This window comes from Moschus berezovskii, chromosome 1 (assembly GCF_049115385.1).
Source record: "Moschus berezovskii isolate FMDL1 chromosome 1, NW_MosBer_1.0, whole genome shotgun sequence".
Taxonomy (NCBI): Eukaryota; Metazoa; Chordata; class Mammalia; order Artiodactyla; family Moschidae; genus Moschus; species Moschus berezovskii.
This window is the reverse complement of record NC_142460.1, coordinates 143,152,457-143,224,545: the sequence shown is the minus strand read 5'-3', so window position 1 is coordinate 143,224,545 and position 72,089 is coordinate 143,152,457.

Here is a 72,089-nt window from a genome sequence, read left to right as displayed (position 1 = left end):
AGAGAAGTGAAAAGCAAAGGAGAAAAGGAAAGATATACCCATTTGAATGCAGAGTTCCAAAGAATAGCAAGGAGAGATAAGAAAGCCTTCCTCAGCGATCAATGCAAAGAAATAGAGGAAAGCAATAGAATGGGAAAGACTAGAGACCTCTTCAAGAAAATTAGAGTTACCAAGGGAACATTTCATGCAAAGCTGGGCTCAATAAAGGACAGAAATGGTATGGACCTAACAGAAGCAGAAGATAGTAAGAAGAGGTAGCAAGAATACACAGAAGAACTGCACAAAAAATATCTTCATGACCCAGATAATCACGATGGTGTGATCACTCACCTAGAGCCAGACATTCTGGAATGTGAAGTCAAGTGGGCCTTAGGAAGCATCAGGATGAACAAAGCTAGAGCAGGTGATGGAATTCCAGTTGAGCTATTTAAATCCTAAAAGACAGTGCTGTGAAAGTGCTGCACTTAATATGTCAGCAAATTTGGAACCACGGGACTAGAAAAAGTCAGTTTTCATTCCAGTCCCAAGGAAAGGCAATGCCAAAGAATGCTCAAACTACCACACAATTGCACTCATCTCATACGCTAATAAAGATGCTCAAGCTGGTTTTAGAAAAGGCAGAGGAACCAGAGATCAAATTGCCAACATCTGCTGGATCATCGAAAAAGCAAGAGAGTTCCAGAAAAACATCTACTTCTGCTTTATTGACTATGCCAAAGCCTTTTGACTGTGTGGATCACAACAAATTGTGGAAAATTCATACAGAGATGGAAATAGCAGACCACCCGACCTGCCTCTTGAGAAACCTATATGCAGGTCAGGAAGCAACAGTTAGAACTGGACATGGAACAATTGACTGGTTCCAAATAGGAAAAGGAGTACGTCAAGGCTGTATATGGTCACACTGCTTATTTAACTTATATGCAGAGTACATCATGAGAAATGCTGGGCTGCAGGAAGCACAAGCAGGAATCAAGATTGCCGGGAGAAATATCAATAACCTCAGATATGCAGATGACACCACCCTTATGGCAGAAAGTGAAGAAAAACTAAAGAGACTCTTGATGAAAGTGAAAGAGGAGAGTGAAAAATTTGGCTTAAAACTCAACATTCAGAAAACTAAGATCATGGCATGTGGTCCCATCACAGTGGAAACAGTGACTGACTTTATTTTGGGGGGCTTCAGAATCACTGCAGATGGTGATTGAAGCCATGAAATTAAAAGATGCTTACCCTTTATAAGGAAAGTTATGACAAACCTAGATAGCATATTAAAAAGCAGAGACATTACTTTGCCAACAAAGGCCCATCTAGTCAAGACTATGGTTTTTCCAGTAGTCATGTTTGGATGTGAAAGTTGGACTATAAAGAAAGCTGAGCACCGAAGAATTGATGCTTTTGAACTGTAATGTTGGAGAAAACTCTTGAGAGTCCCTTGGACTGCAAGGAGATCCAACCAGTCCATTTTAAAGGAGATCAATGGAAAAATAATTAAGGGAAGCATAGAGAGTCCGTTAAGTTGAAAGGCCCCCCCAAGTCACTTTCTTTTGGAGGAAAAAAGGTGTTTTTGGAATAGGGAGAGAAAATTTCAAAATCCTGTATTTTCCTTTACTTTTTTTCCATCAGCATTTAAAATTTTCAAATAGGCTATATGGAAAAACAATTATGATTTCTAAAATATAAATATCCCTTCCTTTAAAATTTAAGGGGTTGTTTTAGATTGCTTTAAAGAGATTGCTTTAAGAATGTTATTAAAATATGATATTAATGTAAAATTTAATTGAATTCTTAAAGAACACCCTAAGTTTGTTTCTGAAGCTTATCTCAGTGATCTATCTTTGGATGAAGATCAGATGCCTCATGACCTGCAACCAGGACTAAAAAAAAAAAAACGGACATAATTTAAAGGTCTGTCTCCAACCTGGATGGAAGGACTTTTTTTCAGAAGAAACTACACTACACCAGGATGAGAAGACGACGACATCAGAGGTAGACAGCTTGCCCAAGATGCTGGACCTGATTCGTATGATCATTTATAATGTTTTCTTGACTTCTTAGCCCTCTGCATATAAATCAAATGCTTTTCTACCATAGGCCTGATCCTATGCTAGTTTTAGAAATTAATCCAATTGTCGGGTTTGTAGACATGTAAAAGCTCATTCTGCTCATACAAAAACTCTGTTAGACTTGTGCCATCCTAATGTCCTTAAACCATGGCAACAGTCTGCTTCTAAATTGGAAAATTAAAAACGATAGCTGGAAATCAGAGTCAGGGCTATGGGAAATCCAAGATGTCTGCTTGGCTTTTCCCAGCTCCCTGACAAACCTCATTTTTTATTTGGTGGGTTAAAGCCTCCCTGGCTACAGGGCCTCCATAATGAAAAAATCACAGAATATTAAGTTTTGTAAATTGTTAAATTATGTTTCTAGTTTTGTTAGTGTCTAGTGTTTACTAAGACTCACTGATGAGACAGTTCCTTGTTACGTGATACTGATAAAAGATTTAATTAAGTTATTAAAAACTAACACTCTAGGTTAGTTTCTAAGGCTTATCTCAGTAACCAATCTTCAGATAAAGGTCGGATGCTCCATAATGTACAACCAGGAGATTAACACCAGACTATAATCATTTAACGAATGAAGTCAGGTGACTTGGGGTATACCAGGCTTTATCTAATGAAAGTTCTTGATTTATAATTCTTAATTTACTAATAACTGCTATTATTTTCTATGTCACTTGTTTCACTGAGCCTGTGATATAATGCTGAACTGACAGTTCCATATGAGATCAATAGTTGTAATAATGTGACTCTGGGTATAGGAAAAAGCAACAAGAGGAAATATTTTCCTGGACCAGGAGGCTAGTAAGACAGTGGTCCAGAGACTTTTACTACTTGCAAGGCCTGGTCCAATTTTAGCACACTGAGTGGCCCATCACTTCCCTAGACCTGGGAATGAGCCTTCCCAGCACCGCGGGACACAATGGCCATGAAATGGTGTCACATGGTCAGATATGTGGCTATGAAGGGACCCTGCTGACTGGAAGTTGGTACTTGCCAGCTGCCTCTACAAAGAGTACATCATGACCATTGCAAGCTTCTGACCTTCAACACCCGCTGAAAGAAGTTCAGGGTGAAAATCAGGAATGAGGCACTCTGTGCTCTGAAAAAAAAAAAAAAAAGGCAGAACAGGCCTTCAGATAGTTAGATCTTTTCAAAAAAACGTTTTATGAGTTCCAATTCTTGCATCTTCTCATACCTAGAAAAACACTGACGTCATTAATGGTGAAATCTGCTTTGGCTATTAAAAAAAAAAAATTTTTTTTTTTTTTTTTACAATTAAAAGTCAAAATAGAGTAGCTATGGTTCAGACATCCTGGGAAATAACTATTTCCCAGATATCCTGAAAAATGATATTATGGGTGTGATTTCAGATTAGACGCTGTGACCTAATGTAGAACTTAATGCTCCTGTAATGCATTTTTGCTTCTGTACTTTGCTTGCTGCTCATAAAACCAAAGTTACTCCATTTAAAAAAAATAAAATAAAATAAAATATGTAGTAAACATTTTTAGTAATAATTTTTTTTATTATTTTAAAAAAGTCTTACTCTTTTCATAATTTTTTTTCCCTCCATGACAGTGAAAACACTTAATCCTCTCAGGGGATTAATTTTATATAAAATTTTACATCTTAAAACTGAATTCATTTTTTCACTGGCATTGAACACAACATCTGCAAGCTATTAAAAGAAAATTCCTTTGGAAAGCATTATAGTTTGACTATGAGTGGTTTTTCACTTGGAATGAAGTCATTCATATGTTTCATGATGTTTTAGAAGCAGCTATACATTATAAATCAGGTTTCACAAACTCTTTTTCTATTACTTGATATATTCTTGAAAGGTTTTGGATGCTATTTTTTATATTACAGGTATCTCTTAATTATTGTTATTAAAAGTTCCCTTATTTTAAAAACACACTCTAAAATAGTAAAAGAATTCTTTGAAAAATCTTATCCTTCATATCACCAGCTAGAAAAAAAATTCTGCATGATAGCATCCAATGATTTTTCACAATATAATGTGCTTTACATAGCTCTACAGGGCCTCCCAAAAAAGGAGTGTATGCAAGTACGTGTGCTGTTGTTCAGTCGTGTCCAACTCTTTCCCACCCCATGGACTGTAGCTTGCTAAGCTCATGAACATGCAAGAAAATCTTTTTTTTCTCACGTTTCAAAGCTAGTTTCAGAGTTGTGTAGGTTTTGAAATGTCAAAAAACAGGATTTGTGGCATGTTCTCCTTTTAAGGCCCTGTATAGCTATGTAACTGTGGAGCAGAAAATGGCAACCCATTCCAGTATTCTTGCCTGGAAAATTCCATGGACAGAGGACCTGGTAGGCTATAGTCCATGGGGTCTCACAGAGTGGGACAGGACTGAGGGACTGAACATGCACGGATAGATATGTAAAGCATAACATACTGTGGAAAATCATTGGATGTAATGAGGCAGAATTTTTTCCTAGCTGGTGACATGGGGGATAATATTTTGCAAAGAATTCCATTTCTATTCTAGAGTGTCTTTTTAAAATAAGGAAACTTTTAATAACAATAATTAAAAGACAGGTAGCAGTGGTAGTGAAGAAACCACCTGCCAATGCAGGAGACATAAGAAACATGGGTTCAATCCCTGGGTTGGGAAAATTCCCCTTGAGGGCATGGCAACCCACTCCAGGACTCTTGCCTGGAGAATCTCATAGAGAAGATTGGCAGGCTATGGTCCAGAGGGTCACAAAGAGTCAGACATGACTTAAGCGATTTAGCACATATGTACATATATTTAATTATGCCCCAGATTATGTTAAAATCACCTATGTTGTTGATGTTTAACTGCTAAGTTGTGTCTGACCTTTTTGTGACCCTATGAACTGTAGCCCACCAGGCTCCTCTCTCCATGGGATTTCCCAGACAACATTACTGGAGTGCATTGCCATTGCCCTCTTCAGGGACTCTTCCTGACCCCAGGGATCGAACTCATGTCTCATATGTCTCCTGTATTGTCAGGCGGATTCTTTACCACTAAGCCACAAGGGAAGCCCAAAAGTCACTTATATAAAATTTTAATATTCATTAAGCCTGACAACAATTAATAATATTTTAAATAAGAAACATTACATTTTGGAAATGTAGTAAACTTTTTTGAATCTTTTTTCCTTAAAAAATAGTACTAAAACAAGCTCTTTAAGCGAAGCTTCCTTTTCTTTAATAATCTCATTTTAAAATCCTTATTTCCCTACAATCCTGCCTGAATTTTGTGTCCCTCTGCATGTGTGTACTAACTGGAGACAAGCATGAAATGTATAAAGAAATTTAAGAAGAAATTAATCATCTCTCTTGTTTACAACAGCAGAAACATGCCATTTCAAGAAATCATTTAGTAGTTTCATTAAAAATTTCTTAACTTTAGGAAGTATTAACAAATGTCCAAAACCAAAAACTTGCTCACTTGCTCAGTACTAAACATTTTAAAATCTTTTTTGAAATGTTCTACAATCTTTGACTTTTACTTATTTCACCACCTAGTCAGGAGATAATTGTTGTTGTTCAGTTGCTGCATTGTATCTGACTCTTTGTGACCCCATGGACCACAGCACACCTCAAACTCATGTCCATTGAGTTGGTGATGCCATCCAACAATCTTGTCCTCTGTCATGCCCTTCTCCTCATGCCTTCAATCTTTCCCAGCATCAGGATCATTTCCAATGAATTGACTTTACATAGCAACTGGCCAAAGTTGGATCTTCAGCCTCAGCATCAGTCCTTCCAATGAATATTCAGGACTGATTTTCTTTAGGATTGATTGGTTGGATCTCCTTGCTGTCCAAGGGATGCTCAAGAGTCTTCTCTAACACCACAGTTCAAAGCATCAGTTCTTCAGTGTTCAGCCTTCTTTATGGTCCAACTCTCACACCCATACATGACTACTAAAAAAAAACCATATCTTTGATTAGATTTACCTTTGTTGGCAAAGTAATGTCTCTGCTTTTTAATATGCTGTCTAGGTTGGTCATAACTTTCCTTCCAAGGAGTAGGCGTCTTTCAATTTCATGGCTGCAATCACCATCTGCAGTGATTTTGGAGCCCAACAAATAAAGTCAGCCACTGTTTCCACTGTTTCCCTATCTATTTGCCATGAAGTGATGGGACCAGATGCCATGATCTTAATTTTCTGAATGTTGAGGTTTAAGCCAGATTTTTCACTGTCCTCTTTCAATTTCATCAAGAGGCTTTTTAGTTCCTCTTCACTTTCTGCCATAAGGGTGATGTCATCTGCATATCTGAGGTTATTGATACTTCTCCTGGCAATCTTGATTCCAGCTTGTGCTTCATCCAGCCCAGTGTTTCTCATGCTGTACTCTGCATGCATAGAAGTTAAATAACCAGGGTGATAATATACAGACCTGATATACTCCTTTCCCAAATTGGAACCAGTCCATTGTTCCATATCCGGTTCTAACTGTTGCTTCTTGACCTGCATACAGGTTCCGCAGAAGGCAGGTAAGGTGGTCTGGTATTCCCATCTCTTTAAGAATTTTCCATAGTTTGTTGTGATCCATACAATTGAAGCCTTTAGCAAAGTCAATAAAGAAGACGATTTTCTGGAATTCTCTTGATTTTTCTATGATCCCACAGATGTTGGCAATTTGATCTCTAGTTCTTCTGCCTTTTCTAAATCCAGCTTGAACATCTGGAAGTTCTTGGTTCATGCACTGTTGCAGGCTAGCTTGGAGAATTTTGAGCATTACTTGGCTAGCATGTGAAACAAGTGGAATTGTGCAGTAGTTTGAACATTCTTTGGCATTGCCTTTCTTTGGGAATGGAATGAAAACTGACATTTTCCAGTCCTGTGGCCACTGCTTAGTTTTCCAAATTTGCTGGCAAATTGAGTGCAGCACTTTAACAGCATCATATTTGAGGAGTTGAAATACCTCAGCTAGAATTCTCTCACATCCACTAGCTTTGTTCCTAGCGATGTTTCCTAAGGACTACATGACATCGCACTCCAGGATGACTGGCTCTATGTGAGTGATCACACCATCATGGTTATCTGGGTCATTAAGGTATTTTTTTTGTATAATTCCTCTGTGTATTCTTGCTACTTCTTCTTACTATCTTCTGCTTCTGTTAGGTCCATACCATTTTTGTCCTTTATTGTACCCATCTTTGCATGAAATGTTCCCTTGGTATCTCTAATTTTCTTGGAGAGATATATCTAGTCTTTCCTATTCTATTGTTTTCCTTTATTTCTTTTCATTGTTCACTTAGGAAGGCATTCTTATCTCTTCTTGCTATTCTGTGGAACTCTGCATTCAGATGGGTATATCCTTCCTTTTCTCCTTTGCCTTTCACTTCTCTTCTTTTCTTAGCTATTTGTAAGGCCTCCTCAGGCAACCATTTTGCCTTTTTGCATTCCTTTTTCTTAGGGATGGTTTTGATCACTGTCTCCTGTACAATGTCACGAACCTCCGTCCATAGTTCTTCAGGCACTCTATCAGATTTAATCCCTTGAATCTATATGTCACATCCACTGTGTAATTGTAAGAGACTTAATTTAGGTCAGATGATTTAGGTCATACCTGAATGGACTAGTGGTTTTCCCTACTTTCTTTAAGTCTGAATTTTGCAATAAGTTTTTGATCTGCATTTAATACACAATATAATTTAGGACTAGGATTTGTGAGTTCAGACTAAGAAGATAAAAGGTGAAATAAGATAAGGGTGAAATGCAACTCATAATTTGATCTAAAGGTAATATAGGTAAATACTGACACCTCACCCTCAGAAACGTATTAATTTTTAAAAACAATTAGTCCTTTTCAATAATATTTGGAGTGTTCATAGCAAATAGAGAAAATTTTATATATATCATAAAATAACAAAGTATGCATATATCACCCATTATGAAAAGAGCTTGGCCTGCCGCAGTCCATGGGATCTCAAAGAGTCAGTCTCGACTTAGAGACTGAACAGCAGCAAAAACCCTTCTGCCAGGGATCAACATTGACTGTTAAAAAAAAAAGGGTTTTACTTCTTACTTGAGTCTTATAGAGAAAAGAATTACTGGGAATACTCTTGCTTCTTTATTGTTCCAAGGAGAGAGGAACAAAACAGTTTCATAGGTGCAAAGTGCTCTATTTTATCTAACTAAGGATTCCAGGTTTTCGTAACAACACCACCATCTGCTGGAATTTAAGAATATTATTGCTGAAAGCTTTGGAAGCCCTGGGTTGCATTTTTACAACTATTGACCTAAAATTATTTTTACTGTATATTTTTAAACAGAACTATTTCCAAAATGGAAGTAATTACTAACAGTTGCAATCCCCCCACACCCAAGTCACACACACTGTGTGTGAGAAAAAGAAAAGAATAGCTTTGGGACTTCCCTGGTGGCCCAATGTTAAGACTCCACTCTCCCATTTCAGGGGCCCATGTTCAATCCCTGGTTAGGGAGTTAGATTCTCTGTGCCACAACTAAAGATCCTGGCACAGCCAAATAAAAAAGAAGAATAACTTTAACTAATCCCTCTCTCAGTTAACTTTTTGGGTTCCCCTTTACATTTATAAATATACAAAATAACCCATTCAATCAAAAAATAGTCACTACTGACCACATGCTAAAAAATATGCCACACAACAAGGAAATACAGTTGAATAAGATACTGTTTCTGTCCTTTATCGAGCCCATTTTTGCATGAAATGTTCCCTTGGAATCTCTAATTTTCTTGAAGAGGTCTCTTGTTTTTCCTATTCTGTTGTTTTCCTCTATTTCTTTGCATTGATCACTGAGGAAGTCTTTCTTATCTCTCCTTGCTATTCTTTGGAACTCTGCATTCAGATGCTTATATCTTTCCTTTTCTCCTTTGCTTTTCGCCTCTCTTCTTTTCACAGCTATTTGTAAGGCCTCCTCAGACAGCCATTTCGCTCTTTTGCATTTCTTTTCCATGGGGATGGTCTTGGTCCCTGTCTCCTGTACAATGTCACGAACCTCTGTCCAGAGTTCATCAGGCACTCTATCAATCAGATCTAGTCCCTTAAATCTATTTCTCACTTCCACTGTATAATCATAAGGGATTTGATTGAGGTCATATCTGAATGGTCTAGTGGTTTTCCCTACTTTGAACTATGGTGTTGGAGAAGACTCTTGAGAGTCCCTTATACTGCAAGGAGATCCAACCAGTCCATTCTAAAGGAGATCAATCCTGGATGTTCATTGGAGGGACTGATGCTAAAGCTGAAACTGCAATACTTTGGCCACCTCATGCGACAAGTTGACTCACTGGAAAAGACTATGATGCTGGGAAAGGTTGGGGGCGGGAGGAGAAGGGGACAACCAAGAATGAGATGGCTGGATGGCATCACCGACTCTGTGGACATGAGTTTGGGTGTACTCCGGGAGTTGGTGATGGACAGGGAGGCCTGGCGTGCTGTGATTCATGGGGTCGCGGAGAGTCGGACACGACTGAGCGACTGAACTGAACTGAACTGAACTGAACTGAAGATACTGTTCTCCAGATTTTGGAGAAGGAAATGGCAACCCACTCCAGTATTCTTGCCTGGAGAATCCCAGGGACAGAGTAGCCTGGTGGGCTGCTGTCCATAGGGTAGCACAGAGTCGGACACGAATGAAGAAACTTAGCAGGCATGCATGCATTGGAGAAGGAAATGGTAACACACTCCAGTTTTCTTGCCTGGAGAATCCCAGGGACTGAGGGCCTTGGGGACTGCCATCTATGGGGTCACACAGAGTTGGACACGACTGAAGCAACTTAGCATGCATGCATGCATTGGAGAAGGAAATGGCAACCCACTCCAGTGTTCTTGCCTGGAGAATCCCAGGGACAGAGGAGCCTGGTGGGTTGCCGTCTATGGGGTTGCACAGAGTCGGACACGACTGAAGCGAGTTAGCAGCAGCAGCAGCAGCTCCAGATTTTAGTCTACTGGTAGACAGGGACCTGTAAGCAAACATTGGTGTTACAACATGGGAAAAACCACCATCAGGGCACTGAGTCTAGAACAAGAAGCCTTACTTTCTGACAGACTAGGGTTACACCTGGATATAAATATTGGGAGAAGGGTGCATATCTCAAGTCTTGGAATTTGAGTTGGAATCAGTCAGACAAGGCTAGGACAAGTCAATTTGGGAGTTTGACAGGTGAGATTTGAGAGCAAATTTTTCACACTGTAGCCACCTATGTATTTCACATCTTACTTATTCTTCCATTTATTCAGTGGGTGATTTTGAACATCATCAGAGCCAGGACTAGGAAAAAGACTTTAAAATATATAATTGCCAAACATATGGACATATGGTACGTATGATAAAAAATGTGTACAGTAAGGATATTCATTTATTTATTCAGTTACAACCCAAGAACTGTCGAGGCACTGGGGATAAATGATATCATCCATGCCTTCAAAGAACAGGAGAAAGATTTCTAAATAGTCACATAAAATACAATGTGATGACTTCATCAGACTCTATACAGAAAGGGAAAAAAATGAAATGTCTCTAATATCAAGGGATGTTATGCTCTATGAAGGAATTTTAGCCTTGAAGAATTTGAAAAATCTGCATTCACTAATTAGATAAGACATGATGGTAAAGTTAGAAACTTGAAATCTACAGTCCAATGACAAGGACTGAATCAATCTCCACTCTAGTTGAAGGTTCATTAATGTGAGAGCCTTAGTTTCCTATATGGGAATAATATCAATAATAGTACCTGCCTCAAAGGGTAATTATAAGGTTAAATGAACCAATGAAAGTCAAGTGCTTAGCCCAGTGCCTGGCTCAGCTGACCCTTGAAAAATATTGGCTATTTCTCCTTCCTTCCTCCTCTTCTAACTTTATTCAGCTCTTCAAAGCACTGGCCAATCAGAAAGAATACATAAATAAAAGCACAAGAATAGGACTCAATCCAGCACGCTAGCCTGCTGAGGAAACTGCCAGTGATCAGCTGTCCAACCAGACAGTCCATGCCTGTCCTTCAGTCAGCAGATAACAAATGCCTATTTGCTATTTTGTATCAACTCCAATCTCAGGTATTCTAAACGTGTTCAATGGGCTGTGGTTAAAACTGTGCAGAATACAAAGAACCAAATAAGTGAGTGACCAGTTTGCCTGGTTAGGAGTTTGCTAAGGAAAGCTTTGGGTTTCCTTGGTGGTTCAGTGGTGAAGAACCCACCTGCCAAGCAGGAGATTTGGGTTCAATCCCTGGGTTGGGAAGATCCTTTGGAGAAGGAAACAGTAATCCACTCCAGTATTCTTGCCTGGGAAATCCCATGGACAGAGGACCCTGGCCGGCCACAGTCCAGAGGGTCACAAAGACTCAGACACGACAGCAACTGAACAACAACTTCTAGTCAGCAGTTGCCTTCCTATAAAATAGGGTGGGGGGCGAGGAGAGGGAGGGAATTAAACACAGGTTCTAATTTGTATTGTACATTTATAATAATAACTCCTTATAAATTTACATAATCCAGGGCCAAGAAGCTAAGAATGATTACTTTCTAAGAAAGGATTACTCAAGATTTACCTTAGAAGAAAGGTTCAAACCAGTTGAGACAAAACGTAAAAAGGCATTTAAAATGGAAACATGGGGCATTTTTGTTTTCAACAAGTGTGTGTCTGTCCCTCATGCCTTGAAGGAGCTTACATATCTCCTTCCATCTCACCAGCAATTCTTGGTCCCTTTTCTTTTTTGACTGTCTGCTGAGTTGGAATTTTCTGTCCGTTTGCAACTAAGTGTGGAGCTGCCTTTGTCCTGGTTCAGAGCCAGGAAGTGGGAAGGTGGAGGCTTCATTACGGTGCTGGCTAACTTGACCTCTGGGGAACAGGAAGGCTTGACTCACCCCTGGCTTTGAAATCAAACTCTATCATTCCAACAAGAGCAGTTAAAGGAAGTTTACCATTTTCCACCCCCTTTTCTTCACTGTGGAACAGCAAATAGTAGAAGCATCTGAGGCAAAATTCAGACCAGTAATAAATTAACCAGCCTCTTACTACAAAGAAAAGTAAGACAATGAATAGGAAATAAATGGCTGAAAGGGTTTCTTCAAGCAGCAGAAATCCAAGAAGGCAGAATGCATAAAAGAAGAACATAAAGAAGAGAGATACAAAGAAAATATGTGAGGCACCATGGAGATGCCTGTGAAACAGAGTCTTAAAAAAAAATAAAGACAACCAAAGGAAGAATAGCGTTGTGAAGGACTTTAGAAAGCAGGGGGAAGGGGCAGGGGAACCAAATCAAAAAGGAAGGGAAAAGTATAAAAATTTAAAGAAATAAAGGGAACATTAAAAGATACTGAGCTCTCATGTGAGGCCACCACTGCACCAGAAAGCCCTATCTTTTTGCCAAGACTTTGAAAATATAAAATAGCTTAAAATGTGTCGTCATTAGGTGTTATATTAAAGTTCCAGAAGCTTTAAGATACACATGCTTTTAAATATCAAGATAAATTATGCATCTATGACACAGATTTGGATGGCTTGGCCTCCAAGTAATCAATAATTCAAAAACTATGAGCATGAAGCTAATCTAAACAGGAGTTTCAAAGTTGTACTCTGAAAGGAATCCTACCATCAACAAGAAAGATATGCCCAGCAAACTATTTCCCTTCTCTCATAGGAAAAAGGAGTAGCTTTAGCACACACTTGTGAATAAGATGCTGGGGTATTTCAGCTGAACATTTTGTGCTAAATTGTCAGATGAATTATTCATGGGTTTTCGAAATTTTGTCTTTTATTTTTAATTGTAAATTTTCCATCAAGACTCTGGAACCATCAACTACATGACATCTCATAGATGATTTCCATTTCTTGGAACCTTGCCAGTGTGAATGTTGAGCAAGCCCGTTGAAGAAAGGAGCAAGAGATTTTAAAGTCAAGCAACATGTAGGATATGGCTAGACATTTTTTCTAATATGTGAATGTGTCAACATAAAGAAAATATGATGACACTAGTAGTTATTTAGCAGTTCCTATTTCTACTCAAAATATTTTCCTTTAGACTTAAACAGAGTTAAGCTATTGCCAAATGATGTGCAAGACAAATGCCACGGTTATATGAGATGTTGTATAGACTTTAAATCTGACACTTGAAATTGCTTCTAATTGAAGAGCTGCAAGTTGTAGTCTAAATAAGATATGCACAAACACTTTTCTTTGAAGACTAACAAATGGAAGATACTTTTTTTCCCCCAAATCAACCTGTGTTATCTTCTGGGATAACAGCATTCAAACTTAATTTTAGGCTACATATTTTAGCCAATAAGTGGATGTCTTATTTTTAAGGAATGTCTTCAACTCTCTAAATCATGTTACAGTCAGAAGCATTATTTCAAAACCACAAGCATAGACTAATAGGGACATTGTAAATTGTCCTTACAAAATATTTGTTAAATATGCAAATTAAGCCAGTCTCTCTACCATCACTTTCCCAAGCATAAATCTCTCAGCTTAACTGCCTAAGTGCAGGTATGGTGATTTTCTCTATGTCTCAATTTCCAGCAGTTAAATTTCCATTTAACTAGGACATTTTAGCTGCTCAATATCATACTGATGCAATTGCATTACAGAAATTATGTACTAAGGCTGCAGTGATTAAAATTGATATTTGACTTAATTACAGGGTACAGTACATGGATATTTGAATGTAACTTAATGGAAAACAAGATGCTTTATTTGTAGCTTTTATCCTTGCAGGAAACTTGCTTGTTAGTAGCTGTTAAGCCAAGTCTCAAGCTACTGACTCTCTTCAGGAGGAATACAGAAGAATGTGCATAAATATGAAGTTAATGATGTAGTTATCCAGCTAAATACATGAAATATTTAATATATTCCCTTCCAAACAGTGTCTTTTGCAGTGTATCATCTTAATTCTATTATACCTAACTAAAGTAAACACATTCAGTTAGCTGACAAATGTTCATAGCACTACACATCAAAGAGCAAATATATTATGTGAAACATATATATTTAGAACAGTCTTTGGGACTCTGTGGGAGAGGGTGAAGGTGGAATGATTGGGGAGAATGGAATTGTAGCATGTATATTATCATAAGTGACCAGTCCAGGTTCGACGCATAAATTTTCCTCTGTTCAAAAAAAAAAAAAAATATATTATGTGAAATATGTCAGCATTTTGACTAGCAAAGAAAGAAATAGAAAAGCCATGACTACAAGAAGGGAAAGCATATTCCCCTAATTACATGGAATTCAATTGACAAGTAACATCTAGAAGTCATTCTTTGTTCAATGAAAAATGATCTATGCAATCATTTATCTTTTAATTTCTTTTCTTTCTTTTTTTAGCAAAGCCACATTCAAATTAGTACTTTAAAGTTAAAAAATAATACATTGTTTAAATTCTGGTTAACTGTTTCAAATAGATACTTCTAAAACATTCATTGTTTTTAATAACTGCCACTGTTAACTGTAATTGTGTTTATAGTATCAAGTTCTCCTTTTTCATTATATATATATATATGTATGTATGTATGTATATGTGTGTGTATACACATTTCAATTATGCTAATGTTTGGAGTGCAGTGCAATAATAAATTTTAAATAAATTTATATATGGATTTATTTACATATGCCATAAGCATCGGATTCCAACTGATAATATAACTCTTGCAAATTTGAAAGAACTGAACCAGCTTCAATGTAGGGAGAAGCATGGAAACAGAAACAAGAAGAGCAACTTCATTCAGTAGGACTTGTGATTCAAATGAAATTTTACTCTGCAAAAATATTCAACATCTCTCTTCCATAAGTCACTTACCCAGCAGACTCAACTGTAAGAATATATCTGAGAAAGAGTTTGAAGACTCTAAATAGATGTTACAAGTCATCACTTGCTAACCACATATTTACTCTTATTTTATACACAAATAAGCTTAGTCACCCAGTCCATCAGACTCAGTACATTAGAAGAGGCAAATATAAGAGTGGAAAAAAGGGGTATGAGAGGTATGAACATGGGTTCAATTCAGTTCAGTTCAGTCGCTCAGTCGTGTCCGGCTCTTTGCGACCCCATGAATCACAGCACGCCAGGCCTCCCTGTCCATCACCAACTCCCGGTGTTCACTCAAACTCATGTCCATCGAGTCGGTGATGCCATCCAGCCATCTCATTCTCCGTCATCCCCTTCTCCTCCCGCCCCAAACCTTTCCCAGCATCAGAGTCTTTTCCAGTGAGTCAACTCGTCACATGAGGTGGCCAAAGTATTGGAGTTTCAGCTTTAGCATCAGTCCTTCCAATGAACACCCAGGATTGATCTCCTTTAGAATGGACTGGTTGGATCTCCTTTCAGTCCGAGGGACTCCCAAGAGTCTGAACATGGGTTCAGCATCAAGAAAATGTAGCAATAGGCTTGACACTGAGGGAAAAAAGAGAAACTGGGAGAAAAAAAAACAACTCAAAAAGTTCTGCCACTTCCAAACTCTGGGGCTCTGGACATGCACTCACATCTCTGGGCCTCGGTATCTTCATTTTATCCCATAGATACCTCACATTATTTCATAGGGTTGCTGAAGATTAAGTGTACTAATATTTGTAAAGCACTTGAAACCATGCCCAGAGCATATTGAAAACTCAGCAAGTGTTAGTAATAAAAAACCTATGAGTTTAAGATTACTTGAAATAGAGGCAAGTAGCCATCTGGCCCAGTAGTCCAAAGGGCTGGAATGCTGACTTTTTTTTTAATTGGGGCATAAGCTAAAGCTCCAATACTTTGGCCACCTGATGCAAAGAACTGACTCATTGGAAAAGACCCTGATGCTGGGAAAGATTGAAGGCAGGAGGAGAAGGGGACAACACAGGATGAGATGGTTGGATGGCATCGCCAACTCAATGAACATGAGTTTGAGCAAGCTCCAGGAGCTGGTGATGGACAGGGAAGACTGGCGTGCTGCAGTCCATGGGGTGGCAAACAGTAGGACAAGACTGAGAGACTGAACTGAACTGAATTGAATAACTGATTTACAATGTTGTCTAGTTTCAGCTGTACAGCAAAGTGAATCAGTTATACATATGTATATATCCACTCTTTTTTAGATTCATTTTCCTTATAGGCTACTACAGAGTACTGAGTAGAGTTTCCTGTACTACACAGAGGGTTAGAATGCTGATCTTACCATTGCTTCAAGTGATCACCCCATGTCACTGTGACTTTTGGAAATTGCAAAACTCTTGCAAAAGAAGGAATGAGTGTGTGATATTGTGATTTATGATGAGAAATATATATTTGGTCTTTGTTTGGCATCAGTTCAGTTCAGTTCAGTCGCTCAGTCGTGTCCGACTCTTTGCGACCCCATGAATCACAGCACGCCAGGCCTCCCTGTCCATCACCAACTCCCGGGGTTCCCTCAAATTCATGTCCATTGAGTCGGTGATGCTATCCAGCCATCTCATTCTCTGTCATCCCCTTCTCCTGCCCTGAATCCCTCCCAGCATCAGATTCTTTTCCAGTGAGTTAACTCGTCCCATGAGGTGGGCAAAGTATTGGAGTTTCAACTTTAGCATCAGCCTTTCCAATGAATACCCAGGACTGATCTCCTTTAGAATGGACTGGTTGGATCTCTTTGCAGTCCAAGGGACTCTCAAGAGTCTTCTCCAACACCACAGTTCAAAAGCATTAATTCTTCGGCACTCAGCTTCCTTCACAGTCCAACTCTCACATCCAGAAATGACCATTGGAAAAACCATAGACTTGACTAGACGAACCTTTGTTGACAAAGTAATGTCTCTGCTTTTTAATATGTTATCTAGGTTGGTCATAACTTTCCTTCCAAGGAGTAAGCATCTTTTAATTTCATGGCTTCAATCACCATCTACAATGATTTTGGAGCCCAAAATAATAAAGTCTGAAACTGTTTCCACTGTTTCCCCATCTATTTCCCATGAAGTATGGGACCAGATGCCATGATCTTAGTTTTCTCAATGCTGAGCTTTAAGCCAACTTTTCCACTCTCCTCTTTCACTTTCATCAAGAGGCTTTTGAGTTCCTCTTCACTTTCTGCCATAAGGGTGGTGTCATCTGCATATCTGAGGTTATCGATATTTCTCCCAGCAATCTTGATTCCAGCTTGTGCTTCTTCCAGCCCAGCGTTCCTCATGATGTACTCTGCATACAAGTTAAATAAGCAGGGTGACAATATACAGACTTGATAATATACTCCTTTTCCTATTTGGAACCAGTCTGTTGTTCCATGTCCAGTTCTAACTGTTGCTTCCTGACCTGCATATAGGTTCCTCAAGAGGCAGTTCAGGTGGTCTGGTATTCCCATCTCTTGAAGAATTTTCCACAATTTCTTACGATCCACACAGTCAAAGGTTTTGGCATAGTCAATGAAGCAGAAATAGATGTTTTTCTGGAACTCTCTTGCTTTTTCCATGATCCAGAGGATGTTGGCAATTTGATCTCTGGTGCCTCTGCCTTTTCTAAAACCTGCTTGAACATCTGGAAGTTCATGGTTCACGTATTGCTGAAGCCTGGTTTGGAGAATTTTGAGCATGACTTTACTAGCATGTGAGATGAGTACAATTGTGTGGTAGTCTGAGCATATTTTGCATTGCCTTTCTTTGGGATTGGGATGAAAACTGACTTTTCCAGTCCTGTGGCCACGGCTGAGTTTTCCAAATTTGCTGGCATATTGAGTGCAGCACTTTCACAGCATCATCTTTCAGGATTTGAAAAAGCTCAACTGGAATTCCATCACCTCCACTAGCTTTGTTCGCAGTGATGTTTTCTAAGGCCCACTTGACTTTACATTCCAAGATATCTGGCTCTAGATGAGTGATCACACCATCGAGACTATCTTGGTCATGAAGATCATTTTTGTACAGTTCTTCTGTGTATTCTTGCCACCTCTTCTTAATATCTTCTGCTTCTGTTAGGTCCATACCATTTCTGTCCTTTATCGAGCCCATTTTGCATGAAATATTCCCTTGATATCTCCAATTTTCTTGAAGTGATCTCTAGTCGTTCCTATTTTGTTGTTTTCCTCTGTTTCTTTGCATTGATCGCTGAGGAAGGCTTTCTTATCTCTCCTTGCTATTCTTTGGAACTCTGTATTCAGTTGCTTATATCTTTTCTTCTCTCCTTTGCTTTTTGCTTCTCTTCTTTTCACAGCTATTTGTAAGCCCTCCTCAGACAGCCCTTTTCCTTTTTTGCATTTCTTTTCCATGGGGATGGTCTTGATCCCTGTCTCTGTACAATATTCGAAACTTGGTTCATTGTTCATACTCTATCTATCAGATCTATTCCCTTAAATCTATTTCTCACTTCCACTGTATAATCATAACGGATTTGATTTAGGTCATATCTGAATGGTCTAGTGGTTTTCCCTACTTTCTTCAATTTAAGTCTGAATTTGGCAATAAGGAGTTCATGATCTGAGCCAAGTTAGCTCCTGATCTTGTCTTTGCTAACTGTATAGAGCTTTTCCATCTTTGGCTGCAAAGAATATAATCAATCTGATTTCAGTGTCGACCATCTGGTGATGTCCATGGGTGGAGTCTTCTCTTGTATTGTTCATCGAGGGTATTTGCTATGACCAGTGCGTTCTCTTGGCAAAACTCTATTAGCCTTTGCCCTGCTTCATTCCGTGCTCCAAGGCCAAATTTGCCTGTTACTCCAGGTGTTTGTTGACTTCCTACTTTTGCATTCCCGTCCCCAATAATGAAAAGGACATCTTTTTTGGGCATTAGTTCTAAAAGGTCTTGTAGGTCTTCATAGAACCGTTCAATTTCAGCTTCTTCAGCATTACTGGTTGGGGCATAGGCCTGGATTACTGTAATATTGAATGGTTTGCCTTGGAAACGAACAGAAATCATTCTGTCGTTTTTAAGATTGCATCCAAGTACTGCATTTCGGACTCTTTTGTTGACCATGATGGCGACTCCATTTCTTCTAAGGGATTCCTGCCCACAGTGGTAGCTATAATGGTCATCTGAGTTAAATTCACCCATTCCAGTCCATTTTAATTCACTGATTCCTAGAATGTCTATGTTCACTCTTGCCATCTCCTATTTGACCACTTCCAATTTGCCTTGATTCATGGACCTAACACTCCAGGTTCCTATGCAATATTGCTCTTTACAGCACCGGACCTTGCCTCTATCACCAGTCACATCCACAGCTGGGTATTGGTTTTGCTTTGGCTCCATCCCTTCATTCTTTCAGGATTTATTTCTCCATTGATCTCCAGTAGTATACTGGGCACCTACTGACCTGGGGAGTTCCTCATTTAGTATCCTATCATTTTGCCTTTTCATACTGTTCATGGGGTTTCCAAGGCAAGTATACTGGAGTGGTTTGCCATTCCCTTCTCTAGTGGACCACATTCTGTCAGACCTCTCCACCATGACCCGCCTGTCTTGGGTGGCCCCACACGGCATGGTTTAGTTTCATTGAGTTAGACAGGGCTGTGGTCCGTGTGATCAGATTGACTAGTTTTCTGTGATTATGATTTCAGTGTGTCTGCCCTCTGATGCCCTCTCGCAGTACCTACTGTGTTACTTGGGTTTCTCTTACCTTGATCGTGGGGTATCTTTTCACGGCTGCTCCAGCAAAGCGCAGCCACTGCTCCTTATCTTGGACGTGGGGTATCTCCTCACGGCTGCCCCTCCTGACCTTGAACATGGATTAGCTCCTCTCGGCTCTCCTGCGCTCGCGCAGCCGCTGCCACTTGGACATAGGGTAGCTCCACTCAGCCACCGCCCCTGACCTCATTTGCCTGGGCAAGGGGTAGCTCCTCTCAGACATGCTTCTGTGAGCAGTCGGGGAGCAGGTGCATGAGCTCCTAAAACCCTTGGGATTCCCTAAGTGTTGAGAGCTATAAAGTGTCTTTTGTTATGTTAATGAATCAACTTTGAAACTCTACTTAGGATGTTGCTTGCCAAGAAAGCCAATCACTGATTAGAAGAGGGTTGGAACTTCAAGTTCTGCCACTCTGACCACTGGGGAAAGCAGAGGGATTGAGGGTTCAGTTAATTGTCAATGGCCAATGATTTAAACAATCATGTCTGCATAATGAAGCCTCCATAAAAGCCCCCAAAACAATATTCAAAGAGCTTCTGATAAATGTTGGAGTTGTAGAGAGAGTGGAGAGTACTTGGAAGCTCCATATCCTTTCTTCATACCTTGCCCTATGTATCTTTTCCATCTGGCTGTTCGTGAGTTATATCCTTATATAATAAACCAGCAATCTAGTACACAGAATGTTTCTCTGAGTTCTATGAGCTGCTCAGACAAATTAATCAAACCTGAGGAGTGGTCACAGGAACCTCTGGTTAATAGCCAGTAAGTCAGAAGTTTAAGTAATAACCTGGACCTCTGTCAGGTATTTGTATCATGGGGGAAGGACAGTCTTGTGGGACTGAGCACTCAACCTGCAGAATCTGACAGTATCTCAGGTTAGATGGTGTCAGAATTGAGTTAAATTGAGGGATACCCAGCTGTTGTCTGAGAATTGCTTGGTGGTATGGTGAATAAAAGAACACCAAACCCACATGGGAAATTGATCCCAGGATCTTTACCACCTGCTCTGATTGATCATTGTGTTCATATTGATCAAGTAAAGCTCAAAACCAAGAGACAATACAAGACATATTTTTTCAAACAAAGTGATTTTAAAGCTTTTTTTAAATTGAGGTATAGATTATGTACAATATCACATTCGTAAGGAGTATAACATCGTGATTCAAAATTTTTATGGATTATACTCCATTTAAAGTAATTAAACAATATTGGTTACATCCCCTGTTCTGTTTGTGTGTATGTGTGCATGCACCCACATGCGCACACTCAGGCATGTCTGACTTTCTGTGACCCCATAGACTGTAGTCCATCCCCAAGAAGAAGAAATGCAAAAAAGGCAAAATGGTTGTCTGAGGAGGCCTTCCAAATAGCTGAGAAAAGAAGAGAAGCGAAACGCAAAGGAGAAAAGGAAAGATATACCCATCTGAATGCAGAGTTCCAGAGAATAGCAAGGAGAGCTAAGAAAGCCTTCCTAAGTGATCAATGCAAAGAAATAGAGGAAAACAATAGAATAGGAAAGACTTGAAGTCTCTTCAAGAAAATTAGAGATACCAAGAAAACATTTGATGCAAGAATGGGCACAATAAAGGACAGAAACAGTATGGACTTAAGAGAAGCAGAAGATATTAAGAAGAGGTGGTAAGAATACACAGAAGAACTATACAAAAAAGACATTAATGACCCAGATAACCACAAATGTGTGGTCACTCACCTAGAGCCAGACATCCTGGAGAGTGAAGTCAAGTGGTCTTTAGGAAGCATCACTAGGAACAAAGCTAGTGGAGGTGATGGAATTTCATTGATCTATTTCAAATCCTAAACTATGATGCTGTTATAGTGCTGCACTCAATATGCCAACAGATTTGGAAAGCTCAGCAGTGGCCACAGGATTGGAAAAGGTCAGTATTCATTCCAATTCCAAAGAAAGGCAATGCCCCAAAATGTTGAAACTACCACACAATTGTACTCATCTCACATGCTAGCAAAGTAATGCTCAGAATTCTCCAAGCCAGGCTTCAACTGTATGTGAACCAAGAACTTCCAGGACTTTAAGCTGCATTTAGAAAAGGCAGAGGAAGCAGAGACCAAATAGCCAACATCCGCTGGATCATAGAAAAAGCAAGAGAATTCCCGAAAAACATCTGTTTCACTGACTACACTAAAGCCTCTGACTTTGTGAATCACAAGAAACTGTGAAAAATTCTTCAAGAGATGGGAATACCAGACCACCTTATCTGCCTTCTGAAAAATCTGTGTGTAGGTCAAGAATCAACAGTTACAACCGGACATGAAACAACACACTAGTTCCAAATTGGGAAAGAAATATGTCAAGGGAGTATATTGTCACCCTGCTTATTTAACTTATATGCAGAGTACATCATGAGAAATGCCAGCAAACTGGATGAAGCACAAGCTAGAATCAAGATTGCTGGGAGAAATATCAATAACCTCAGATATATAAATGACACCACCCTTATGGCATAAAGTGAAGAGGAACCAAAGAGCCTCTTGATGAAAGTGAAAGAGGAGTGAAAAAGCTGGCTTAAAACTCAACACTTAGTAAACTAAGACCATGGCACCCGTTTCTATCATTTCATGGGAAATAGATGGGGAAACAATGGAAATAGTGAGAGATTTTATTTTGGGGGGCTCAAAAATCAGTGCAGATGATGATTGCAGCAATGAAATTAAAAGACGCTTGCTCCTTGGAAGAAAAGCTATGACCAACATAGAGAGCATGTTAAAAAGCAGAGACGTTACTTTGCCTACAAAGATCCGTATAGTCAAAGCTGTGGTTTTTCCCTTAGTCATGTATGGATGTGAGAGTTGGGTCACAAAGAAGGCTGAGCACTGAAAATTGATGCTTTTGAACTATGGTGCTGGAGAAGACTCTTGAGCGGCCCTTGGACTGCAAGGAGATCAACCCAGTCAATGCTGAAAGAAAGTCCTGAATATTCACTGGAAGGGCTGAAGATGAAGTGAAGGTCCAATACTCTGGCCACCTGATGCAAAGAGCTGACTCATTGGAAAAGACTCTGATTTGGGGAAAGATTGAAGGCAGGAGGAGAAGGGGATGACAGAGGATGGGATGATTGGATGGCATCACTAACTCAATGGACCTGAGTTTGAGCAAACTTTGGGAGATGGTGATAGGGAAGCCTGGCATGCTACAGTCATGGGGTCACAAAGAGTCAGACATGACTGAGTGACTGAACAACAACTGCATCTTTAAACATATTTTTAAGCTATTTGAAATATATACCTCTAGTATATGCAACGGAGAAGGCAATGGCAACCCACTCCAGTACTCTTGCCTGGAAACTCCCATGGACAGAGAAACCTGGTAGGCTGCAGTCCATGGGGTCACTAAGAGTTGGACACGACTGAATGACTTCAGTTTCTCTCTTCACTTGCATACATTGGAGAAGGAAATGGCAACCCACTCCAGTGTTATTGCCTGGAGAATCCCAGGGACTGGGGAGCCAGGTGCACTGCCATCTATGGGGTCGCACAGAGTCGGACACAACTGAAGCGACGCAGCAGCAGCAGCAGTATATGCAAAGTGGTTTGTTTTTTTTTTTAAGTACAGACAAGTAGCACACATTTTAGAACCTTGCCCTTTTTCCCAGCGTATCTTATTATAGTACATTACAACCTAACTTCCAACTGCCTGATGGCTTTCACTGACTTCTGGGGACTCCTATGCTCACATGCCAATCAGGCCAGGTGTTTGTGGATTTAATTCCTAGGATGTTCCTAGAAACACCCCTTAATTTATGATTGATGGGACTTATTGTATGAATACCCACAGTTTTCTTGCCCACTGGGTGTAGTAACTCAAGGGTCCTTTGTTGCTCATTGGATATCAGAGTTCTCTAATGTGATTAAGCTCTAGTGGCTCCCGTGGTGGTAACTGAGTTGGTAATATATACTACTTATTTGTGGTTTTCTGGGGTCAACCTCAAAATAGACTGTTCACACCGCCTTGTTACAAAATCTCATTATAGCAAAATTCAAACTATTCTGTTCCAGAAGTGGTTCAAGGAAGCAGATTCTTAGAATGGAAATTTGGTGTTAAATACTTACTAGTCACATGGCATAAAGGAACATATTTTTGGTAATAAAGGATAGTATTAAACCCTGGCATATTAAAACATCACAATTACTAAATAATTGTGACAATTACTAAACCTCTCACGTGTAGTGAATTAAGATCAGGTACAGGAGAAAGAAGGTACATTGGTTTGTGTAATATCTTTAGCATTTTAAGTCAGATGGGGCAAAGTGATAAGGGACAATGGAGGTGATTAATTGTTGTTAAATGCCATCAGAGTCTTGAAGAAAGAAATTGACAAGTTTAGATCAGTCAGTTAATTCAGGGTATCACATCTCCTATAGCTGTAACCAGACTGTTCTCAAGATTAGTGATTGTAACAGTAACAAAGTTACACACTAAGGTGAATTCCAGCATGCCATCTGGAATGGTAAAGTCAGAAAGCAAGTAAGTAGGAATGGGATCCTGTGACCTGAGATTGGGTCGTTGCTGAATGATTTTTGAGGTGGACCCTGTAACTCAGTAAAAGAACAAACAAACAAAAAATGTTCTAGCAGTCAGAGAAATTCCTCTTGCTAGAGAAAAACAGCTTTCCTTCCCCTCAAAATCATGCAAAGCCTATACCTGAGGTGGATGTGCTGCAAAATGATGCTGTGAATAGCCGGTGAGGAGCTGAGGGCTGCCACCAATCATGTGAATGAAATTAGACATGGCTCAATTGGTCCCAGTTGAGCCCCTGGATTGCTGAATCTCTGGCCAATATCTTACGTGAAACATCATGAGACATAATGAATTGAAACTACCCCACCTAAGTTGCTCCCAGATTCCTGACCCACAGTAACTGTGAGATAATAAATGTTTATTGTTTTAAGCCACCAGTTTATTGGGTAATTTATTACATAACAATAGACACCTAATATAGATGAGCAAAATGCTGCAGTGGGAATATCATGATCAATTGGTCAGTTTCCAGACCTGAGCCGGTTCTCTGACCCAGGGCCCATCACTTGAAGAGAGGGTCAGTTCTCTATGTAAGATACAGCAAGGCTCCTCAATTCTGGAAAGATATTTACAGACATTTACCAAAGCAACTGAACATTGAGGAAAGGGAAATATCTAGATTTTTAAACAGCTGTTAAATACAAGTTCTGAACTGACACCAGGGGATCCAAAATGCTATCATGGTAACCTGTTAGAATGGGGAAGTAGAAAGGACTAGTGATGAAGACCCAGTTCTGTTTCATGATGCACCCAATATGGGTCTATGACATTATGTCCATGTCCTCATTACCTGAGTATCTAATTGAGACAGATATACTTAGCAGTTAGGAAAAAAAGCTCTCTTGTATTGTTTTTGTCACCTGTGGAGTAAGAACCATAATTATAGGAAAGGTCAACTGTGTCTCACCCCAAACCAAAGAAGTGTATCAAAAGCAACCCTAAATTCATGCTGAGTAGAACGACAGAGATAAGTACCAACCTCAGTGACTTCAAGGCTGCAGTGATAGTGATCGTAATCATATTTCCATTTAATGACCCTGTAGAGTCCATGAAAAAAAATCTGATTCAATTATTTTAAGGCAGATGGTAGTGAACTATTGCAAACTTAACCTAGTGGTAGCCCGACTTGTAGCTGCTGAGTTCAGTTCTTCACTGGACAAATCATATACTCTTATCACTGGGCTTGTATCTATCCATCTTCTACACACACGCTTTTGGTCCCCAGGAAAAAACCCTGTTTTAGAAGTGGTTCACACTCATATCCAATGGACAGCAGTACATATTTTCAACCTAGTCACTGAACTATGTTAGTTTTCCTGATCGCAATGTAGTCTGAAATGATTTTGATCATCTGAACATTCCATAGACTATCACACCGGTCCAGTATATTTCTGACATCAAATTTATCAGATCTGGTGACTAGGAAGTTGTAAGTTATTTGAATGTGTGTCAGAATATGGAAAAATATTCACTAAAGATTCGAGGGCCTGCTCTTTTGAATAAAGTTTTAGGGATCAAGTGATCTGGGTCATGCTGAGATATATCCTGAAAGACAAAGGGTAAGTTACACTTTGCATCTCCTATCACTAATAAAGAAATATGGTATTTGGTAGGTCCCTTTAGATTTTAAAGATAACACTTTGGTTATAATGCTAGAAATATTTGGTTATATTGCTCCAACTATTGACACAGTGACTAAGAATATTGCTAGTTTTGAGTGAGGTTGAGAGCCAAGGAAGGGCTTTGTAGCAGGTTTAGGTTGCCTTGCTGCTTGCATCTTATGACCCGGCATGTCCCATACTGTGCAGTACATAAGGACACTCAGTGGAGCCTGTCTAAACCTCAATGCAGGAGTTATAACATCCATCTTCCACACGTTTGGCCACCATCCTAGCTTGAACATCTGGAAGTTCTCAGTTTTTGAAGCCTGGCTTGGAGAATTTTGAGCATTACATGCTAGCATGTGAAATGAGTACAACTATGCGGTAGTTTGAATAGGCTTTGGCACTGCCTTTCTTTGGGATTGGAATGAATACTGACCTTTTCCCGTCCTGTGGCCACTGCTGAGTTTTCCAAATTTGCTGGCATATTGAGTGCAGCACTTTCACAGCATCATCTTTTAGGATTTGAAATAGCTCAACTGGAATTCCATCACCTCCACTTGATTTGTTCCTAGTGATGCCTCCGTAAGGCCCACTTGACTTCACACTCCAGGAAGTCTGCATTAAAGATGCAGATGTGTATGTAATTAGATACTGATCTGTTTAATTTTGGTCAGGTGCATTTTCCTTTTTTCAAATATAAGTGTTTAAAATCTCTGTGCTACTGACTGAAGTTTATAAATCAATGATGTTACAAAATTATGGTCATAGCAATAGTATACATTGTATGGCACAAGAAAATATAGTTACTGTTTTGTAATAACTTCAAAAGGAATATAATCTATAAAATATTGAATCATTATGTACTGTACCTGAAACTAATTTAATATTATGAATAAACTACACTTCAATTAAAAAACATACAAAATTGTCATAAACAGGCAACCACACTCAGTAGGAACATATGTTTTAATAACATGCTTATCAAAATGGGAAAATACACATTCTTTTCAATGCACACAGAATAATCACTAAAGTAAATAATTTTCTGAGTCATAAAGCAAACTTTATTGAAATTTTCAACAAATTTCAAAGGATTGAAATTATATACAGCATATTCTGTGACTATAGTAGAATTAAATTAACAAATTAACAAAAAGAGAACTAAAATGTTACTAAAATGTTTGGAAAATAAGCAGGACACATTTAATTTTGAATTAAGAAATAAATTGCATTGAGAAATTCAAAATAAACAATGAAAGTATGGCTAATTAAAATGCACGGAAAGCAGCCAAAGCAGTAGTTGGAAATACACAGGTGTAAAATACCCCATTCACATCGAAAAAGACCCCTGCACTTTAGTGTATGCTTATTAAATTTCATTTTAAAAGTTTTTAAAAACTGGGTATTATCTGATTTAATGAATTTACACTAAAAATACAAAGCAATGATAACACTTAACTATAGTTGACCCTTGAACAATGAGGGGATTAGGGCATTCAATCCCCTAGCAGTTGAAAATCTGCATATAACTTTCCAGTCAGCCCTCCATACCTGTGGTTCCACATCTGTGGATTTAACCAAACTCAGATCATGTAGTACTATAGTACGTATTTACTGAAAAAAATTCATATATAAGCAGACCCATTCAATTAAAATACATGCTGTTCAAGAGTCAACTATATATCTAATTTTTGAGAAAGATGTATCCAACTAAAATAATTTCTATTACACTTTCAAGCAAAAGTTGCCATTATAAACTGAAAAGTTTCAGGTAGTCAATGGAGTGCTTTATTCACCTCAAATGCACTATTTCTAGGACAACTCTGGAAAAAGATCCCCTTCAACTTTTAGTTGCCCTCCAATTTATAATCCCAAATTTGAAAGAAAGAAAGTGAAAGTGAAAGTTTCTCAGTCATGCCCGACTCTTTGTGACCCCATGGACAATACAGTCCATGGAATTCTCCAGGCCAGAATACTGGAGTGAGTAGCCTTTCCTTTCTCCAGGAGATCTTCCCAACCCGGGGATCAAACCCAGGCCTCCCTCATTGCAGGCAGATTCTTTACCAGCTGAGCCACTAGGGAAACCCAAAAATACTGGAGTGGGTAGCCTATCACTTCTGCAGCAAATTCCCCCAACCCAGGAATCGAACCAGGGTTTCCTACATTGCAGACAGATTCTTTACCAACTGAGCTATGAGGGAAGCCACACTGAGCTATTAGAAAAGCCACAGTTTTATTTCCCCATAATTCTACAAAGAGTATCTGTCTTACCCTGCTTCCTTCCATCACTGATTATTTGATAGATTCTCAAAATTTTGAAGTTTATCTTAATATTTTTATGTATATGGCATCACAATGACAAATACAGTAATGTAACACACACATAGTTAACTCAGAAAATTATTTGTTTATTGAAAGCAATCTATACTTCTTAGTCCATTCCAGAGTCAAATCTAATTTGGTTTAAATGCTTCTTGTTGGTCCTTCTTAAATGCTTGAGATTTCAGCTGTTGCTTACCTAAAATTTATCTGCCCTTTCTTCCCCTAAGTAAGAAGAAATATCTCCAAATTAGATATAATTTTAATATGGTCCTTTGATTTTATCTTTTACTACAATGTACAAACCAAGATACTTTCTTCTTCCTCTTTCATCCATTAACGCCTATTTCTTGTTCTTCCTGTTTTTCCATCAAGAAGTGTAAAGACAATTTATCTAGTGGCACTTGCCTGTGTACACAGGAATATCAGAACATGAACAAAGAAACATAACTTTCAAGAACAAATTATATAAGTAGATCACCATGTTCACTCGTGTTTAGCACCATCTAGAACACAAAAGAGAACAATTTCTTAACTTCAAACTTGAGTTGCCATTCATAGTTGTGAGGGAAATCTAATGTCTGAAATATATCACAGAACATTTTATGAAAATGAAAGCAAAAGTCCATTTTGTAAAACATAACCACAGCTTAAAATACTAGTCATTTGTAAATTGACAAATTCTCCCATCATAGGGCTCTTGAGTTTCTTCTTGAGTTTCTATTCAGTGTACTCTGAATCACCTGAATGGTTTATACACAGACCACCATTAACCACTTCTGCATTTCTGGCAAATGCATACTAACTGGTGTCAGAAAAAAAACAGTTCCCCAGCCAATGGGGAAAAAGGCATCAACTAAATATAAAAAATAAACATTATCTCTTGAATATACTCACATTATACCCAATACAACATCCGAAAAAAAAAAATGAAAATTTTCTATGCTGCTGTAACACATTATTGATTTGGATTTTTTTTCTTTCTAAAAAGTTTAATCAGTTGTTCTATTATAAAAGAAATAAATTCCCATTATAAACAACATAGATAATACAGAAGAGCTGACAAACCAACCATACATACTTCCATCATCTAGAAACAGCTGCTATTATGTTAATTTTAATGCTATTCCTTCCTATTCATTATAATGTGGTGTGGGACATGAGGTTTTTACTGCAATAGTTAGGATTGCATTGTTTATATAATCTTTATCACTTAGATTTTTCATGTTAGTATACAATATTTCATAAACTTCATTCATATGGCTTTACATTTCATCACTATTAGCTATGCAAGCATTAAGTCCAACGCTTTGCAACCCCCTGGACTGCAGCCCACCAGGCTCCTCTGGCCATGGTATTTTCCAGGCAAGCATACTGAAGTGGGTAGCCATTCCCTTCTCCAGAGGACCTTGCTGACCCAGGGATTGAACTCGTGTCTCCTGAGTCTCCTGCTTTAGCAGGCAGATTCTTTAACACTGTGCAGATTCTTTACCACTTAAGCATTTCTCTATGTTTAAATTCTGAATTTGTTTCTACTGCCCTCTGTATGACTGAAAGCTTTTCTTATATTTCTAGTTTTTTCCTTTTGATTATCCACTCTGCTCCCAAAATTTTAATCATTGCTAATTTGGTATTGAAATATAGTTAGGCGTCAATGTTTTGTTTTTGCATTTCACTAACAGGAGGAGAAGGGGACAAGAGAGAATGAGATGGCTGGATGGCATCACCGACTCGATAGACTTGAGTTTGAGTGAACTCTGGGAGTTGGGTGATGGATAGACTTGAGTTTGAGTGAACTCTGGGAGTTGGGTGATGGACAGGGAGGCCTGGCGTGCTGTGATTCATGGGGTTGCAAAGAGTCGGACACAACTGAGCGACTGAACTGAACTGAACAGGTGATAACTTCATTAGAAAATTACCTTTAAATGTTTTAAAGTTTATATTTAATATTTTCTAATTTGGTAATGAAATGCAGTTAAATATTAATGTTATTCCTCACATGGCTTGAGAAACTACCTCATATTAAGATAAAGCATTGATAAAAAGCCTAATCATTTAACAAACTTCCACAAGACACAGGTTCAATGCCCTTTCTAGAATTTACCCAAAATTCACTGACTGCCCTCAGTTAGATATAACAAAGGATCCAGATCCTTAAACTCCTTTTGCTTTTCAGCTCTTCAAAAAACTCAGTAAAAAATGTATACAGTTTAAACGAAAACACTCATGGTCTAGGTTTCCAACTGCAAAAGCCAACAGAAATTATATCAGGAACTCCAGGTATTCTATTCTAGCAAGGTTGAAATTGAAACACCATTATTTATATGCTTATTTATAACAAATTTTTATTCATTTGAGTTATACCCAACTATGAAAAAAAAAAAAACAACTTTTCTCAACACACAATTCAAAGCCATATCAAATTTCTATTGTCCCTACCTGGAATCCTGTAGAGTAGATAACTATCTTATTCTGTGGCAAAACAGCACATTAGGCAGTAGGTACAATAACTCATGTCTCAAAAGTAGTCTTTGAAATATTTCACATAATCTGTTTGTCTCCATGTACTGCACACACACACCTGTCTTCATTTGCTTAGCTGACAAAAGAAAATCCTACTTAAATGGTAGCATACTTCCAAATGAGATAGAAATGGGTTAACTCTTCCTTTAATAATTGAAACTTGACATCCTTAAGTGCCTAAATGCAATTATAGAAGAAAAGAAATTTCTTCTGCTTATATACAGAATAATATTTTACTGCAGTAATTAGTCATTTTGAATGGAAGTGCATTTACGTGTGCAGTGTGGATGACCAGCATCCATTTTAATCCTATTTCCTGTATAAACAGTGATTCAGAGTCTATGACAAGGAGGCAAAGTTTCTATAGTGTTACCCAAGTACAGAGCATCTTGTTCACAAAATACCCTCCGTCACTTGCCCTTCTTGCAGGGATCACAGTTCATCCTTGCTTCATGAAAGTTTAGGGAATATGCTGATATAATTCTCAGTCCACTGGCTGGAGTTTACCATTTTTAATTGCATCAGAGTACTTGGACTTAACATTTTTAAGATTTATTAATAACTTCTGCTTTACTGGGCTTATTTGTCATAGTTATTTGTGCATCTTTCTATCTGCTCCATATTTTAAGAACCAGTTTGGCTTTGCATTAAAATAAGTATCAGTTTCAATGACTGAACTTATGCATGGAGGAAAAACAAAGATGAGGAGAAAATAGCTGTGAATACAAATATTGCTTCATTCCTAAACTTTCCATAAATGCTTCCTAACAGCGTGTCTACCTCAGGGAAAGTGGTCCACTGTTTATTCTCCATGTTCTCTCTTTGTTCATTTGCTTTCTTTCTGCTACCAGTATTTTACTTTTTATTATTGTTAGCAATTTTGAGCAATAAAAACAAATACTAAAGCACCATACACAATGAATACGCGCATTTCACCAGTTTAGGAAATGAAAATTTCTGCTCCAGCCCATTTTTCACCTGCTTAATAAATAACCACTTCCCTGAATTTTCATTTTATTACTCCTTTATTTCTTCAATAGCATTTTACCACTTTTGCCACATATATTTATTCCCTTCAATGGGATACTCTTTAATTTTTATGCTTTCACTTTTTATTTTTTGCCTTATTTTTGACTGATTATTGTATTTCTGAGATTAATGCATGTTACATTCAGCTATAATTCATTCATTTCACTGTTATACAGTATTCATTTATAGCTTCTATTACTAATAGAAACATAGACTACTTTTCATATTTTGCTACTATACATAGAGATGCCATAAACCATGAATTTTTACATGTCTCCGGGTACATATGTGTAAGTCTTTCTCTAATGTGGTGGTTCTCATATTCTAGCTTTTATCAATCACCTACAGGGCTTGTTAAAACACGATTGCCAGACTTCGGTCTGTGTTTCTCACTCAGTAGGTCTGGAATGGGAGGTGTGTGCTGGTTCTCCAATGAAAAAGAACCAACAGGATACAAACATGGGTAAGTATATATATATATTGTGTATGGTGCTTTATATATAAATATATATATATTTATATATATAGAGAGAGAGAATCAGGAAAGCTGGTATATAACTGACTTGAAGGCAGAAGGCCTAAGAACTGGAAGAAGGGTTGAAGAATTCTAGGGAAGTCCTGAAGTTGGAAGACCCAAGAACCAGAAGCCGCCATGTCTAAGAACAAAAGATGAATATCCCAGTTCAATAAGACCGTGAGAGAACATGCCCTTCTTCTGCCTTTTTGTGCTTTTCTGGCCTTCAGTGGACACCTTTTACGCTGTTTCAAATGTTCATCTTTTCCACCACATCCTCAGAAATAACATTTTATCAACTATATGGGCATCAATTAGCCTAGTTGAAACATAAAATTAATCATCACAGAGCCTAAGATTTTGCATTTATGACAAGTTCCCAGGTGATGTGGATGCTGCGGGTTCAGGTACCAACTTTAAGAACAACTGCTGTAGAATATCATAGGTAGGAATAGAATCGCTGGGTCATGGGGAAACGGCAATTTTAAATTTATTATATAATGCCATATTGTATTCCAACATGTTTCTACCAATATAGACTTCCACTTGCAGTGTGTATAAATGCTTTGATTTCCCTATGTCTTTACCAATACCTGTGAGGGTATGATATTATCTCTTTGTTTTAACTTTAATTTCCCTGATTAAACAAGTTAGATTATATTTTCATATGCTTATTAGCCATACATTCTTCCTCTTAGTTCTTTTTCTCCATTTCTCCAGTGTTTTTTCTTTTTTCTTTTTCTTGCCAGTTTATAGAATTTCTATGATCTCTTTATGAAGACTCTTACACAGCTATCTTGATACCTTCCAATATTGTCTTATAAAGTTCAGGAGAAAATTATTTCTACTTCATTCTGTTTGGCTAATGGCTCAATATATGGTTGCTCAGTACAGACTTGATGATAATAATATAATTATTTATTAAAAACTTGTCCCTATCAAGTATTCTGTTATCTGATGATGGCTCATTCACTCTATGGCTACTCTCAAGGCAAAGCTGCAGCTTTGACTCACATCCCTTAGCTTCTCCTTCACTTCTGCCCCACTACTTCCCTCCCCTGCTTACACATCTGCCTCCCCACTCAACAGCCAGACTAAACTTTGCAAAGCACAAATCAGTTTATCTCCTCCCCTGTGTAAATTCTCCAAAGTTTTCCCTTTATTACACTTAGAATAAAATCTAAACTACTTACCATGGCAACAGACCTAAAGGATCCTCTTCCATTCTCAGCTTTGCCACTCTCCACTTAAGTCATCAAAGTGTGGCAACTCTTGCATTGTTGCTATTTCTCAAACACTCTATAAAAAATGTCCTCTTTCAAAAATGCCCTTTTCCCAGACATTTCTCCAAAAGGCCACCCAAACTATCCTATCTAAAGTAGATCCCTTGCCTCCTCTTCAAATTCATTTGTTTTCTATCCTCAATCCTGCTTTATTTGTCTTCAGAGAATTCATCAAAACTTGACAATATTTTTTATATTGTAATTCTTAATCATCTATCTTTGTCCCCTGCTAAAATGTATTAACCATAGGGTAATAGGATTGTCTCATTCATCTCAATAGCCTAATGCCTAGAAGAGCTCCTAATAACAATTATGCTCTCAAGTATTTGTTAAATAAATGAATGCATTCCTCTCACATAATCTTCACAGTACATTTAGCTATATAGTTCTTGAGGGCAGAGACTGGATATTATGCACATTTATACCCTCAGAATCTTAATATATGACCTATAATACACTGTAGCCACAAGATAAAAGTGTATCAAATAAACTAATAATGTAAATAAGTAGAATTTTACAGAGAAGGAAACTGAGAATCAGAGTTCCTGCTTAAAGAGCCAAGAATCTGCCCACCTCCAAAGTTATTCCACTGTGTCTTACTCTTTCTCAACTCAACATCACAGCACACTAGTGAGACACTATAATCTAAATGAATAAATGGATTAGTTCACACCAATAATACAGACTACAACACCAGTGACACCAAAGAGCCCTGGAGATTAGATTCCTCAGTTCTTTGAATTCTGAAGGAAGGTCTTTTCCCCATCTTCTACCACTTGGAATCCCCTTAAGAGGAAGAGTTTGGCATTTGCTCAAGTAGCCACATCCACTTACAGTATTTGGAGAGAATAGTATGATTAACAATGCTTAAGTTTTATTAAGACATATTTGTTGCCTGCAATGGTGATTTGCATGCAGATATTTAACTCCTTTCCCTTCCAACTTTCCACTGAAATGACAACCACAAAAATATCTATAAAAAGTCTATATAAATGGAGTCACACACATGACAGAAATTTCAGGGACTTTCAGTTAAAAATACTTCACACAAGTCCAGATTAAGGTCATTGTTAATTCATCCATGGTTAAGAACACGCCAGTGAATAGGTTATTTAATACAGGTATAAAAGGAATCAAGATCAAGGAGAAGCAATAATCAAAGAAGGAAAAAAATCCCTAAAGAGACAGAATTGAGGCCTCAGATTGAGAAACTTCTTCAAGTGATGGGGTAAAGCTTTCATTTTGTTTGTTTGTTTTTAATTTTATTACCAAATTCGAAAATGAATTCACACATCCAAGCAGAAAAGCTAGCCCTTAAAAGAAAAGTGTCTATTTCTCGTTGGAATTATCTCCCTTATGTAAAAAACAAAATGCTAAGAAAGAAAAGAGTAATGTATTAAGAATGTGCCACCTACCTGAGGGAACATTGGTGAGAAAAGAAAAAAAATAAAAACTGTAATAAAAGTGCTTGAGAATGGCAAAGAAGTGGTATAAGAAATGATGGTGAGTAATAAAATTAGTGAAACTTTACATGAGGTTAAGATTTCTTTTGAAACTGTTAAAAAAATTCCCAAAATTCTGGAAATAAATAAGACTCTAATAAAAATAACTAAGCTATTAAAGGAGATCATCTAAAAAAAACCTTGAGATGATGAGAGAAAAATGAATAAAACTGTCAAACTTATCATTGATCCAAAGGGAAGGACACTAGTCCTAGGCCAATTTGTTTTCAGAGCCATTGCTTTTCATTGCCACAGTCTGCTTTATACTGCAGGAAGAATTACTACTGCACTTCTGACTGGGGTTAGTATATTAAAGACTATAAAGGAGGTTGGAAAGAGAGAGGAAAGGAAAAACCTCAGAAGTTTCTCCCCTACTTCTCTGTCCTGATTGGCAACTACCACAGCAACTGCATTCCTTTCAGAGCTCCGATTCCTGCCAGACAAGTCCATCATGTACCAGTTTTGACCAGGTAACCTAGAAAAAGGTAAAAACATGTTTTCTTTAGATAAAAGAAAAGGCAAGTTACACTATCTCTCCAAATATAATTATGTAGATAAAAATACTATGACTCAAATATTACATCTGAAAGTTATTTCTATAAATACAAGAAAATCAATAATGTAAAATACCAAAAAATCAATATTATTATAGATTGTTAGAATTTTATAGAAACCCTCATTTCTCATTCTAAACAAGTCTTTGCCACAACAATAAAAAAGGACACATCTCAAAAAATAATAAATTAATACTAAAAGTCTTTTCTTTGATATGTAAGTCTTACAAAAAAGTTTATCACACTTCAAGTTAATTTTACACTGAACTAAGAATTTCTCTATTAATAGCACTTGTTTTTTGTCTGTTCACATTTGTTCCTAATTTTTACAATGAAAAATAATATGTAACAGTACAATAAGCATTCTTAATTATGTATATGTGTTCATGAGTGTACAAATCAATGCAGGTGATTTTATGTTGTATTTTCAAGAGTGGAATTGTTATTTGAAAATAGAATATTATATATAACATAAATAGCATATTTTATATATATTTTAAAGCTTAAGAGATATTGCCAGATCATTTTTCCAAATTGCCGACATTTTTCACCTAATCACCAGAATATTCTTCTCTTTGCCTCCTTACCTGAAATAGACTTCACTGTACTTTTACATTTTTGCCAGTTTTATGAGTATAAACAGATATCAAGCTTTTACTTCAATTTGCATTTTCATGATTACCAAAAAACTCCCCGGTCTTTTTACATTGGTATTTTACATATGCAATTTTGTGAATCGTCTTTATACTCAATTTTCTATTGGGCTATTTGACTGTTTCATGATACACAAGACTTCCGTATATGTTATAGATCGGGTCTTTCCAGAGCTGTTCACTTCATGACATTCAGAAAACTACTGTATGTTATCATGCTATAACCTTACTAAGAAGCTGTCAGTGACTATAGGTTGGCCCACCTGGGGATTCTTGCTCCCTCCTTGATAAACGTTAGCCTGAAAGAAATGAAACCCATATCCAGTTCAGCTTGGACCAGATATGATAACTCCTATTGATAATGTTAACTTTGATATAGTGTCTTTTTTTCCAAATTTATCATTTAATTATTGAGTTTGATCTTTATACTAAAGTGTATCTGTTTTGTGTTAGAGCTTCTAGATTTCATGTTTTTAAGAAATTCCCTGAATTTTATTGTAGTTTTTAGAATTTTTTGCCCAAGACTTTTGCAAATCATATGTGATGAAATTTTAACACTATTCTTCTTGCATGTGAACATTATAGAAGATACCAAAGCGAAAAACAAAACTACAAGATGCTTCCAAATTCTGACCAGTTATGGATTATATACTGGCTGAAATAAAATGAACATGAAAAGATTTCTCTGAAATGTTTTCAATTAAGCAACATCTTAATGATAGTTTTCAAGAAGAGGAATGTGATGTCATCTGAAAATCCTTTTCTTGGAATTTAATCGTCTTCTAGTTGCAGCTGAGTCCCTGCCTTAGCAAACTGACAGATTCTCTTGATCTCAATGTTGGTGTTGTTAAGGAGGTATATTGGATAAACAACATCAGGGACATTTCTTTCTATTCTAATATTCTATAATTCCACTGTATTTCTCAGAGTTGCATGCATAGTGAGAAGAAATCAAAGGAAATATATTTTTCAGCATATTGGTGGCATTTCCTTTGGTAAAGCCAGATGAAGATAACTCCAGTGTTGGAAAATTAAATTTATTTTTCCTCTTTCTTTTTGAAGAAAAATCTTGATGAAAGGCTCTTAAGGAATACGTCAGTTGCTTGAAGTGAGGAAGATTATGGTTTTGCCCATGGGATTTCACAATCTATAGAAATTACTATCTCAGGGATATGTATTTAAAAGGGGGGAAGTATTTCAGAAGAAACTAATTATGGAAAACAAGGCAGGTTTTAAGGTTATTTTATCAATTCTTTCCATGTTATGCAGTAGGGTCTTATGAGTCAAGACCAGGGTTTAAAACAAGACATCAAAGCCATATCAGGGGACTGAAAGTTGCAAATGTTCTTAAGGGTTAGTGGAACTTAGGGTGATTATTTTTTAAAATAAACTGAGATACTTTGTAACACTGACCAGAATCCCACCTCACTTGATTTTGATAATACTCCATTAATCTTCCATCTACTTAAAAGTCTCACTGATTTTGTTAAAAGCCCAAATTTATTATTTTCATTACCTCACAGGGAAAAATGATAAATGGGACCTTATTCCTATAAAAACACATTCCCATAGATACTAACATCTGAACAAAATCTTGTTATAATCATAGCTGATTATATGCCTATCTTTCCCTTTTCTGCTCAGGACATGCCTATCTTTCTCTCTGAAGAATCTTTCTTAGATCTCTTGCCAAAGGAAATTCATTTAAACACAGTGGCATGGATGATCTTAAGGGTAAAACTCAACATATCTGCTTTTCACATTCTAATTCTTGTCTTGATCCCTTCCCTCTTTGGACTCTTTACAGCTCACTCAAATCACAGTGTTGTTTATCTGAATTTTAAAACTGGTTATACATAACGTGCATCTGGAAATTAATCACAGATTCTCCTGTTTTCATATTTACTTTCATGGCAGACTTGATTTCATGTTTTGCTTTCAGATTTAGTTTTCTGTTTAACTTTCCAAACTTTTGTACACACACACACACACATATATATGGGCTTCCCTAGTGATTCAGTGGACTTCCCTGGTGGCTCAGATGGTAAAGCATCTGCCTACAATACAGGAGACCCGGCTTCAATCCCTGGGTCAGGAAGATCTCCTGGAGAAGGAAATGGCAACCCACTCCAGTATTCTTGCCTGGAAAATCCCATGGATGGAAGAGCCTGATAGGCTACAGTCCGTGGGGTCGCAAAGAGTCGGACACGACTGAACGACTTCACTTTCAGTGATTCAGTGGTAAAGAACCCACTTACCAATGCAGGAGATGTGGGTTTGATCCTTGGGTCAGGAAGACCCCCTGGAGAAGGAAATAGCAACCCACTCCAGTATTCTTGCCTGGGAAATCCAATGGACAGAGAAGCCTGAAGGGCTACAGTCCATGCAGTTGCAAAAGAGTTGGACATGACTTAGCAACTAAACAACTAAAGTAATAAGAATAGAACTTTTGTTCCAAGTATCAAACCCTTGTCTAATCAGCTTTAATAATATTAGAAAAACAGAAAAGCTAAAGGGTCACAGGTCCGATAGATGTTCAAATTTGGAATTTAGAAGACAGAAAGGCTCCTCCCTTTTAACTGCAGTCTCCTTTTAAGTGGCTTTAATTCTTTCCTGCTGCAAATAGCTGGGAGGTGAAGGGAACCAATAGAAGGAAAAATAGCCACTGATGGTTGCAGATTTATTTAATTATTTTAAACAATTCATCAGGGACAAAAGAGATCATACTAAAACAAAGTTCCCCTGAAGTAAAGCTCGTCCTCTGAGTTTATCATTAACCTCTCTCCAAAACTTTATTCTGTTTCTTGTCTTGTACCTGTTCACCCTAAAGACTGGGGAGCATCGAAGAAAATCGGGGACTGTAACAAAGAAGGACCCATAGGACCTTCCTGGAATAGATCCCCTCACTCCATATCCTCTGTTTGCCTCTTGTTTGTAGAAACTTTCCCCTAGGCCTTCCCCAAGTTCCAAATAACAAATCATAGAAGTGAGAAAATCCAGAAACAAAAGAAAACAGTCAAGCACAACAAGATAATAGTTTAGCCATTAAACAAAGTCAAGAAACTTTCGTTCCTCAGGGCTATAGGTAATATTCTGAACCATATCCTTGAGCTATTTTGCAGATACTGGAACCCTCACTGAGTGGAAGAAGTTAATTGCATGCTGACCACAAGCATATAGACTCCAGATGAGCTGAAACCAGAAGGCTGATGAAGGTGCCTCCCAATTACCTCAGTACCAACCAATCAGAAGAATGTCCATGAGCTGGTCCCCCCACCCCACAACTTGCCTCCTTCATCCTGGGTTTATAAACCTTCACCTGAAATCCATCAGGGAGTTCAGGTCTTTTAAGCACTAGCTGCCTAGAATGCTTGCTTGACACCCTGCAATAACAGCTGAACTTTCCTTCACCACAACTCAGTGTCAATAGATTGGTTTTATGGCACATTGGCAAATGGATCCAAGTTTAATTTGATAGCATTATTTCTTGCTCCATTCAGAAAAATCCATGGACAGAAGATTGGTCCACCTCGGAGAACATTCTCATCTGTAGATGGAATACTATGGACCAGACCATTTGGTGTTTCAGCTGCAGTAACCAACCTGTGGGGGGTAGTGGAGAGGAGCTCACTTGACATGGCTGTAAAGGAAGATTTTCCAGGAAAATGTTACTGCTTTGGACAGACAAAGTAATAAGTGTTCAGCAATAATTGATAAATAACACTATGCTTTTCGCACATGAAATTCTTAAAAACTACTTACTGTTATTCCACTAACACACTACTAGGTTTATAAACAAATCCTTTGAGGTATAATCCATATACCATGTGGGTGTGTGCATGCATGTGTGCTAAGTCTCTTCAGTTGTGTAGAGCTTCCAGAAGGAATGCTGTCCTGCTGAATATATATCGTGATTTTAGTCCAGTGAGACTTCCAACCTACAGAAATGTACACGTGTATACATTAGAAATATATACATATATACAGTTATGTATAAATATATATAAATACATACATGTGTATGTACACATATATACATTTATGTATAATACATTATACGTATGTATACATATACATACATACATGTCTGTATATATTTATACATACATGCATATATTTATATGTATATATGTATACATAACTATATATATTTTTACACTGATTTATATAATAGGAAACCAAAACTGATTTAATCTCTGAGATTCTACTTTCTTAACTTTAAACTGTGACAATATACAGCCTTGACGTGCTCCTTTCCCTATTTGGAACCAGTCTGTTGTTCCATGTACAGTTTTGACTGTTGCTTCCTGATCTGCATACAGGTTTCTCAAGAGGCAGGTCAGGTGGTCTGGTATTCCCATCTCTTTCAGAATGTTCCACAGCTTAATGTGATCCACACAGTCAAAGGCTTTGGCATAGTCAATGAAGCAGAAGTAGATGTTTTTCTGGAACTCTCTTGCTTTCTCCATAATCCAGCGGATGTTGGAAATTTGATTTCTGGTGCCTCTGCCTTTTCTAAAACCTGCTTGAACATCTGGGAGTTCATGGTTCACATACTGCTGAAGCCTGGCTTGGAGAATTTTGAGCATGACTTTACTAGCGTGTGAGATGAGTGCAATTGTGCAGTAGTTTGAGCATTCTTTGGCATTGCCTTTCTTTGGGATTGGAATGAAGACTGACCTCTTCCAGTCTTGTGGCCACTGCTGCTGAGTTTTCCAAATCTGCTGGCATATTGAGTGCAGCACTTTCACAGCATCATCTTTCAAGACTTGAAATAGCTCAACTGGAATTCCATCACCTCCACTAGCTTTGTTCCTAGTGATGCTTTCTAAGGCCCACTTGATTTCACATTCCAAGATGTCTGGCTCTAGGAAAGTGATCACGTTATCGTGACTATCTTTGTCGTGAAGATCTTTTTTGTACAGTTCTTCTGTGTATTCTTGCCACCTCTTCTTAATATCTTCTGCTTCTGTTAGGTCCATACCATTTCTGTCCTTTATAGAGCCCATCTTTGCATGAAATGTTCCCTTGGAATCTCTAATTTTCTTGAAGAGGTCTCTTGTTTTTTCTATTCTGTTGTTTTCCTCAATTTCTTTGCATTGATCATTGAGGAAAGCTTTCTTATCTCTCCTTGTTATTTTTTGGAACTCTGCATTCAGATGCTTATATCTTTCCTTTTCTCCTTTGCTTTTCGCTTCTCTTCTTTTCACAGCTATTTGTAAGGCCTCCTCAGAGAGCCATTTCACTTTTTTGCATTTCTTTTCCATGGGGATGGTCTTGGTCCCTGTCTTCCTGTACAATGTCACGAACCTCCATCCAGAGTTCATCAGGCACTCTATCTATCAGATCTAGTCCCTTAAATCTATTTCTCACTTCCACTGTATAATCATAAGGGATTTGACTTAGGTCATATCTGAATGGTCTAGTGGTTTTCCCTACTTTCTTCAATTTAAGTCTGAATTTGGCAATAAGGAGTTCATGATCTGAGCCACAGTCAGCTCCTGGTCTTGTTTTTGCTAACTGTATACAGCTTCTCCATCTTTGGTTGCAAAGAATATAATCAATCTGATTTCGGTGTTGACCATCTGGTGATGTCCATGTGTAGAGTCTTCTCTTGTGTTGTTGGAAGAGGGTGTTTGCTATGACCAGTGCGTTCTCTTGGCAAAACTCCTTTGCCCTGCTTCATTCTGTGCTCCAAGGCCAAATTTTCCTGTTACTCCAGGTGTTTCTTGACTTCCTACTTTTGCATTCCCATCCCCTATAATGAAAAGGACATCTTTTTTGCGTGTTAATGCCATCTTTTTTGCGTGTTAGTTCTAAAAGGTCTTGTAGGTCTTCATAGAACTGTTCAACTTTGGCTTCTTCAGCGTTACTGGTTGGGGCATAGGCCTGGATTACTGTAATATTGAATGGTTTGCCTTGGAAACGAACAGAAATCATTCTGTCATTTTTAAGATTGCATCAAGTACTGCAGAGTACATCATGAGGAACTCTGGGCTGGAAGAAACACAAGCTGGAATCAAGATTGCTGGGAGAAATATCAATAACCTAAGATATGCAGATGACACTACCCTTATGGCAGAAAGTGAAGAGGAACTAAAAAGCCTCTTGATCAAAGTGAAAGAGCAGAGTGAAAAGTTTGGCTTGAAGCTCAACATTCAGAAAACAAAGATCATGGCATCTGGTCCCATCACTTCATGGCAAATAGATGGGGAAACAGTGGAAACAGTGTCAGACTTTATTTTTTTGGGCTCCCAAATCACTGCAGATGCTGATTGCAGCCATGAAATTAAAAGACGCTTGCTCCTTGGAAGGAAAGTTATGACCAACCTTGATAGTATATTAAAAAACGGAGACATTACTTTGCCAACCAAGGTCCATCTAGTCAAGGCTATGGTTTTTCCCATGGTCATGTATGGATGTGAGAGTTGGACTGTGAAGAAGGCTGATCGCCAAAGAATTGATGCTTTTGAACTGTGGTGCTGGAGAAGACTCTTGAGAGTCCCTTGTACTGCAAGGAGATCCAACCAGTCCATTCTAAAGGAGGTCAATCCTGGGTGTTCATTGGAAGGACTGATACTAAAGCTGAAACTGCAATACTTTGGCCACCTCATGCGACTAGTTGACTCACTGGAAAAGACTCTGATGCTGGGAAAGGTTGGGGGCGGGAGGAGAAGGGGACGACCGAGAATGAGATGGCTGGATGGCATCACCGACTTTGTGGACGTGAGTTTGAGTGAACTCCGGGAGTTGGTGATGGACAGGGAAGCCTGGCGTGCTGTGACTCATGGGGTCGCGGAGAGTCAGACACGACTGAGCAACTGAACTGAACTGAATTTTAAACTGTACATAATTATGCCTATAAAAATAAAAATATTTTACAGGTCATATATTTGAATATCCCATGAAATGATTCCATAAAATATAACATTTTCCAAAAACTGTGCACAACTGAACTCTCTACCCTCCTTAAATAATGAATCCTTTGAGATAACTCTGTTTTCTGATAATTGGGAATTAAGCATCATTTGTTTTAATTCTAAATGCTTTTTAAAGAGTCAGCTTGAATTGTATTATATACATTTCAATTTTCTTACAGTATGTGCATGTGTGCTAAGTTGCTTCAATTGTGTCCGATTCTTTGTGACCCTATGGACTGTAGCCTGCCAGGAGCCTCTGTCTATGGGGATCCTCCAGGCAAGAATTCTGGAGTGGGTTGCCATGCCCTCCTCCATGGGATCTTTCTGACCCAGGAATCAAACCCATGTCTCTTACATCTCCTGTATTGGCAGACAGCTTCTTTACCATTGGTACCACCTGGGAATCCCCATTTTAGAATATACCAAATATAAATTAAACATTTTAGTGACCTGTTGTTGTTTTCAGTCACTAAGTCATGTTTGACTCTTTGTGACCCCATGGACTGCAGCACACCAGGATTCCCTGTCCTTCACTGTCTCCTGAAGTTACTCAAATTAATTTCCATTGACTCGGTGATGCTACGTAACCATCTAACCCTCTGCCACCCTCGTCTCCTTTTGCCTTCAATTTTTCCCAGCATCAGGATCTTTTACAATAAAATCTAAATGGCCAACAAACCTTCACATCAGGTGGCCAGAGGATTGGAGCTTCAGCATCTGTCCTTCCAATAAATGTTCAGGATTGATTTCCTTTAGGATTGACTTGTTTGATCTCCTTGCTGTCCAAGGGACTCTCAAGAGTCTTCTCAAGCAACACAATTCAAAAGCATGAGTTATTTGATGCTCAGCCTTCTTTATGGTCCAACTCTCACATCTATACATTACTACTGGAAAAACCATAGCTTTGATTACACAGACCTTTGTCAGCAAAAGTGATGTCTCTGCTTTTTACTATGCTGTCTATGTTTGTCATAGCTTTTCTTCTAAAGAGCAAGCTTCTTTTAATTTCATGTCTACAGTCACCATCCGCAGTGATTTTGGAGCCCAAGAAAATAAAATCTGTCACTGCTTCTACTTTTTCCCCTTCTATCTGCCGTGAAGTGGGGGTTGTCATGGGCTTCCCAGGTGACAGTAGTGATAAAGAGCCTGCCAGCCAACGCAGGAGACATAAGAGATGAGGGTTTGATCCCTGGGTCTGGAAGATACCCTGAAGGAGGGCATGTCGACCCACCTCAGTATTCTTGCCTGGAGAATCCCCATGGACAGAGGAGCCTGGTGGACTAAGGTCCATAGGGTTGCAAAGAGTTGGACACAACTGAAGTGACTCAGCATGCAGGAGGGCTGTTATATTGCATACCCAGGATTATACACTTGGCTTTAATACTGTTTACTGTCACAGTCTAGAAGTTCTATACACATATTTTCTCCTATACAACATAAGCCCAAGATTTCAGTGCTTTTCAAAGTTTTCATGTCTGACTTTTTAGATTTTCTGACCCCCACCTTTCTGTGAGATTGTAGTTGTCAAATGTTAGTAGCTATAGTGTGTCTAATTCTAACAATAGTAACTAGCAATTACTGAGTGTTTACTCTTTGCCAAGCAATACCTAAGCATGGAATGTTTACAACCAATCTATTACATGGGCACCATTTCACCGATGAAGTAACAGAACACAGAGAGATGGGAGCTCTTGACCACTACGCCAGGAGGCTACCTCCCTTCCAATTGACGTTTTAAAGTTTCTGTGAGTTTAAAAATCAAATGAATAGGCTCTGGGTTCATACACCTCACTAGAGCCAACTCAAATCCATTCTTTTTTACAGCTAAGTAATATTCCATTGTATATATGTATTTAAGCACATATATGGAATCTAGAAAATAGTACTGATGAATCTATTTGTAGGACAAGAATGAAGATGCAGGTATAGAGAACAGACTTGTGGACACAGTGGGGGAAGGGAAGAGTGGGGCGAATGGAGGAAGTAGCATTGACATATATGTGTGAAAAAATCAACACATACGTGTTAAACAATGACATGAAAGTATAAAATAAAATCTATGTGTAAAATAGATAGCTGGTGAGAAGCTGCTATAATAACACAGGGAACCCAGCCTGGCACTCTTTGATGACCTAGAGGGGAGAGATGCGGGGAGGGGAGGGAGGCTTAAGAGACAGCTGATATATGTATTATGGCTGATTTGCATTGTTGTACAGCAGAAATCAACACAGTATTGTCAAGCAATTTTCCTCCAATTAAAAAATAAATTTAAAAAAGCAAATGAAAAAAGGAGAGAAAATTTCATGTCAAATATGCAGTGAAGGAAAGAGACTTAGGAGATTTTCTGTGAATAATATTGTATAAATTGTATGGAATGTACTCTGTAGGACCTCTGCTCTGATGAATGAAGTATGAAGTGCTAGAGAGCTGAGTTCTGAACAGCCAAAGTACTAGACACAGATGGTCAGGTGTCTTTTGTAAAAATTGCCCACTCAGATGACTTTGAAAAATAGTTATATAATTAATCAGAAATAGTGTTCTGCAAAAACCTTTTAAATTTTTATTTATTCAGAAAGAATGACTAGTCCATAGTATTTGCAGGTGTTGAATTTTATGTGTATAAAATATTCTCTCTAGATTGAAGAAGCAGAAGAAAAACTCTCGCTTGACAGTCACAAGATATATTACCACCATGATTTTTCCAGGAAAGAAAGACACAGACTATCACCCTTTAAGATGATCTTAAGTTCATACCATGATGGTAATAATAGCTGGGCATGCCATTCAACATGCTGCTGCCAGATAAGTGGCCCAACATGTTTATAAAGATCACTAGAGAAGTCTGGCCACCTATTTGATCTATTTATTCAATAAGACCAAATGTCTTTAAAATGTTTAAGGATAGATTGAATAACCACTCTAACTCTAGTAGAGCTTTGGGTAGGCCAAGGATGACTCATCATGGTTCACATGTCACCATTACAGAGTAGCTATAACAAATTTCAAAATAACCAGAATTTTTTCTATGTTGATATAAACATATACATGCATACTACATAGGCAAACTTGCAAACTTTTTAATACACACAAATATCTTCATGCAGATATAGCTATCCATATGTATTTGTCCTCATTTTTGTACAGAAATTTGCTTTGTTCTGGGGATTGACTTCATTTTTCAGATGTTGCCACTATAAACAATACTGAAGCATCCATTTTTGAGACTATGCTATATTCTTACATTTCATTTTTTCCATTGCTATCAAGGATAGAGCATCAGGATTAAGATTACTTGATCAAAGAACTATGAGTATTTCTCATTTTTTTTATATTTTGTTTTTTGATTTTTTTCAGCATTATTGTGGGAAATAAGTATTAGAGCCTTAAAATGTTTTCCAGTCTGATGAACATCCAAAAAAAACTCATTATTAACTTAATTTGCATTTCCTTAATTAGTAGTAAAACTAAGCATCTTTTTATGTTTGTTGGCCGTGTAGTTTGCTCTTCTCTGAATTGCTACTTCATATTCTCTGACAATTTTCCTATTGGTTTGTATCAGTTTTTAGAGAATTCTTCACATCATGTTGAATATATTTTAATCACTTGATTGTTATCTGCTTTGAAAACTTTTCCCCCAAAATCTTTTTATCTATTGATTTTGCTAATGTTTCATATTTCAAGTGTTTTTATTAAAATAATGTCAACAATTCCTATACCGTTTAAATAGCTCTCATCTTAAGATCTAACTTAAAGATTGTATATATAGCCTCTAAGATTTTTTCTAATATATCTATTGTTTCAATTTTATATTTAAATATTAATCTATCTGGAAGGCGTTTCTGGCAATGATATGAAATGGGCACAATTTTACATATTTAATTTTTATGGAAGCCGCTTCCGCCACATCATTTGTGCCAGTGCCATTCCACTCACAAGTTTACCTCTGTTATATGTGAATTCTCATTTATGCCTGGATCTGTTTCTGAACTCTCTACTTCATTCCACTGATCCATTTGCTTATTCCTATGGATTACTATTGATTTGATTATAATGGCTTAATAATATGCTCTAGATCTATAAAGAACACCTGTCCTTATTCTTCATCTTTTTTACAAGCTTCTTGATTATTGATAACTTTATGACCTTATAGGAAATTCAACATCATTTTATTCACTTATGAAAAAGCCCTCTTGATATTTCTATAGGATTTATAGAGAAAGAGCATTTTTATTACATATATTTTTCACAAAGTTAATTTTGACCTTAGTTTTAGCCTGCTTTTTCTTATGCTCATTTGGAAAAACCCGTATAAACTGGTCCACAGGGAGATGTCTTTATTTGAAGTCTAAAGCAAAATATAAATCCTTGGAATAATTCTGGCATTGTGACATTTATTCCTCTGTGTACACACAGAAAACAGAAGGTTAAGCTTCCATAGAAAACAAAAAAGGAAAACATTCAGTTTTATTTCTTCCCTTGTGTTTCAAGAGAGAAATCTTTTAGTCTTTGGGGTTAATAACAGGGACATAGGGGAAGAAGATGCTATATTTCCCTTATTTTCATAATTGACATGTATATTATTTTACATCCTTTCTTGCTGTGGTCTGGCATAGGTTACTGTTAGACACAGTGATACACATTTCAGATATATTTTAGGCTGAGACACTTGGCCAATTACCTGTACAAAGGATATTCTATCATTGAATATGTCTTTTCTGGGGGCAGGTAAGGATAGCTCCATTTTAAAATTTTCATTAAGATTACAATATTTATTTTACAAACAGCTTTCAAATTCTGTGATATTTTGCATCTTTAAAAATTAAATTTAATTGCAATGAAGAATATCATTTTGTGGTTTAATGGAAAGGCCACACATTTGGCACTTTAACAACCTGGATTCAAATTTATGGATTTATAAAGGATTTATAATCCAAGGGAAGAGACCCTGAAAATGTATTCTGTTCAACAAGCATCTACTACATTCTTATTTAAAATTGTGGATTTAAAAACTTTGCTCCTTGTGAGATAATATTATCTGCACTGCCTGTAACTTTCAAATCACTGAATCCTTGGAGTAGGACTTTCTGAAACTGAGCAACATGTCTTCCCTTTTAATGTCTTTATATGTCTTTTCAAACATCACTGTCACTTCTATTTCTTTCCTCATAGTAATCAAGAGAAAAAATTTGTTTGAAAAGTAACTCTTGGAAGAGGCCCTGACTTTAGAGCACATTCCCTTTCACTTGGGAAAACGATAAGAAGTCATCTTTCTCGTGTCCAAAGAAAAACTCATTATCTGATCAAAATCTGCTCCTCAGGACTTCCCTGGTGGTCGAGTGGTTAGACTCTCTCTGCTTCCACAGCAGGGGGCGTGGGTTAAATCCCTGGTTGGGGAACTTAGATCCCCTATGTTGCGAGGTGCAGACAAAAAGAAAAAAAGCTGCTCCTCCTCATACATTCTCTATTTTAATCAAGAAATCACCACTCACTCATTTGTGCTTCGCTATGCTAAGTCACTTGATTCATGTCTGACAATTTGTGACCAACTGGACTGCAGCCCACCAGGTTCCTCTCTCCATGGGATTCCTTAGGCAAGAATACTAACTAGGTTGACAGGTCCTCCTCCAGGGGAACTTCCTGACCCAAGGATCGAACCCTTATCTCTCGCATCTCCTGCACTGGCAGGCAGACTCTTCACCACTGTTGTTCAGTCACCCAATTGTGTCCAACTCTTTGCAACCCCATGGACAGTTAGTTGCAAACAGTCAGACACGACTGAGCAACTCATGGTATATCAGTGTCTCCTGGATCCCCTGGCCTGTGTGTTCTCATAGTAGCTGCCTTAGATTACATCTTTATCACTCCTATCTAGGATTATAGTAATGTGGCAATTACTCTCTCACATCATCAATTCATGCTTTACAGTCTACTTGAGCTAAATTTTTAATGGCAGAATGTGACAGTATTACCCTACCTATTATCTCCCTCAAAACAAAAAAAAGTCCAAAGTCTTGTCATGCCTTATACACGGTCATGACAAAAAGTTAAAACTTATTATTTTAGGTCCCTTCTGTTCTGTAATTCTAACACAAGCTACTTTTCATGACTGCAGAACTCCCAAGAATTTCATTTTTACGTGGAATGTTCTCAACTCATTTAACCACCTCAAAAAGTCAGACCTCAAGAAAGTTTAAATATCACCTCCTCTGAGATGCCTTCCTCTAGTCCCAAGCAGGGGCTGTTTCCTCTGGGATCACATTGATTTATCAGTACTTTTCTCTGCTTCAACATCTATAATTTAAGTGTTTTATGGATAGGATCTATGTTTGGTCATCTACTAGTTAGAAAGAAAAAGCTCCTGACACCTCACCCAACTTAAAAGATCATTCCAATATAAAAATAAACACAAGGACAACTCATACCTTGATGTTTGGAGTCAATTACCAGTTACCAAAAAGGAGAAAATGACTTTCAGCAGGTCGTGCTGCTGACTATGAACCATGAAGATTGACTTTTGCCATCACTAGATACTATGGAATTAGTGAAGTAAGTCTTCCGGATTGGGGACTGCCCCTGCAAAATGAAGATATAGTCAATAGACAGTAAATGCACAGTAGGACAATAAAGAACTCTTCTAATAAACTACAATTTCCCAAGTGGCATTTCAATTTAAAAATATGTTTAAAGGTCCACTTCCTTAACCATTTGTGTGTACATGCTAAGTTGCTTCAGCTCTATCTGAATCTTTGTGATCCTACAGACTGTAGCCCACCAGGCTCCCCTATCCATGGGATTCTTTAGGCAAGAATATTAGAGTGAGTTGCCATGCCCTCTTCCAGGGAATCTTCCTGACCCAAGGATTGAACCCTTGTCTTAGGCATCTCCTGCACTGGCTGACAGGAAATGCCTTTACCGCTGTTGTTGTTTAGTCACCCAGTTGTGTCCGACTCTTTGTGACCCCTAGACTGCAGCATGACAGGTCTCCTTGTCCCTCACCATCTCCAGGAGTTTGCCCGAGTTCATTGCATCAGGGATGCTATCCAGCCATCTTATCCTCTAATACCCTCTTCTCCTTCTGCCCTCAGTCTTTTGCAGTATCAGGGACTTTTCCAGTGAGTCATCTGCTTGCATCAGGTGACCAAATTACTGGAGTTTCAGCTTCAGCATCAATCCTTCCAGTGAATATTCAGGGTTGATCTCCCTTAAGATTGACTGGTTTGCTGTTCAAGGGACTTTCAGGAGTCTTCTCCAGCACCACAGTTAGAAGGCATCAATTCTCCAGCATTCTGCCTTCTTTACCATCCAACTCTCACAACAGTACACTACTACTGGGAAGGCCATAGCCTTGACTATATGGTCCTTTGTTGGCAGCGTAATGTCTCTGCTTTTCACAGGCTGTCTAGGTTTGTCACCGCTTTCCTGCCAAGAACAATTGTATTCTGATTTCATGGCTGCAGCCACCATCCACAGTGATTTGGAGACCAAGAAGGGGAAGTCTGCCACTACTTCCACCTTTCCCCCTCCTATTTGCCATGAAGTAATGGGGCCAGTTCCAAATAGGAAAAGGAGAACATCAAGGCTGTAGTCACCACAACTTTCCTGGTGACTCAGCTGGTAAAGAATTCACCTGCAATGTAGGAGACCCAGGTTCAATCCCAGGGTTGGGAAGATCCCCTGGAGAAGGAAATGGCAACCCACTCCAATATTCTTGCCTGGAGAAACCCATGGATGGAGGAGCCTGGTGGGCTACAGTCCATGGGGTCGCAAAGAGTCGGACACGACTGAGCGAATGAACTAACTGACTGACTGAAGAACTCATGAGGCTAGGCTAGTCAAATTCAGGTTTAGATAAAGAAATTGACAAATTTGTGGAGAAAGCTACACAAGCATTGACTGATAAAGCAACAATAATATACTCTAATTTGAGGAGTAAAAACAAAATTGAGACAAAATGCTGGAAAACAATAGTATATGATAAAAAAGAAAAGCTCAGAGTTCAGGACCTCTGAAAACTTTAAAATTTTTAAAAGAGGTTAGTAATACTAACTTTGGATTTAAGCATTTAGGTTAAATTTTAGGTATAATTTTAAAGTGGAAAAGGAAATTTAAAAATTCCAAGAGAAGGCAGAAAGTGAAGAGAAAAATGCATAGAAAAAAGCAAATTAAATAAAAGTTTCTAAAAGATGGTAGAAATAAATCCACAAGTAAGTAAACACAATGAATACTATAGACAACCCTAATTAAAGGGGATTATTGATAAGATTAAATTTATTAAGCTACATAAAACATAATATATACATATATTTAAATATAAAGCTATAAATGTGTTAAAAATTTTTAAATAAAGAAATGTAAAAGGAAATGTATCAGGCATCAATAAGTATCAGAAAATATTGATGACATTCTCTAGATAAATTTAATTTAAGACAAATGCATAATAATAAATAAAAATACATTTTGGAATTTTTTAATGTAATTCTAGATAGCAAAGGGATCAAGAAAAATCAGAACAAATTAGAAAAGTCACAAGTGAACAGTAATGAAAATATTCTTTCCAATATACTTCTACAATGGTACTTAAGAAATTATAGATTTAAAATCTTTTTTAGAAAAGATGAAAAGCTTGAAAAGTGTTATTTTTCAAAAGTTAGAAAGGAATAATATGATGAATCAAAGTACAAGGAAGGGGATAAAAAATAAAACCAGCTCTGTTTCTGGTTATACGGCAGGTCCAACAATTTTGAAAATAACTAAGATAGAAGATCATAGATAGATAAATATTGTAGCTAGATAGATCACCAATTCTTTCTTAAAATCACTAAATTCTAACAATGAGTTACCAGCTAAGAACTGCATAGGAAAGTAAAACTAACTCACACTTGCCTTGAGGGCTTTTGCTCACCCAAGCATAATCAAGCCACACATTGGTGGCTTCATTAGGAAAGAGACCTAACACAAAACCCAGGGCTTGCCGAGTAATAGTAAATAATAAAATTAAACACATCAGTCAGTTCAGTTCAGTCACTCAGTCGTGTCCGACTCTCCGCGACCCCATGAATCACAGCACGCCAGGCCTCCCTGTCCATCACCAACTCCCGGAGCTCACTCAAACTCATGTCCACAGAGTCGGTAATGCCATCCAGCCATCTCATTCTCTGTCGTCCCCTTCTCCTCCCACCCCCAACCTTTCCCAGCATCAGAGTCCTTTCCAGTGAGTCAACTCGTCACATGAGGTGGCCAAAGTATTGCAGTTCCAGCTTTAGCATCAGTCCCTCCAATGAATATCCAGGACTGATCTCCTTTAGAATGGACTGGTTGGATCTCCTTGCAGTATAAGGGACTCTCAAGAGTCTTCTCTAACACCACAGTTCAAAAGCATCGATTCTTCGGCAATCAGCTTTCTTCACAGTCCAACTCTCACATCCACACCTGACCACGGGAAAAACCATTGCCTTGACTAGACAGACCTTGGTTGGCAAAGTAATGTCTCTGCTTTTTAATATACTATCAAGGTTGGTCATAACTTTCCTTCCAAGGAGTAAGCGTCTTTTAATTTCATGGCTGCAATCAGCATCTGCAGTGATTTGGGAGCCCAAAAAAATAAAGTCTGACACTGTTTCCACTGTTTTTCCATCTATTTCCCATGAAGTGATGGGACCAGATGCCATGATCTTTGTTTTCTGAATGTTGAGCTTCAAACCAACCTTTGCACTCTCCTCTTTCACTTTCATCAAGAGGCTTTTGAGTTCCTCTTCACTTTCTGCCATAACGGTAGTGTCATCTGCATATCTGAGGTTATTGATATTTCTCCCAGCAATCTTGATTCCAGCTTGTGCTTCTTCCAGCCCAGCGTTCCTCATGATGTACTCTGCATATAAGTTAAATAAGCAAGGTGACAATATACAACCTTGACGTACACCTTTTCCTATTTGGAACCAGTCTGTTGTTCCATGTACAGTTCTGACTGTTGCTTCCTGACCTGCATACAGGTTTCTCAAGAGGCAGGTCAGCTGGTCTGGGATTCCCATCTCTTTCAGAGTGTTCCACAGTTTACTGTGATCCACACAGTCAAAGGCTTTGGCATAGTCAATGAAGCAGAAATAGATGTTTTTCTGAAACTCTCTTGCTTTCTCCATGATCCAGTGGATGTTGGCAATTTGATCTCTGGTGCCTCTGCCTTTTCTAAAACCTACTTGAACATCTGGGAGTTCACGGTTTACATACTGCTGAAGCATGGCTTGGAGAATTTTGAGCATGACTTTACTAGCGTGTGAGATGAGTGCAATTGTGCGGTAGTTTGAGCATTCTTTGGCATTGCCTTTCTTTGGGATTGGAATGAAGACTGACCTCTTCCAGTCCTGTGGCCACTGCTGCTGAGTTTTCCAAATCTGCTGGCATATTGAGTGCAGCACTTTCACAGCATCATCTTTCAAGACTTGAAATACCTCAACTGGAATTCCATCACCTCCACTAGCTTTGTTCGTAGTGATGCTTTCTAAGGCCCACTTGACTTCACATTCCAAGATGTCTGGCTCTAGGTCAGTGATCACGTTATCGTGACTATCTTTGTCGTGAAGATCTTTTTTGTACAGTTCTTCTGTGTATTCCTGCCACCTCTTCTTAATATCTTCTTCTTCTGTTAGGTCCATTCCATTTCTGTCCTTTATTGAGCCCATCTTTTCATGAAATATTCCCTTGGAATCTCTAATTTTCTTGAAGAGGTCTCTTGTTTTTCCTATTCTGTTGTTTTCCTCTATTTCTTTGCATTGATCACTGAGGAAGTCTTTCTTATCTCTCCTTGATATTCTTTGGAACTCTGCATTCAACCAGTAATGCTGAAGAAGTCGAAGTTAATCGGTTCTATGAAGACCTACAAGACCTTTTAGAACTAACACCCAAAAAAGATGTCCTTTTCATTATAGGGGACTGGAATGCAAAAGTAGGAAGTCAAGAAACACCTGGAATAACTGGCAAATTTGGCCTTGGAGCACAGAATGAAGCAGGCTAAAGGCTAATAGAGTTTTGTCAAGAGAATGCACTGGTCATAGCAAACACCCTCTTCCAACAACACAAGAGAAGACTCTACACATGGACATCACCAGATGGTCAACACCGAAATCAGATTGATTATATTCTTTGCAACCAAAGATGGAGAAGCTGTATACAGTTAGCGAAAACAAGACCAGGAGCTGACTGTGGCTCAGATCATGAACTCCTTATTGCGAAATTCAGACTTAAATTGAAGAAAGTAGGGAAAACCACTAGACCATTCAGATATGACCTCAATCAAATCCCTTATGATTATACAGTGGAAGTGAGAAATAGATTTAAGGGACTAGATCTGATTGATAGAGTGCCTGATGAACTCTGGACAGAGGTTCGTGACATTGTACAGGAGACAGGGACCAAGACCATCCCCATGGAAAAGAAATATAAAAGAGTGAAATGGCTGTCTGAGGAGGCCTTACAAATAGCTGTGAAAAGAAGAAAGGCGAAAAGCAAAGGAGAAAAGGAAAGATATAAGCAACTGAATTAAACACATAGGACTTCCTAAATGTGCTTCCCCAGTGGCTCAGTGGAAAAGAATCTGCCTGCCAGTGCAGGAGATGCGGGTTCAATCCCTGTCTGGAAAGATCCCCTTGAGAAGGAAATGGCAACCCACTCCAATAATCTTGCCTGGGAAATTCCATGGACAGAGTAGACTGGCAGGCTACAGTCCATGGGGTTACAGAGTCAGACATGACTTAGTGACTGAACAAATGAACTTCCTAAATATGACGTACTGTTCTGAGCACATTATATAATTTTTACAGTCTTCACCAAAACCTAATGAGTTTTGCTCTATTAATATTTCCACTTTACAGATGAATGAACTATTGCATAACCTCAGACAATACTCAAGTATTAATTATCCAGAATAAACCCCAGGTACTATGATTCCTTCTAATGTATTGTTCATCTCTGTTTCTTCTTTAGTTCTTCTAGACCTTTGATAAACATTTCTTGCATCTTCTCTGTTCTTCTTCTGAGATCCTGGATCATCTTCACTATCAATATTCTGAATTCTTTTTTTTTTTGGAAGGGTGCTTATCTTCATTTCATTTAGTTGTTTTTCTGGGGATTTATCTTGTTCCTTCATCTGGGACATAATCCTACACCTTTTTATTTTGGCTAATTTTCTGTGATTATAGTTTTCATTCTGGAATCTGTGGGATTGTAGTTCTTGCTTCTTCTGTCTGCCCTCTGGTGGATGAGGCTAAGAGGACTGTGCAAGCTTCCTTGGGGAAAATATCCTTGCGAGTCTAAAATCACAAACCAACCAATGGTAACAAGGATATCTTGTTCTGAGATCTTAACAACTCTCATTAAAAAAAAAAAGTCCAAGAAAAATGATTAGTTCTGAGCTGCAGATAACAAAGGCACAAGTAAACAAAGCACAATAAGTCAGAAAAAGTAGAAACAACAGGCAACAGAAACTGAAGATGCTGAAATTGCCAGATAAAAATTATGAACACCAAGTTGGAAAATGTTTGCACCCAGGAATTCCCTGGAAGTCTAATGGTTAAAACTCTGTTTCCAGTGGAGGGACCTGAGTTCAGTCTCTGGTTGGGGAACTAAGATACCACAAGCTGTCAGCATAGCCCAAAAATAAATAAATACATCAAATAAGAAACATAAATCTGAAAATTAAAATATGTTTAGAAAATAGCATAGAATGATATTGGTATAACCTGTGGATGGGGATGCAGAAGTATAAACCAGAGAGGAAATAACTGATAAATTTAATTTCATTAAAATTAAGAATTTATGTTATTCAAAGGACACCATAAAGCGGGAATGGAGAGCTTTTAGAGACAGTACAAGTAAGCATGTGTGGGACTTGGAGATCAGTTGAATGCAGAGAGTGATATAGAAATTGTGAGCCAAGGATGCTAAGGATTCTGGCTTGGGTGACTGTTAGTATCATAACTGAGACAGGCAATACAATTTATGGCATAAAAGACTGGTGCCACCTTTGACAGGATTGGGGGATATCCAGGGGAAGGACTCCCAGGAAAGGAGGAAACATCTCTGGAGTGAAGAATAGAAGTCTGGACTAATGATATATCTGTAGAATGTTCAGTAATTGCTTCAAAGTCCCAGATCGGTAATTTTGGATGTTAGAGAAGATGAAATTCTCTGGTGTAAAGTAAAAATGTCTGCCCTTCTCATTCAGGGAAAATGTTCCACTCTGCTCACAGGGAAATGTCAGTACTTCAGGGTTTCATTGCTTTGGGAAGTTTTGTTTCTCTCTTTGTCTGGTTTAGTTTTTAGACTCAATCACCATCGACCCATCCATTTCCCACAGGCAAACACACTGATAACGAATATTTTAATGAAAAATGCTTGCCTGAAGCTACTCTACAACTTTGTTAAAATTTGACTGTTGCTTTATCTAATGTGATGGGAACCAGAAATAGCACTAGAATATAACTGAGCCATTGGCATATTGTATCTGTGCTGTGGAAACAAAATACAACCAATAACAACCCAACCAGTTTTAAATTTCTCAACCTCTCTAACAAATATTCCAATAATTTTCCTCAGAGATCTTGGAAACCCATAAAATCATATGTAATCAAAACAACTTTCTTAAATCTCTCACTTTAGAAGAGTTGTTTCGAATTGGAAATTTAAAAATAAGAGTAAGCTTCCCTCAGGTTGAAGAAAGATGTGCTATATCTGAAACAAGAGTTTCTCAAGAAACTGTGGTATAAAAAGCAGGGAAATAAGTGTCTCTATTGGTAACACAGATGAACTGAGTGTATCTTGAGATACACTGGGAGTAAGCCATTCTGTTATACTGTTCATTCTTCTATTTTTATCCTTCCTCTCCCTCACTAAACAACATGTGCCTAATTGAGTTCTTACAGGAGTCTCTGTAATCAAGGAGACCATTCTATGATGGCATTTGTTTTACTCCATTTGTAATTGCTAGTCAGGATATTGTAGGTGTCTGAAACCAGCCTGTATTATACAGTTACTTGAGAGGCTGCTGTTGACAGAGGAGAAAGTCAGCATCTCTCTTGCATTCTGCTAAGATGTTTAAACCAACCCCAGCTAGGAGGGATGGTTAGTTTTTACTTGAGCCTACCTTTGTACTCTTTTTAACTTGAAGATCAGAGTCACACTGGTATTATATGTGTATAGTTATATTGTGCTTGAAGACTAAATGTTGTGAAAGTTTGTGTGTTTTTAATTTTTTTTTCCCTTTTCCTTTCTTTTTTTTTTAACTCTTCCTTTTTTTTTTTTTTTTTGTTTCATATGAGCAAGAGGTTAAAAGTTTTGGTTTACTTTGTACATATCTGTCCTCAGAATTAGCCATCTGTGAATACTCAATCTCACTTCATAAAATTAGGTTAATTCATACTGACATTTTTAAAAAGTTTTTCATCTTTATCTACATATTACTTTTCTCAGAAGCTTTATAACAATAACTTTACATCTCTTTTCTCCAAAGAAACAGAAATGAAATAATTATACACATATGGTTGGGAAAACAAACATTTCTCACGCTTGAACTAGAATTCACAGTTCAAATAAAGAGTGATGTACAAAGTTCATTGAGAGTTATTTGCCACTGAACATCAGAAAGGTCAATGCTTCATCAGAGTAACCATCATTAAATATTTGTTGCTACTGAGCAATTTGCACTGAAGAGAACATAAATTCTACTTGTGAATATTTATGTTTTCCTTTTTTAAGAAATTATCTTGGCACTTGACATTTAAGCTAGTTTCAGGAAACAAAAACGTAAAATTTGAATGTAAAGAATGATAACATATCAATATGGAAAACTCATTGAAGGAAAATTCATTGAAGAAAAATGGAAATAGTCATCAATAGGCAATTTGGGGGGGCAATCAAAATAAGGCAGGGAGACAAAAGCAGAGAAAAAGAAAGTGAGGCTAGTGGTAAGAGAATGTGTGAATGAATAAGATGAGTAAAAGATATTTATAAAGTTGTAGCTTTGTGGTAGAAGAAGAATTAAGTTACTTTATCAAAAGAAATATGAATTGGAGAAGAGAAAAAGGAAATAAATTATATAATAATATATTTCTATTCCCACCTAAATTTATAGTAAAATCTAATTACCCTAAGTCATTTGCAACACCCCTGGTATCTGACGACTAAACGCAGAGGTAAGTGCAAAGACAGTGGGATGACATGATGATAGACAACTGTTAACAGCATTTGGCTTCATGTTTAAATTTCATGCAGAATATCATAGTAGAAAATCCCAAAATGTGAAAGCAAAACCACTAAACAAGTCTTGATCATTAAGACTAGAAACAACATGAGTAAGGATTTTAACAACTGAATTTGACTCTGATGTATCATCTCAAGTGAGAAAATTGTGAAAAATTGCTAACAAACACTAACAAATGCACATACTATATCTGCTCATTAGGTTTTTTTGTTTGTTTTAAATCAGTACAAAGTAATTATTAGCACCAGAGTCCAAATTAGTGCAATAGCCTCATAGCTCATCTTGCTGCTCCAATAGCCACCAGTCTTCAAATCTGTTCAAGCCTTTAGTGTTTATGAGATCACATCATTTCTCTCTCCAAAACATCCAGCCAGTAGAAAAGGCAAGTTCATCGACATCCTTCAGGGTTCAGTCCCAGTCCCCTCTGTGACCTAATCCCTTATCACTCCCCTCCTGGTCATTCTGTCCCAGCCACACTGGCCATAGTCATTCCTCAAATACTCTACCATCTTCTTGCCTGAGGCCTGTGCACTTGCTATTCCCTCATCTAGAACAATGCTTTCTTAGCTATATTTACCATTTTCAGTAGATATTTTCCTAGAACATCCTGTTTAAAATACTAGTCCCTCCCTTCCTCTCCCCTTTCCCTGCTCTAATTTTCTCCATAGCACATGCCATATTTTATTTATTCATTGGTTTATACTACAGTGATAGTATTTGTCACATAGAAGACATTTGATATAATATTTTCTTAATGAATAATCCACATCTACATTTGCTCTCTAGTGGCTCAGTGGTAAAGAATCTGCCTTAATTGCAGGAGATTTTCAGGAGGCGTAAGTTCAATCCCTGCGTTGGGAAGATTACCTGGAGTAGGAAATGGCAACCTAATCCAGTATTCTTGCCTGGAAAAACCCATGGACAGAGGAGACTGGTGGGCTACAGTCCATAGGGGCAAAAAGAGTCAGACCCAACTGAATGACTAAACAAGCATATAGTGTTCATTATGTGATATGTCTGTTTATGTGCATTTTGCATAATTAACACTTTTAAAACCTTACAACAACCCTCTGAGATATCATTCAGTTCAGTCACTCAGTCGTGTCCAACTCTTTGCGACCCCATGGACTGCATCATGCAGGCTTCCCTGTCCATGACCAACTCCTGGAGCTGACTCAAACTCATGTCCATTGAGTCGGTGATGCCATCAAACCATCTCATCCTCTATCGTCCCCTTCTCCTCCCGCTTTCAATGTTGCCCAGCATCAGGGTCTCTTCATATGAGTTCGCTCTTTGCATTAGGTGGTCAAAGTAATGGAGTTTCAGCTTCAACATCAGTCCTTCCAATGAACATTCAGGACTGATTTCCTTTAGGATTGACTAGCTGGATCTCCTTGCAGTCCAAGGAACTCTCAAGAGTCTTCTCCAACACCACAGTTCAAAAGAGTCGATTCTTTGGTGCTCAGCTAACTTTATAGTCCAACTAACACAGGTCAAATGCATCAATACTTCAGCACTCAGCTTTCCTAACAGTTCAACTCTCACAACTATACATGACAACTGGAAAAACCGTAGCCTTGTATGATGGACCTTTGTTGAAGAAGTAATGTCTCTGCTTTTTAATATGCTTCTAGGTTGGTCATAACTTTCCTTCCATGGAGTAAGCATCTTTTAATTTCATGGCTGCAGTAAGCATCTGCAGTGATTTTGGAGCCCAAAAAAATAAGTCTGACACTGTTTCCACTGTTTCCCCATCTATTTCCCATGAAGTGATGGGACCAGATGCCATGATCTTAGTTTTCTCAATGTTGAGCTTTAAGCCAACTTTTTCACTCTCCTCTTTCACTTTCATCAAGAGGCTTTTGAGTTCCTCTTCACTTTCTGCCATAAGGGTGGCGTCATCTGCATATCTGAGGTTATTGACATTTCTCCTGGCAATCTTGTTTCCAGCTTGTGCTTCTTCCAGCCCAGCGTTCCTCATGATGTTCTCTGCATATAAGTTAAATAAGCAGGGTGACAATATACAGCCTTGACAAACTCCTTTTCCTATTTGGAACCAGTCTGTTGTTCCATGTCCAGTTGTAACTGTTGCTTCCTGACCTGCATATAGGTTTCTCAAGAGACAGGTCAGGTGGTCTGGTATTCCCATCTCTTTCAGAATGTTCCACAGTTTATTGTGATCCACACTGTCAAAGGCTTTGGCATAGTCAATGAAGCAGAAATAGATATTTTTCTTGAACTCTCTTGTTTTTACAATGATCCAGCAGATGTTGGCAATTTGATCTCTGGTTCCTTTGCCTTTTCTAAAACCAGCTTGAACATATGGAAGTTCATGGTTCACCTATTGCTGAAGCGTGGCTTGGAGAATTTTGAGCATGACTTTACTAGCATGTGGAATGAGTGCAATTGTGCAGTAGCTTGAGCATTCTTTGGCATTCCCTTTCTTTGGGATTGGAATGAAAACTGACCTTTTCCAGTCCTGTGGCCACTGCTGAGTTTTCCAAATTTGCTGCCATATTGAGTGCAGCACTTTCACAGTATCATCTTTCTGAATTTGAAATAGCTCAACTGGAATTCCATCACCTCCACTAGCTTTGTTTGTAATGATGCTTCCTCAGGCCCACTTGACCTCACATTCCAGGATGTCTGGCTCTAGGTTCGTGATCATACCATCATGATTATCTGGGTCATGAAGATCTTTTTTGTATAGTTCTGTGTATTCTTGCCACCTGTTCTTAAAATCTTCTGCTTTTGTTAGGTCCACACCATTTCTGTCCTTTATCGAGCCCATCTTTGCATGAAATGGTCCATTGGTAGCTCTAATTTTCTTGAAGAGATCTCTAGTCTTTCCCATTCTATTGTTTTCCTCTATTTCTTTGCACTGATCACTGAAGAAGACTTTCTTATCTCCCCTTGGTATTCTTTGGAACTCTGCATTCAAATGTGTATATCTTTCCTTTTCTCCTTTGCTTTTCACTTCTCTTCTTTTCACAGCTATTTGTAAGGCTTCCTCAGACACCCATTTCGATTTTTTGCATGTGTTTTCTTGGGGATGGTCTTGATCCCATCTCCTGTACAATGTCACGAACCTCCATCCATAGTTCATCAGGCACTCTGTCTATCAGATCTAGTCCCTTTCTCACTTCTACTATATAATCATAAGTGATTTGATATAGGTCATACGTGAATGGTCTAGTAGTTTTCCCTACTTTCTTCAATTTACGTCTGAATTTGGCAAGAAGCAATTCATGATGTGAGCTACAGTCATCTCCTGGTCTTGTCTTTGCTGACACTATAGAGCTTCTCCATCTTTGACTGCAAAGAATATAATCAATTTGATTTCATTCCTGAACATCTGTGATGTCCATGAGATATAGAGTTGTAATGAAACACTATGTTTTGCTGTATTATTTTTCCCTCCAAACTAGCAATTAGCAATGAAACTAATCCTATTTTATAGTCAAGGAAACTGAGGCATAAAGATTTTAAACACCTTGCCCAAGAGTACATAGTAACTGGTACATCCAGAAATTCTAGCCCAAACATAGAGAGGAAAGTTCCATGTTCTCAAGAGACTAACTTTCACTGCTTCTCCATAAATGAATGGATCAGGCCTATCCAAAACACCTGACATGTGTGCAAAGCCCAGTGATTTTTAAAATCTGTTCATATGCATGATCCCAGATGTTATACAGAGGGAGTCTAGTGCCTTGGTTATTATACTGGTAAAGAGAGAATGTATTTTATCTTTTCCCAAACTCAGTGTAAATTTTAAAGCATCATCATTTAATATTTAGGAAATATCTAACATATAAGTGATGCCAACAAAGTACCTGAAGGAGGAAGACGTAAGAGTTCATGGAACCAAGTTCCATCCTCAGTATGCTTACATTCCATTGGTTAAAACAGAAAATGCAACACGTACATTGATACATACTGGGTTAACTGTTCTCAGTTCAGTTCAGTCGCTCAGTGGTGTCCGACTTTTTGCGAACCCATGAATCACAGCATGCCAGGCCTCCCTGTCCCTCACCAACTCCCAGAGTTCACTCAAATTCATGTCCATCGATTCGGTGATGCCATCCAGCCATCTCATTCTCTGTCGTCCCCTTCTCCTCCCGCCCCCAATCCCTCCCAGCATCAGAGTCTTTTCCAGTTAGTCAACTCTTTGCATTAGGTGGCCAAAGTATTGGAGTTTCAGCTTTGGCATCAGTCCTTCCAATGAACACCCAGGATTGATCTCCTTTAGAATGGACTGGTTGGATCTCCTTGAAGTCCAAGGGACTCTCAAGAGTCTTCTCCAACACCACAGTTCAAAAGCATCAATTCTTTGGCGATCAGCTTTCTTCACAGTCCAACAGAAGCTTAATATGATGTTCTACAGCATATTTAAAACTAATCCTGTCTTAGGGTAAGTGAAGAAGACTTTATAAGGGGGAAGGTGGTCAGCTTTAGAACAGAGAATGAAAAGACATTTGTTCTGTAGAAAGAAGAGGAAAAACAGATGGACAGTTTATTCTAAGCCAGCATGAAATAAAGAGCTTGGTGTAGTTGGTGAAGCAGACACTTCGCTATGGGGAAATTGCTGAGTGAGTGTGAAAGAGTGGTAAAAAAGAGTACAAAAAAATAGACTGGATCCAGTTTATGGAGGAGGTAGAATACACTCTTTCTCCTGTATACACTGGGAAGTCGTCTAAACAAGAACAAATTTACTCTTTAGGACTGTAGAAGATTGGTGTTTACAACAGATTTACATGGAACTTGGCAAGATTCAAGGATGAGCCTAAAAACTCCTTGTACTTTGGGGTATGTCCTGGGTAAAAGCCTGATGTGAATATCATTAAGGAAGCCAAGGGCTTCCAGAACACCGGAAGTTCCTCAGATTTTGCACGGAGTTGGCAGGAAGCCAACTTCAAAACAGTCCCCAGAGTGTGATGTGTCCCCTTTTGGGGAGCACCAAGGGAAGAAAAGGAAATACAGACTGGATTACAAGCCAGTATGATGATAAAAGCCAAAGTTAAATTATTTGACCCCAGTAGGCGGGAGGGCCATGAAGGAAACTCACTTTATTTTTGTGAATGCTTCAAAAGAAGCATTTGACTTTTTCCTTAAGCATTAAGCTTTGTTCTTTGTTTTGTTTTTTCCCTTCTCATACACGTAATGTGTGTGCTAAGTCACTTTAGTCATGTCTGACTCTGTGCAACCCTATGGACTGTAGCCCGCCAGGCTCCTCTGTCCATGGGATTCTGCAGGCAAGAGTAGTGCAATGGGTTGCCATGCCCTCCTCCAGAGGATCTTCCCAACCCAGGAACTGAACCCACATCTCTTGTGTCTCCTGCATTGCAGGCAGGTTCTTTACCACTAGTGCCACCTGGGAAGCCTGCTTACATTTACTAGCAACCGGTATGAACACTAAACTCTTCAGTAGTTCTTTGGGGAACGGGTTGCTAATTTAGATGGTTAGGAATCATGTTAGATAATCAAACAATTACTCAATTACTCTACATTTTGTTTTTACTTAAAGTTCATTTTAAGTCATATGCTCAAGTTGTTGAATTATTTGTTAGCATTATCCTTCAAGATATGTTATTCTCATAGAGCTCTCCAAACCAGAAAAGAGGGCAGCATTGTAGATGATCAATAAATCTCTATTGGTTTGATACTATTTCCAGAATAGAATGCTTATTTTCAGGACAAGGTTGGTTCTTTTTTTCTGAATGCCTTTAAAAAAATTAGAGAATCATAATAGTATCTTATAGTTTGGGTAACAAATTTCCTCTTAAAATTCTTTCATTTACTTCATTTCATTTAATCCTCAAAAAACTCCAAGAGGAGGGTATTTTGGGGTCAATTCTGCAAGTGAGAAAACTTAAATTTAGAAGTCTTTCAATTGGTGCCTGAAAATAATTTTTTAGCAGCCCATTTTTTAGCGGCCAAAGTTATAAATTTTTAAAAAGGCATTTCCCTACCTTAATATATGACTGAGACTGATTATTTACTCAAACTGATTTACAGAGGTTTAAATGGCTTCCTCAGCCACAAAGCTGACTTTTGAGTATAAGCCTGTCATTTTTCTCCAGTATCACACCTGAGAAAGACCCATCAAATTTACCAGTAATTTGAGTTGCTGCCATAATCAATAATTGATGACACTTAACACCAATATTGTAACCGTTCATATTGTATAGGGTGTATACGTGTATTCATTTAGGTGACTTCAGTTAAATCACCTAGTATCCAGATGCTAGTCTGAACCAAGTTTTACCACTTTATACCTGGAAAAAAGTGCTTCAAACCACTACAATATAGAAGGCAAGTAACGCTTTCATGTTTTATTGTCCAGAGTTCCATGTCCTTGTAAATTTATATAATTTCTGGTCTTCTACCATAGTCAAAGCAATGTCATCCAAGAATCTTTTAGCAGTTTCTTGGATCTGATTTCTGTCAAGCATAAAGAAGAAGTATAAATCATTTAGTACTCTTATTTGCTTCTTAAAAATAACTGGCATCACCGACTCGATGGACATGAGTTTGAGTGAACTCCAGGAGTTGGTGATGGACAGGGAGGCCTGGCGTGCTATGATTCATGGGGTCGCAAAGAGTCGGACACAACTGAGCGACTGAACTGAACTGAACTGAATAAGAATTTAAGTTTATGGAGAGTAAGACTGCTATCTTTGTTCTCGCTAGAATTCTCCACACCACTAGGTTAGTACCTGTGCATGGAGGGTTGACATTTACTGCACGTTTGAGTTCTTAGCAAAGGCATGTTCTACACAAAATGGGTGTCAGTTGATCAATGATGTGTTATAAATTATCCATTTAGTAAAAATATATTCATGCAGAACTTGTAATTAGAAACAGCTAACTGCATGTTATTTTATTTCATTGCAAAGTAATAAAATCATAATTCCATATCATAATGTGTGATTCAGACTTATTACTAATTCAGATTGTCCTGGGATCTAACTAGTAGATTTTATTATGTTTTTTTTTTTAACATTCAGTTCAGTTCAGTCGCTCAGCCGTGTCCGACTCTCTCGACCCCATGAATCACAGCACGCCAGGCCTCCCTGTCCATCACCAACTCCCAGAGTTCACTCAAACTCACGTCCATCGAGTCGGTGATGCCACCCAGCCATCTCATTCTCTGTCGGCCCCGTCTCCTCCCGCCCCCAATCCCTCCCAGCATCAGACTCTTTTCCAGTGAGTCAACTCATCGCATGAGGTGGCCAAAGTATTGGAGTTTCAGCTTTAGCATCAGTCCTTCCAATGAACACCCAGGATTGATCTCCTCTAGAATGGACTGGTTGGATCCCCTTGCAGTCCAAGGGACTCTCAAGAGTCTACAGCCAAATTCCAAAGATGTGTCTTTTTTTTAAATAGTCATTTAAACTATTCTCTGCTTATCACTAAACTCAGCATCTCATAATTCTTATAACTATTATGGAGCATGCAATTGGCTTTTTTTTTATGAAGAACTTAAAATAGGGAGTTATCCTGTTGAAATAAAGACTTGAAACTCTGGAGAGAGTTCTGTCATTGCTTTCTATTTCACTTGATATCTTTACATTGTGGTGATTAGGTTGTTTGAAAACTTCCAAATCAGCATAAAGAAACCAGAACACTCTGTGTTCTGTCAGAGACACTTATAGCATCTCTGTGATTTAAATTGTACACCCTGAGGGCAGAAATAGAGGTTTTTCTATCCTGGATAAAATATAACTCAGGCACCAAATAATATATAATAAAAGTAATGACAGCACTTCCTCATCTCCTGTTAGTGTTGAAACCACATCAAGGAGACAGTGTCTTGGGAAATTTTTTAACATTCATTTGTCTTGAAACATATTGTACGCCTTTCTTTAGAACATTTTATATATATTTTTGTTCAATTTGAGAAAATACTGTTATAGTTATTTCTAAAGTTAGAAACCACTTGGAGAATATGACCTTTACATAGATTGGTTTACTTATCTTCCAAGGTCTTTTTGTTTCCCCTTTATAAAAAGTGTGAGACAACGCTACAGGGAAAAAATGTACATCTGTATGCCGACACTGACAGTATTCCCTGCCTCACATGACTGCAGCCGTTATCTTGGAAGAATGATGTTTCTGTTACTATGTCTGCATAACAAATCAACCTCAAATTGAATGGTATAAAGTAACAACGATTTTATTATGCCCACAGACCCTGTGGGAATAGGGTAAGGGGCCACTGGGATGGTGTGTTTCTGTTCCTTGTCTGGGGCTCTGAAGAATCTGAGGCTAGGGAGGCACGATGACTGAGGACTGAAGCCATCTAGAACGCCTCTATCTCTATACGGCTGGTGCCTGAGCTAGGTTGACTTATATATTGTAACTGTTAATAAGAGTACCTACATGAAGTCTCCCCATATGGCTTGACTTCCTTGCCACATCTTACTTATTGTTGCCCTTATGTGTCAGCCCATGACTCCAAGAGAGTGTCCAGTGAATTCAAGTATTAGCCTTTTAAAACTCAGCCTAAAGAGTCACACAGCATCATTTCTACTGTATTCTACCAGTCAAAACCAATTCAAAACCCACACAGATTCAAGAAAGGGAAATAAGACTCTATTTTTGTTGTTTTTTGTTTTTTTTTTTTTTTTGCCTATTGGAGTATAGAAAGTGAAAATGAAGTTGTTCAGCTGTATCTGACTCTTTGTGACCCCATGGACTGTAACCTAACAGGCTCCTCCATCCATGGGATTTTCCAGGCAAGCATACTGGAGTGGGTTGCCATTTCCTTCTCCAAGAGATCTTCCCGACTAAGGGATTGAACCCAGGTCTCCCTCATTGTAGGCAGACGCTTTACCATCTGAGCCACCAGGGAAGTCCAAATATAGGAGTATAATTGTTTTATAATGTTGTGTGAGTTTCTGCTGTAAAACAAAATGAATCTTCTCTATGTATACATATATCCCCTCCCTCTAAAGCCTCTCTCCCACCACACTCCAAACCACTCTTCTAAGTCATCACAGAGCACTGAGCTGAGCTTCCTGTGCTATAGAGCAGCTTTCCACTTGCTATTTTATGCAGGAATGGCAAGCTTGCGTTGCAACAGCTCATATGGTGTGGCCATCTTTGGGAAATGAAATCTTCCACAAATAGATTCATTCCTTCATGTCTGTCTCCACTGGCTGCATGAGTGGAACTTGATTGATAAAGGGGTCTTGCTTGTCTGGGTTGCCATTTTGTCTCCCATATCAATTAGCACTTGCTGCATTTAGCACTCAACAAAGGTTTACTGAGCCTGAATTTGAATTAATCTCATTAGTCTTTTCAGTGAGGACCCAGGAAATTTTCACTTAATGTCACAAGAGAAAACGTTTGTGCCATTATGAAATGACAGTGAACATCAATGTGCCAGTTATCTCAGTTGTAGGCATAAAATTGCCCGAAATTCATGCAGCAGCTTCCTAAAAGGCAGCGTTGCTGGCACAGATTCTGAGGTGAGGCATACTTATTGTTCAGTCCCTGAGAGAGACACTACCTACAAAGGTGTGTCCTTGAGCAACTTATTTCACTGGGTTCAGTTTCCTCATTAGCAGAAGGAAGAAAACGCTGCTGACTCAAAGTGTCAGAAGTGAGCACAACAGCAAAGCCGGCTTGGAAAAACTGTGATCGAGATTACAGATGAGTTGGGTATGATAAGTGCCAACCAGGGATGCAGATACAGATCTCTTTATCTAGCTGTTCATCTATAAATTCTTCATACAGACACACATATATATACATATATAGTATACATATATGCATACATGTATATATGTATTATACATATATAATTTGTTCACCCAGAAGGGACGTCTTTTTTAATTTTCACAAAAGCATCATATGTGATAGTGGAGGTCCTTGTGGTATTTGTAAAAACAAACAAACAAAAACAAAAATGAAGCAAGCACCACTATTACTATGACTGTTAAGTATACCAGTATCTACCCATTTTGCCAGTCCAAATAGCCAGTGAGGCCTGTATAAAGTAAAAAAGCTCATACATAATTAGTACCAAATGTGGGTTATGTTGCACTGAGGCTCCTGAGCTATGTTATCAATTCAGTTCAGTTCAGTTCAGTTCAGTCGCTCAGTCGTGTCCGACTCTCCGCGACCCCATGAATCACAGCACGCCAGGCCTCCCTGTCCATCACCAACTCCCGGAGTACACTCAAACTCATGTCCACAGAGTCGGTGATGCCATCCAGCCATCTCATTCTCCGTCGTCCCCTTCTCCTCCTGCCCCCAACCTTTCCCAGCATCAGAGTCTTTTCCAGTGAGTCAACTCGTCGCATGAGGTGGCCAAAGTATTGCAGTTTCAGCTTCAGCATAAGTACTTCCAATGAACATCCAGGATTGATCTCCTTTAGAATGGACTGGTTGGATCTCCTTGCAGTATAAGGGACTCTCAAGAGTCTTCTCCAACACCACAGTTCAAAAGCATCGATTCTTCGGCGATCAGCCTTCTTCACAGTCCAACTCTCACATCCATACATGACCATGGGAAAAACCATTGCCTTGACTAGACGGACCTTGGTTGGCAAAGTAATGTCTCTGCTTTTTAATATACTATCAAGGTTGGTCATAACTTTCCTTCCAAGGAGTAAGCGTCTTTTAATTTCATGGCTGCAATCAGCATCTGCAGTGATTTTGGAGCCCCAAAAAATAAAGTCTGACACTGTTTCCACTGTTTTTCCATCTATTTCCCATGAAGTGATGGGACCAGATGCCATGATCTTCGTTTTCTGAATGTTGAGCTTTAAGCCAACCTTTTCACTCTCCTCTTTCACTTTCATCAAGAGGCTTTTGAGTTCCTCTTCACTTTCTGCATATCTGAGGTTATTGATATTTCTCCCGGCAATCTTGATTCCAGCTTGTGCTTCTTCCAGGCCAGCATTCCTCATGATGTACTCTGCATATAAGTTAAATAAGCAAGGTGACAAAATACAACCTTGACGTACACCTTTTCCTATTTGGAACCAGTCTGTTGTTCCATGTCCAGTTCTAACTGTTGCTTCCTGACCTGCATACAGGTTTTTCAAGAGGCAGGTCAGGTGGTCTGGGATTCCCATCTCTTTCAGAATGTTCCACAGTTTATTGTGATCCACACAGTCAAAGGCTTTGGCATAGTCAATGAAGCAGAAATAGATGTTTTTCTGGAACTCTCTTGCTTTCTCCATGATCCAGCGGATGTTGGCAATTTGATCTCTGGTGCCTCTGCCTTTTCTAAAACCTGCTTGAACATCTGGGAGTTCACGGTTCACATATTGCTGAAGCCTGGCTTGGAGAATTTTAAGCATGACTTTACTAGCATGTGAGATGAGTGCAATTGTGCGGTAGTTTGAGCATTCTTTGGCATTGCCTTTCTTTGGGATTGGAATGAAGACTGACTTTTCCAGTCCTGTGGCCACTGCTGAGTTTTCCAAATCTGCTGGCATATTGAGTGCAGCACTTTCACAGCATCATCTTTCAAGACTTGAAATAGCTCAACTGGAATTCCATCACCTCCACTAGCTTTGTTCGTAGTGATGCTTTCTAAGCCCACTTGACTTCACATTCCAAGATGTCTGGCTCTAGGTCAGTGATCACGTTATCGTGACTATCTTGGTCGTAAAGATCTTTTTTGTACAGTTCTTCTGTGTATTCCTGCCACCTCTTCTTAATATCTTCTGCTTCTGTTAGGTCCATACCATTTCTGTCCTTTATCGAGCCCATCTTTGCATGAAATGTTCCCTTGGAATCTCTAATTTTCTTGAAGAGGTCTCTTGTTTTTCCTATTCTGTTTTTTTTCTCTATTTCTTTGCATTGATCACTGAGGAAGTCTTTCTTATCTCTCCTTGCTATTCTTTGGAACTCTGCATTCAGATGCTTATATCTTTCCTTTTCTCCTTTGCTTTTCGCTTCTCTTCTTTTCACAGCTATTTGTAAGGCCTCCTCAGACAGCCATTTCACTCTTTTGCATTTCTTTTCCATGGGGATGGTCTTGGTCCCTGTCTCCTGTACAATGTCACGAACCTCCGTCCAGAGTTCATCAGGCACTCTATCTATCAGATCTAGTCCCTTAAATCTATTTCTCATTTCCACTGTATAATCATAAGGGATTTGATTGAGGTCATATCTGAATGGTCTAGTGGTTTTCCCTACTTTCTTCAATTTAAGTCTGAATTTCGCAATAAGGAGTTCATGATCTGAGCCACAGTCAGCTCCTGGTCTTGTTTTCGCTAACTGTATACAGCTTCTCCATCTTTGGTTGCAAAGAATATAATCAATCTGATTTCGGTGTTGACCATCTGGTGATGTCCATGTGTAGAGTCTTCTCTTGTGTTGTTGGAAGAGGGTGTGTGCTATGACCAGTATGTTTTCTTGGCAAAACTCTATTAACCTTTGCCCTGCTTCATTCCGTGCTCCAAGGCCAAATTTGCCTGTTACTCCAGGTGTTTCTTAACTTCCTACTTTTGCATTCCAGTCCCCTATAATGAAAAGGACATCTTTTTGGGGGTGTTAGTTCTAAAAGGTCTTGTAGGTCTTCATAGAACCGATTAACTGTGGCTTCTTCAGCATTACTGGTTGGGGCATAGGCCTGGATTACTGTAATATTGAATGGTTTGCCTTGGAAACGAACAGAGATCATTCTGTCATTTTTAAGATTGCATCCAAGTACTGCATTTCGGACTCTTTTGTTGACCATGATGGCTACTCCATTTCTTCTAAGGGATTCCTGCCCACAGTAGTAGCTATAACGGTCATCCGAGTTAAATTCACCCATTCCAGTCCATTTTAGTTCACTGATTCCTAGAATGTCTATGTTCACTCTTGCCATCTCCTGTTTGACCACTTCCAATTTGCCTTGATTCATGGACCTAACATTCCAGGTTCCTATGCAATATTGCTTTTTACAGCACCGGACCTTGTTTCTATCACCAGTCACATCCACAGCTGGGTATTGGTTTTGCTTTTGCTCCATCCCTTTATTCCTTCTAGAGTTATTCCCCCACTGATCACCAGTAGCATACTGGGCACCTACCGACCTGGGGAATTCCTCATTCAGTATCCTATCATTTTGCCCTTTGATACTGTTCATGGGGTTCTCAAGGCAAGTATACTGAAGTGGTTTGCCATTCCCTTCTCCAGTGGACCACATTCGGCTGTGGTCCATGTGATCAGATCGGCTAGTTTCCTGTGATTATGATTTCAGTGTGTCTGCCCTCTGATGCCCCCTAGCAATACCTACCATCTTATTTGGGTTTCTCTTACCTTGGTCGTGGAAAATCTCTTCACAGCCGCTCCAGCAAAGTGCAGCCGCTGTACCTTACCTTGGACGAGGGGTATCTCCTTAAGGCCTCCCCTCCTGACCTTGAACGCGGAGTAGCTCCTCTCGGCCCTCCTGCGCCAGCGCAGCCACCGCCTGTTGGACGTGGGGTAGCTCCTCTCGGCCGCCGGCCCTGGCCTCAGGCGTGGGGTAGCTCCTCACGGCCGCACCTCTTTGCGTGGTTCGTTGCGCAGGAGCCGGCGTCTCTCGCGTCGCGTCTGCGCCGCCGGGGCCGACGTCTCATGTACCTTCTACTGTGCTAGAATATGTTGAGTTTTAGAAAGGCATCAGTGTCCTCTTAGGTATGAAAACACAACATCCATCTCAGAATTTGTTTTCTCAGAATCCTGAGATAAACGTAAGTAAAGGTCTAACTACACTCTCAAAAAATGACTTAGGGTATGTGATTCTTCACAGTGAATTTACCCTTTTCAGTTCAGTCACTCAGTCAT